The sequence below is a fragment of the Glandiceps talaboti genome, chromosome 3 (genome assembly GCF_964340395.1).
Source record: "Glandiceps talaboti chromosome 3, keGlaTala1.1, whole genome shotgun sequence".
In the NCBI taxonomy this organism is placed as follows: Eukaryota; Metazoa; Hemichordata; class Enteropneusta; family Spengelidae; genus Glandiceps; species Glandiceps talaboti.
The window spans coordinates 7410463-7482551 of NC_135551.1; the positions used below are offsets into that span (position 1 = coordinate 7410463).

General features: G+C 35.5%; 3 protein-coding genes across 3 annotated transcripts; 2 read left to right on the plus strand and 1 right to left on the minus strand.

Annotated features, from left to right (window-relative positions):
• Positions 1-26267: 26267 nt before the first annotated feature.
• On the minus strand, positions 26268-27206 carry LOC144432976 (galactosylceramide sulfotransferase-like). The gene has a single exon (XM_078121290.1). The coding sequence runs from the start codon at positions 27204-27206 to the stop codon at positions 26268-26270; it is 939 nt and encodes a 312-aa protein (XP_077977416.1).
• Positions 27207-31425: 4219 nt separating this feature from the next.
• LOC144432977 (NACHT, LRR and PYD domains-containing protein 12-like) lies at positions 31426-35889 on the plus strand. Its single transcript, XM_078121291.1, has 2 exons — positions 31426-31441; positions 35540-35889. Exons 1-2 carry the CDS (start codon positions 31426-31428, stop codon positions 35887-35889), a joined length of 366 nt encoding a protein of 121 aa, XP_077977417.1.
• A 21442-nt stretch (positions 35890-57331) lies between these two features.
• LOC144432978 (uncharacterized) lies at positions 57332-58234 on the plus strand. The gene has a single exon (XM_078121292.1). The coding sequence runs from the start codon at positions 57332-57334 to the stop codon at positions 58232-58234; it is 903 nt and encodes a 300-aa protein (XP_077977418.1).
• The last annotated feature ends 13855 nt before the right edge of the window (positions 58235-72089 follow it).

A 72089-nucleotide genomic window follows, 5' to 3' on the forward strand; every position in this document is an offset into this window, starting at 1 on the left:
TCCAGTCTTGTGGACAGATCAAACCTGTTTTTGAGAGATCATTTCCAATGAAAATTATAAATAAAATTATGACGAGACATAAAAGGACGATTTATCTCTCTCGATTAAAATGTCAACCTAACTTACAATGTTCAAAACAAGTCATGCGAGCACATTTGAAACGTGTTTAAAGAAAGATTATAGCTTACTTGTAGATGAACTACGCGATTTCACACTTTGCTTCACACGATGAAATGTATAGATTGCAACAAATCCATGGCTGTTATCACTAATATCATCGGATGTAAAGGTGACAAACATTTCATTAAAATCTGATAATATTGTCTTGTCAGGGTGGTTGTGATTACAGTACCGCATTCTTCTTTCATCGTTAATAGTATATCCACTGTAAACCTCTACCCTATCAGAAAGGCAATTCATTGACCTTCTACCAGTGTCGATTTCATGAAATTTAATGCTTATATAGGAATTACTGTCTGCTCGTAGCTGCCATGAACATCTCATCATTTCAGGATAAGGCGTTGGAAAGTCCCTTGTTGTGAGGATACCAGATGTATAATTTGTACATAACATGTTACTTATACATACTCTTGATATACTTTGACAATTAGTAACATCTGTAAGAGGGACAATGTGATACCATCATAATCGCTACCACCACAATCACGATGATATTTATTTTAACAAACAAAATTAAGAACAAGAACATGCCAACTTATTCAACAAAACAGCCTGCAACGCCACATTAGTTTATCACAAACGCTAATATTAGTAACTATGATCACTGTTACAAAAATAAAGAGAATTCATTAATATTGACTTTGTAACCTCTCTTTTTTGCCTCTATGAAGTATTGTACTGCCCAGTACATAAAATAAGTCTGTGCCATCACTACTATCACAACCATTATAATCACAACTCCTTAGCTTAGAACACTTTAATCTGACCTGTTGACTTTTAACACGTTGTGCAATAATTATATTGTGGGTTCACAAGCTCAGCTGTTACATGCTGCACTAAAATCGAAAGAGTAACCAATTCCATTTGCATCAAATCGCATGGTTTGAAATTTATCATGGCAAGAAGTTAGAAATAACATGACGTTTACGCCTTCTTCACCTCTATATACAAACATTACATTGGATTGCACATACCTTTGGTATGACGTACATAGTACTGCCAGGAAAAGGAATCAGTAATGGGTCTGGGAATATCATAGTGCCAATGACATTTTGACATCAGTCTGCAATCACTCAAGACAGCACTAAACATTGCACAGTTACAGCGGTCTTTGTACCAGCGAAGACATATTCGTATACAGTCTTCCGAAGTCGATATTTGTTGTATATAAGAAGGATTCTCCCCGTGACTATCCATCTCTGCTCGACGATAAGTCATTGAGAAATCCTTCAGTGGAACATCTACTTAAACAATAAAATGTTAATGATTCTTTCCATTGAAATGTCAGATCAATTGTATATTTTTTTATTTTCCGGAAGGGCAAGGTATAGCTTTGCTGTCGTATGTATGCACGCAAACGTCTATCCTTCGATGTATGTGCATATTGCTTTGCGATTATTAGTGGTGAGGGTGTTAATGACTTCATTATTGCAGGTTCTCTATGACGTGTGAATGTATAACACGGAATGAGGTCCTTTGCAAAAAATGAAATCATTAATATTAAATACACCCCCTGACCATTTATGATAATCTGTGCTCTTTGAACAGTGTATATGCTATTGTTTGCACATGTCCTCTTCTCTTTGTAGAGGTAATCCGATGTTGGCAATTAATGCTCACGGTCTAAACTTACAACAGATCTTTCGAAACAGCGCTCCTTTTTAAAAACGATAAACGTTTGATTTGTGACGGAAATTGTTTTATACCTATTTGTATATTTTATGTGTGTATTATGTGTATTGCATATGTTGTGCTTAAGGACAGTGGTAGTATAATTGTACAAAATTCTATATCGATCATAGTACAGGATTTTTGAGAATCGACGTGTATTAGATTTCCTTAAGGGGAATTGTTTGTTCAGTGAAATTATTTTTTTGAATTAAAATAAAGCTTAGGGGAATAACAACTAGCACTTTTTAACTATACTAATGTATTTATTAATACATGAAATATGTTAAAACATAAGATGTGATTTTGAAGGATGTACATTGTTCTTATTTTAAGAAAAATGAATTATAATTTGTATATATCTTGATGGACATTTTTCTTCCGATTACTTTGTTATCTATTTCAATCAACTGAATGCCAATATCGGTGGCAGTCGTCCGGAGAGCAGATGTCATACGGGGCAATTGTCCTGGGGAGGGGGCAGTTGTCCGGGACAGGCAATTGTCCGGGGGCAGTTGAATAGAACCAGCTTATAAGTCCAGTGCTTAATATGCATAATAAGTTACTTTTGTTAGTAAAATAATAATACAAGTATGCAAGTTTCTAATTTTACATAACTTGGAGCATTCATTATTAACAGCAAAGCACACGTCTTACAGATCTGTAAAAACGGTTACTGAGCCATGTACATAATTAAAACTGTTTGGTAATTAAGAATATGTTAATGATGTTAAAATAATTTGGTACATATAATTATTACAAAAATAGCATGTGTCCTTTAAATCATGTTGATTCACTGTAATACCTATAGTCGTGAAATTTAATATTTAAATAATAATTTATGCATTAAGCGGGTGTAAATATATCATGGATACGTTCAATTTCGGTTTTTCCTGTCCCACACTACTTTATCGATACACAACAGTGAGTAGTAGTCAAGTGAATGAACAATCTCCCAATGAAAACACATTAGTAATACAACCAAACCTAGTTGTTGTTGTTGTTGTTGTTGTTGTTGTTGTTGTTGTTGTTGTTGTATTTTATTTATTAACGTGTCCTATGTGGACTTAAAGTATACATTTGTTTATATGATCTGGTATCCTAGTATAATATATGAATAGCATTGTTTGTATTAAACCTTGTTTACTGTAACAACACATATTGCGTTTCTTTATGTCTTACTGTAAGTGCCAAATAAACATTTTTTAATCAATAAACCACCCCTGGGGATTGTATACCAACAGGTTTTGACCAGTGAACGAAATATCTGCACGAGCGATAGCAAGTACATATATTGAGTTTACTTATCAAAACCGAGTGATATACCATCCCCAGGGGGTGGTTTATTGCTATTATATTAAACCAGTATATTGAGAAAATCGGAAACAAGATAAAGCAAAAAAAAAGAATTGTTGCTGGTCAGCACGCGCATCACTTAAATACCCTCGCTTCCTTCTTGTGTGTGTGTGTGTGTGTGTGTTTGTCCAGCCCATGCAGCCTGCAGATCCGGGGGGGGGGGGGGGCACAGACATAACCCCCCTCTTCACTTCAGTGAAGACAACTGTAGAGCCAATCAATTAACTGCCATAAATAATACACAGAGTTACATATTTCTGGAGAATAAAAAAAAGAAAAAAATCGCATTGTCGCACCTTTTTACATCAACTGTCCTGACTAGAAACAATTCTTTCTTTTTTGCCCCAAGAACTAACGTTTTCTGATTTCATTTCCGCCCCTCTGCTACTTGTTTCTAGAGATAATCTGTACATTGATTGGCCCATTAAAAGTATACAGTTATGAATAAACCGCCTGTTTGACTCAAGGTATAAACGTGGCTACAGCATGCTTCGTGCCCGGCAGGCTTCAAGACTCATTGGTGTGAAAAGATAGACATGGCGGTATGTTGATTGCAAAGTATTCACTGGAAACTTCGTCAGTGGACTTTTGGATTTGGGGATTTCACACTCGGATTGATGACTGGTACTCAGGATCCCAGACAAATTTCTAATTAGATTAATGATAAGTCAGCCAGTGTAAGCTCTCAAACTTGCTTCATTTTTATGACAGGACACGTACACATGTTTCCATGGATCCACTCCAGCCGAGGCTAGAACGGATCGCGTGCATGCCTTGACTAGTATTAGTAGGTAATGACTTTTTCTTCCGTAAGGAAGAGATATATTTATGGGTGGAAGTCTGTGTGTCTGTGTGTCTGTCCGTCTGTGTCATCGTTTTCTCCATAACGGCTTGCTCAATTCAAAGGAAATTTTGAAGACGTATTCCGTAGGGTAATGGCAAGACTTGATTAGGTTTGGTAAAAATCCCGTGAATATTAATGAGCAATTTACGTAATTAATGATTTTCGGTAATAAGGCTATATCTCAAGTATGCACGCTTCAAATTCATTATAACTTGGTACACACATTTGCGATACCAAAGCGCACCTGTCCTGAAAATATCACTAATGTGGCTTTTAGTTTTAATAAGATATTGGCATATTTTCGGTACATTGTACATACGATCATCATGGACATTAAAGGATCTGTCATCATTTTCTCCATAAAGGCTTGCTCAATTCAAACGAAATTTTGAAGACGTATTTTGTAGGGTAATGGCAAGACTTGATTAGGGTTTGGTAACAATCCCGTGAATATTAATGAGCAATTTACGTAATTAATGATTTTCGGTAATTAGGCTATATCTCAAGAATGCACGCTTCAAATTCATTATAACTTGGTACACATATTTGCGATTCCAAAGCGCACCTGTCTTGAAAATATCACTAATGTGGCTTTTAGTTTTAATAAGTTATTGGCATATTTTCGTTGGCCACAAAAAGAAAAAAAATAGTTTCTCATCAGGAAATGTTGTCTAAAGTGGTACGACGATGCGCTTATTTTTTTTTACATTCTCAACAAATGTAACAGTACATGTTGTGGTTGGCCAGGAGATCACTAACAGCAAAGAGCAAATAGCAATCAATGAGAAAAGATAAATTATTACATATGTTCTGTTATATTCCAACAATTGTCTGTACGAACGACAATCTCAAAACTTTGCCCTTACGGAAGACATTCAGTTTACATCTGGTTACAAATACGCGATAACTTGGCTGCTCTCGAAATTTCCTTCATAATTTCCCATAAACTATTGTCTCATTGAGAAAATCGTCCTCTGACAAGTCGCCGACAGCGTTCACTACCGCTGCAGACTACAACATTCTTAGCAGACGACAAAGTGAACATCAAAATTTGAACGCCTGCCAACTGTTCATTATCGCTCATTTTAGACGTACTAGTTTGATGTCTAGACCAATCGGATCTCTCGATTTTCGCCATCAACATACTGATATAATATAATTCTTGTTTTGGAGGGGGTTTTCTCAATAAAAATGTAAGCCTGTCAAAGCATGTAGTCTTGCACTTGTTTAAGTTGTAAATAAATGTCTATGCGTTCTGTGTATTTCACTAGATGTTTCAATATATTACATCCATAATTCGCATAATTAATAACAATTACCGATTGCATAATACCTGAAAATATTTTCCTAGATATTTTGTACAAAAAATATCGACTGGTTATATCATGATGCATAATGTCAAATATTTTGTTACCTTTGATATTCTCCTCCAAATCATAAACGTTAATAGCAGGTCCTTCTGACTCTTCAAGTTTCCCATGGCCTTCAATATGAATGTACATTGCAGCAATGGGAGGATCAGGTATATATCTATAGATACTCTCACTTAAACCCTGAAAAGAGGTGAACAATATATATATATATCATTCTTCTTTCGCCCAATAGAGTGCTCAATCAGCTTGGACAGCAATACATACATATATACAATTTTTATCGGGTACGTATATATATATATATATATATATATATATATATATATATATATATATATATATATATATATATATATATATATATATATATATATGTTGAGGGTAGAATAAAATCAAGTCGGGTTTTTCGTCTCTACAAGCCTGTTTCGTGAGTAAATCACTCGTCAGGAGATGTTGATGTACTGAATATACCTCGTATAAATCGTGTGGTGTAAGGCGTGTTTTACCTAGGGTGTTGAGTGGTGCTTTTGTTTGTACAAAAGGTGTCAATTATGTGTGCGATGGGTCAGGTGTTACACAACAATGTTTTATTTCGATGGCGACAAGAGGATACAAGTTCATTTCGTTTATTTAATGTGGATAGTTCGGGTCGGCAGATAATAAATAACTTTTCTTTGAGGCATAAATTGCACTTCTTGCTTGCGCTATTGTAGGTTGGGTGGGATGAAAGTGGTCGCCAGGAAATGGAGTGGTCGATGTTTTTATCCTTGAGGGTCCAGATATGTTTGCTGAGTTCCGTAGAGTTCCTATGTTTAGTGTGTCGGAATGATGCTGTGTGGTTTCTGTACCTTGCCTTAAACTCGTTTTCTGTGAGCCCGATGTATGTTTCTGTAATGTCGTTGTCCTTGCGTGTGACGGCTGCTTGGTAGATTACGGATTGCTGTAGGCAGTTTTCGTTGAGCGGGCATGTTTTCTTTTGCCGACAGTTGCATGTTTTACTGGCATTGGCTGTTTACGGTGGTGTTGGTGCGTTCGTGTGAAATAAGGATGCGTTTGTTGTGGTTGTTGATGACATGCTTGATGTTATTCATGCAGCTGTAACTGATTTTAACGGTGTTGCGGTTGAAGATTTTTCTGAGTTTATGATCTTTGTGGAAGTGTTTGTCTACAAGGCTGATCCTTGAGGAATCTGTGTCCGATGTTGGTGCTAACATTTTTGCTGGGGGTTGTACCATAATATGTCTTTCCGTTGTCTGTTTCTTCGTCTAGAGGTCGTGGTCGGCTCGTAGTGTAGTGTGTATTTGTATCCGCTCTCATTGAGTGCTTTTTGGTATGGAGGTGCGGCTTGGTCGAACGATGCTTTGTTCGAAGAGTGTAATGATAGGCGTTTGTTAATACCAGTGGGTATGCTCTTAGTCGTGGTTTGTGGGTGGTTGCTATCTCGGTGTACATATTGCAGGATGGTGTCGGGCTTTGTGTAGGGCCGGTACGTATCGTTGCTCAAGTTGAGGGTGACATCTAAAAAGTTGGTTATCTGTTTGTTGGCTTCTATTGTTATGCGTAGTCCGTTGAGGTGGAAAATGCGGCATATGTTTTTCTTGATGTTTTCTGTGTCTCTTGGTGATGTGTTCGAAACGGCTAATCCGTCATCTCTGTATAGCCCTATGTTGATATCAGGGCCTTGTAGTTGGGAGATGAGGAAGCTTCCTACCAGCTCGCATGTTTCGGCACCATCATAACTGCCCATTGTAACGTCGAATGTTGTGTTGCCTTTCTTTTCCCAGGGTTGTTGTTTATGTATAAGGACAGAGTTCTTGGCATGGAGGATATATATATATATATATATATATATATATATATAATCAAAGTGAGTTGGTTGGAACTAGGGGTGCTTAGTTGTAACTCCGAGTTTCACGCTCAATGCGTTCATCAGTCTGAGCATTGAGCGTGAAACTCGGAGTTACAACTAAGCATCTCAAGTTCCAACCAACTCACTTTGATTATTCCCGCCCTGCTTACCCAAGCATCGAGCACTCTATTCTAAGAGTTTGATACTATTTACTATATATATATATATATATATATATATATATATATATATATATATATATATATATATATATATATATATATATATATATATATATATATATATATATATATATATATCAAAATGTGACGAACTTTTGTCCTTTTTGTCCGTCCGTATCCTGTTGATTATCAACTTGGTTATTTGTATATTTGTACAATATCTGTTATGGTCAATGCAAACTTTACATAATTATCTATCTAATCTAGTGCAATATATTATAAGCACTTCCACTGGTGGGTTTTTATTTTAAACATGTGACGTAATGTACACGAAGCTCATTTCCCACACGAAGCAAACATCGCTGTTGAAAGTGTATCTGGAAAATATTCATTATCAAATTTGATTCTGAAAGATTATTTTTGGGTGTGTAAATGATTTGTAGCTACGATATAGAAAATCACTAGCCTGTGTATTTGACTGGATTTGTGATTCCAGTCTAAGTATTCAATCCAGTTTGTCATGTTAACCATTCAAACGCGATACTTTAGCCGCACACCCCAAAAGCCTTTTTGCAAAAGGTAAAAATTTACATAACATGAACCACATTAACATGAAAATGAACTATCACACTTGGCGGAGTTAAGGCTCTTTTGAGTTTACTTATTTATTGTGTAAACAAAGTCATCTTTAATAATTTGCTACAGATTGGAAACAAAAATAATCATATTGACTAATTGCCTGCGAGCAACCAGCAAGGTTGACCACAAGCTTTGAAACAACTTTATCAGAGGCTTAAAAGATAGCATAGCCATTTTTATCTTTATCATTTGGGCCGACTCCACATTTCAAAAAGTAATAATGTCCTCTCATTAGACTGCCCTTAACTTTTTGTTATCATTGAAAAATGTATCACATATACTGGTATAGGTAGGTCAGTCGGTCTTGCACTGACGAAAAGACAGCCAGCCCAATACCCTAACCTTCCCTTTACATTGTAGGTATATTAAATAATGCACATTTTAAAGTATGTCATGTTGCTTTTACAAATTTGTATTATTTACTGAATGAAGGGTGTGGCATCACAATGTACTGTAGCCAATAGTTGACATACATTGTGAAAACAATGTTTTATCACGTGCAAAAGTACTAACTAGTACACCGACTTTACAGAATTGAAATCAACACTACAAAAACAAGAGAATATAAGGAAAATAAGGGATTGTCCTATTTTGCTCATTCAATTAATTTATGGGTTTTCACACCTTGTCGCCATGAAACCAATGGAATCCATCGATGCTGAGCAAAATCCTGTACCATAGAAATATTTGACGCTCTCTGACAATATCAATTTCTGCAACATTCAGGATCTCTGGCAATATCAGTAAGAGGATGTCTGTCCCTATGGCTTTCATCGTAAGCCATCGAGTGGTAAACCATTCTTGTTCTTTCGTGAGATCTAGTAACTGAATAAAGTAGCCTGTGTCCTCCAAGTAACTTTGGCTCACTTCGTCCGAAAAGGTGTGGTCGTAATATACTATTACTGGTACTTTCTGAATCAGTCGCCTGTTTTTTGACCCTAGTGTTGATGTGTAAACATAAATTAGTCGGCATATATATATAAGATATATTTTTTGGTAGTAGTACTAGTAGTAAAGTTACCAAATTAGAATCTACTTTACGAAATGGAGTCAAGTACCAATTTCTACTCTACTCTATATTTTGCTGTCTTATGTTTTGTATTTCCGTTCATCAACGACATGTACGTTGACCTAGGAATATAAGTCGATATATGTTGTCACCCAACACAGAAACATGGTTTTGTTTTATCAGAAAATTAGATTAATCGCTAAACTTAAAATTTATGTCTCAAATAATGTTTTCTTTACCCTTTCGTCCTTCCCATGTTTTCCCTCATCACTACACATACCTAACTCCTATATTTTGACACAACACAGACGTTATGTCTGTGTCGTTCTAAGTCATCATAATATTTCGATAAAAATACACACCTTTATTAATTACATATAGTGGCAGGTTGCTGCAAGAAGAAGCTATGACTGAACTGACATCGTCAGTTTTCCATAGTTTACACTCAATTCAAATAATTCACTGATGGACAGACTGTAAGTAGTGTCACTGATGGACAGACTGTAAGTAGTGTCACTGATGGACAGACTGTAAGTAGTGTCACTGATGGACAGACTGTAAGTAGTGTCACTGATGGACAGACTGTAAGTAGTGTCACTGATGGACAGACTGTAAGTAGTGTCAATCCGGCCATGCCGAAACATATCTCAGACAAGCAAGTCGATTGCATTGCAATAAGTCATGAAGTTGATCCATGATTGTAGTCCGGCAGATAGGTCCACAGTTTATGCTTAACCTAAATTATTAGTCTGAAGTTTTTGGGAGTTTTTTTTTGGTTGATTTTTGTAGATCATAGTATACCCATAGTATACAGCTTAACCAAATGACGACCATTGAAGACACATTGTCACCCTTGAGCATTTTGACACTTTGAGATTTGACCTCTGACATTAAAAATATCACATAATCATATTATAGCATCATATTGACCACTATTGCTACTGCTGCCGGCAGTGGGGTGACCTTGAAGTTCTGACTGATTTGGACCAAATATAGGCTTTTTATCAGAGAGAAAGACACTGTGCTGGTTGCTTAAAGGTGCTCGATTGCCAATATAGCTGGATTAATGATAAATAGCAGCTAACGGCTATTTAAGGTAAAGGTAGCTAATAGCCATAATCGGGAGGCTATTAGCCGCTAGTAACTTATACATCGCCTGCTTCGGTAGATAATAGCCAAAGCCACAATTAGCCCCTAGAAGCATTACTCTCCCATTAATAGCCACTATTAGCCCCTATATATTTGCTTGCTAATAGCTAGCTGGGAGTTAGCAGCCCATGACTCATTCAGGGCCCTGGCTAGTCAGTTGGTCAAGCTAACATGACTAACCGCTATTAGCTCCTACTAGCAAGTAATAGCCAGCTAGCAGCCCATGTCTCTCTGGGGCCATGGAGCTTTTCAAGCTTTAATATATCCATCAATAACCACTATTATCCCCTACTAGCTATTCAAGCTAATAGCCACTAATAGCTAGCTAAAACAGCACATGAATCTCACAGGGCCCTTGCATTTTAACTATTCAAGCTAATGTCCATTAATAGCAGTTATTAGCTATTAATAACTAGCTAATAGCTAGCCCCCGACTCTCCTAGGGCCGTGGCAAGGCAACTATTCAAATGCTTCATATTCATAACAGTTTTAGTACACCTTATCCAAATCTCACACACATTCACACATTCCATGAAAATGTTTCGCACACGACGTTTTCTCCGAGAAATACCTTTTATCACTAAACAATTCTCTCTGTGAAATTATCAACTATTTACGATCCTTGCGTCCATATTGACACTAAGTCATATTGACACCTTCCTGTTGTGAGAATATATTTCAAGGGAACTTTAACTATTATGAAGTCACTAATTTCTCCAATGTTACATTGAGTACCTGTTGCCTCATAGGCAAACTTCGAGTGTGGGAAATGTTACAGATTTTGTCTTTTGTTTTACAATTAAGGATTTCACGTTTATTTTATTCAAGTAAGAGACCGGCTTTCAATGTCACTGTTATCTTGTTAAATACAACCTGCACGAAAAACTCCCCTGGGAAGGGATATTTATATATTACATTTCTAGTTGTACATTTTAGGCTCCTTAAATATTATTACATTTCTCATGCTACAAATAATACCCGGGTTTGTAATAATTTATTTAATCTCATATCAACAATAATCACAAATGCAAAACTATGTGACAAGTAGATGTTATACCCCAATATTATCTTCGTTCAGCCACAGGAAAATATGAATGACCTAAGGGGTCTTTCTTAGTACGAGTCGCCAGATGAGTATTTTCCGGCTGAATGAAAACAAATATTGGAAAATAACATAATTATACCAGCGCCAGTAATATCAAAGAAAATCGGGGAAAGCAATGGCAATTTTGAACGTTTTACTCATATTTCGAACACAGCAAAACCAGTGACGTAGACAAGCATTGCTGTGACGTAGAACGACCAGAGTATATTCTCCACATTTTTTTTGTTCAACTTAGCTCGTGCATGGTATACTATATATATATATATATAAATATATATATAATATTCCAGGTGCACGTGACCCTACCCGTATATCAATTTCTATGCCCCCCCCCCCCAAGAACCGATTTGTAAAAAGTGGCACCCCCCCCCCATTCCATCGGCCATCCCCCTTCTCAGTTACTGAGGGCTTCCTAGTATGCCATAAACGGGGGGAAGGAGTGGGGGGGGGGGATTTTCAACAGTTAAGGTCACCAAAGTTAATAATAAATTGTGTTTAAACTTTATGATTTAAAAACTTTTAAACTTTTTGACTTCGTACTCAACTGCCTGCACCATTAGACTTTGAGAAACACAACGCTTGCTATGAATACTCCATGACGTTGTAGAAAATCAGAAAATCAGAAAAACAACATTTTTCTTGCCTGTGATCAAGGTCAAGGTCAACTCAAGCACATTGTAAAAGACATAAATATCAGACAAAAATATTGTTTTGGGAATGACTATCACAAACTGACTAAACAGTAATAAGTAGTTTCATCTTACATGACATTTATATATATATATTTTCAGAAGGCTGATATCACAAAATGTTCAAGGGTGACAAAATTTCATCAGGCAGTTTCTGTTTTTGTATAACCTGAATAACATTTATCTGCTGCAAAACAACTTAAAACCACAAATTTAGGTCCGGCCTAACTTCTGCCGGACTATTGAATCATGATGTGCACATAATATTTCTTGTTTATGTCACCAATTTTGGCCTAATGGCAACCATGTATACACATCAATATCAAATATCGCTGTTTACTATATAACGTAAAAAAGTATAATATACAAAGACTCCATTCACATATCTAACCGTATACGACTTTTACGATTGCTTATTGAAATGAAGCCATTTGTGATTACCATTTACCTGGCGTAACACACACACACACACACATACATACATACATACATACATACATCCATCCATCCATCCATCCATACATCCATACATACATACACATACACTATCACGCCAATATCCAGCTATGAAGTAATGATATACTTACTATCTAACCTATTTGACAGCCTGGAGGAGTGTTCAGGAAAGGCAGTGAAACTGTTGTCACTCAAAACAAAACAGCAAGTCAAGTATGATAAATTCAAAATTGCAATTATTTCACTATACAGAAGTTTGCATCAACCAAACTTTAGTACATACCGTGTATGTCTTTACAAAATACACCAACAGGTCGTTTTGTATAAATTGTAAAATCTGGACTAATTTGACGATAAGTCCAAGCAAGGAGCCAAGATCTTGGTGTTAACCGAGTTTCCATTCCATACATAATATATGTGTCTCTTGCCCAAAACCATTTCCTGCCGACAACATAGTAGTATGATCGCATTTCTACTTCATCTCCATCAGCTGAGGATGCAATCATCCCATCCTTTTCCATACATTTGGAATTTGCTTCTTCAACTGATTCAAAGTTGCCTTGTATGATGAACAGAATGGCTAGTTGGGGCAGAATTGAAAACGTAACCTTCATCAATGTGCTTCAGATAATTTGCTTTAAAGAAATTCCTGGTATATAGAGCTAGCGTTTCATGACTTACTAACATATATGTTTAGTACGTAGGCAACTAAGGCACCTCAATATTAATAATAAATTGAATGCATCTAAATTAGCCTACTGACGATGGAGGACTATTAAAATGTTTTGTCTTTTCACCTGTCCATCCATCCATCCATCCATCCGTCCGTAATTCATTTCTCATCTCACATTCAATATATCAATTTTATTTTAGCGTATCGTATGAAACGTATGTTCGTCGCTTCGTTTTGCAAGATTAACCGAATGGCGGTTATATTTGCAGTTAACAATCAACATTTACTGCATAACTCAAACATTGTAATACACAGACTCTATTCAAGTGTTATCATGCGCAAGCTTTCTTTTAAGAGTTTAACCGATGGCTTGACCTTCAGAATAAATTATCAAAATCAAGCTATTTCTTGCATATCACAGACACTTTTAATATTTTGATTAACTTTTTGAAATCGTGATTACAAAAGTGTTACGTTGGTGCTAATATATATATATTGTACATTCCAGACGCTTTGTGTTATTTAAATGTAACCATTTCTATTTTAAAATCTAGGTCAAAGATGATATACAAGGGGTCTACATATTTGCATCAGTGTTGGAGCTCATATCACTATAATTTGTAACTGAATGGTAAACACATGTGGTGTGACAATCACTGATACGTGCAATAGCTCTAGAACTGATAGAAGAAAATAAATATGGCCTTAATGCAAGTGTCTACCCTTATTACTCCCAAATATGGAAGAAAAGGATTATATTATCTGAGAATTTCAAGTGTTATGAAACACTTATTGCCTGGTGTTATTCAGGCACTGGTAGATGTTAAATTTCCCGTTTTATTGTTATGGTCGCATGATGATGAAGCATCATTATCTCTATGTGTTTTTGAACTTTCAGAGCTATCAAGTGCATGTGAACCTCCTTGTTGATTGAAGAGTGGAAACAATAATAGTTATATGTTATAAGTACATTCGGTGATAAAAGGAGAAAAATATTACAACTATCATTTGTTTGTACTATTATTAGCTTGTTTAGAGACAGCTAACGAGCAAAACTTTGGTCGTTTTGAATGAGGCCCTGATAAATGGCCCTGGTCAATTCATGACGCAACTGGGTTTGTAACCATCTAGGTAAACTATATATTTATGTAACATTTGCAGAGACTTCTCTTCATATTTTAATACACGATAGCCAAAGTGTAATATAGCTTACGTATTTCACACCTGGGTCCACTATATCGAAATGGACATTTGCACACAGTTATATCAGATACAGCTACACATGTTCCATCATTGTAACATGTATAGCCTCTACAAACATCCTGTTTCGGATAATCTGAAATAAAATAAATCAGTTGTAATGACAGAGAAAGAGTGAGACAAACAGATGGGCTATGGACTCAGCTCACCCCCCCCTTCCCCCTCCGTACAATTACAATTGTAAATACCTGATGTGTAGACTTCTATCTCCTTAACAGCCATATTGTCAAACATATGTCGAGGAGAAAACAATAATGCATCAAATGCATCGTGTGGCTCACAATACCATTGGATCCAGGTGGAATCGACAGTGTCATGAAACACATCAATTATGTTCTTGTGATCTTTCATCTCATCATACACAAGGACTCCACATGGTGCATATTCCCAGCGAGCGTAGAATAAAAAAAACATATCGTACAGAACCACTTCCAGGTATATGTAACATAGAAAACATTGAAGATGACATGAGGGAACCTTCAGTAATCACAACGGGTGGTTGGGAGAAATCAAGCCCATTCTGTGGAATAAAATGTGACCCTTCCCCGACTCTTTTGTGCTAAATAGTGATCCTTTCTTACCTTTCTCAAAAATATGACCTTCCCCGGTTCAATATTTCAATGACAAACACATCTACGTCGCCTCTTGGTGGCGTAGTTGTTAGAGCTCGAGATTAGTAATCAGGAGGTCCTGGGTTCGAATACCACTAGAAACAGGCCTTTTTCTGTAGTAAGTGCCAACCACATTTATAATTTTTAAAGGCATTTGTTGCTTCCCACTATAACCACCACTGTGAGTTTGTGCATGTATTAAATCAATGCCTGATGGCCACAACTCCCAGAGATTAGACACGTGCATAAGTGGCCACATTACCCCTAATAGCTTGCCACATTGTTCCCCTGTACTACTGTGAGACCCACTCCACTATTCACACAACAAGTAACAGTTAATTCACTGCATTTCACCAATATGTTATAATATTAATCAATAGTGGTGGCACTGATGGAATGTGGTAGCAGTAGGGTTTGGAACCGGTGGCAAAGATGGGATCATGCCAAAATCATAAAATAATGCACAGTTTGATAAAAACAAATAATAGTGAATGTAAAATATGACCCTCCCTAATTTCAATTTTCTAAAGTAAACCCTCCCTCGACGACTAATTTGTAAAAAGTAGCCCAACCCCCTAATTCCCAATTTGCTCAAGCAAATTGAACAATATACATTTGTTCTACCTTCAAAGTCGATTAGATCAGAAGATTGGTATACTTTAAACCAAAACGACTGTAATGTCGAGTATTATTGTGCCTGGTGTTGTTGCAGTGTAAAACTAAGGACACAGCTTCAAACTCTGAACTATCAGCACGGTATGCAAAGTAAAGCACTTGAGTCTTTTGGCGTTCAGTCTTTCCAAGGACATCAACCACAAAACAGAATGTTCCTTTCACTGTTAATTGATATATTTCATATATTGTATCAAGCAAGCTAACATGAGCAAGATGGTTTATTATATGCCTCAAAAATTCGAACCCAGCAAGTTACATTATTTTCTATGGAGAAAATGATGATGACAAGACGGGTCTGTATATTACAGCAGTGACTAAAATCAACTCGGAACTGTTTGCTATATTGAATGCACTTTTGGGATGGATAACATGATTACGATTATGAAGGGTCAATTATTAATTAGCGAGCTAATTGTAGAAGTATGAGCACGGCACAGATAATAAAGTGTGGGGGTGGCTACGTCCGTTAATTTGGTGTATCAAGTTACACTGAACGTCAGCCATATTTGATGTGAAAATCAAGTTTTGTACAATATATAGCACAGAAATATAGTTTATTTTTCTTGTCTGTGGACACATGCACTTAGTATTGGCAAGTGAGAAAGTTGTAATAAGCCCAACCTGTTGCATAAAATGCGATCCTCCCCGATTCCTCTTTCTGAAGTGGTGACCCTTCCATAATTCACATTTGCTTTAAAACATCGACCCTCTCCTCTGTTCAAATATTTCAAAAGCATCAGAGGTCTGGTCATAGGTTGATAATGAAATGTCCAAATGGTGTACAAATTCCAGAATCAAACAAGGGGACTATATCGCACTGTTGCTACCCCATTCTGAGGTTTAAAAGCATTATCTGTTACCAACTGCCACCACCACAGTGCACTGTTTTCACTCGATTTATCAATTCCCGTGTTTGGATCTCATTGACAGGGCTGAAGGCATGAACTCTAAGAGACTAGATGGGCACCCTACCGGGGCACCCTATCGACATTGTCTGGACTGAGGTCAATATCCCAGCTCCACCACATTATCCCCAATGTTGTACCACTTGGACACTGCTCCCCATCACTCCTCTGAGACCAACTCCTTTCTTCACATCACACCGAACAATTGGTTCACTGCATGGATATATGATGTCTTCTTCTAATAAGGTACAATGGTGGCAGTGGTGGGATATGACTCTCCCCCCCCCCTAATGCTCCTGACCCTTCCTCTTTAGTAATCATTGAAGGCGCCCTTCATTCACTTAGGCATATGTTATCACACATGCCTAATCTGCTGCTAATACAAATGTTGGTACTTTTATATTTGACCATGATCGCCACATTTTTGGTCAATATTGTATGGGGAGGGGGGGGGGTGTTTTCTACGATCAATTTATCCAACCTCTTCTTATTTTGTTGTGTAATATTTCCACCCCAGCAAACAATACAGTAACTTATAACACTATATATGACAGCTCCATAAAACAATGAAAGTATATCCTGTGTGTGTGTGTGTGTGTGTGTGTGTGTGTGTGTGTGTCATAAATTATTTTGATACCTATAGTACCGAACTGATACAATGTATACTTACAGTAATCTGCATGTGTAAGTACCCTGATACTGTGGACTGTGATGGTTTCCAAAAATCTTATCAATAACACAGTAGTGCGTCTGTTTGGAGGGCAAACCTGAATATCAAGAAGCACGTTCATTGTCTTATGGTGTGGAACGATATCCCGACTTTTAAAGTCTACCTCTTTATACAGGATACCACCAATTATAACAGCTTCCATCCCAATGTAGTCTTTATCCAATTGTACTATGCCGTCATTTAGTTGAGACTGGCCTTGAAAGTAGGATAGTGTAAACACAGATACCAAACCTATGTTGTAAAGACCTATAGAGATGTTTACGTACAAATATATACACAAATGTTTATTGACAAAAAAAATAAATATGAGTTATATATTATGAGGACATGATTACTAACCGCTGTGCAATATTTGTTTTACTGTTAGTTACATAGATGACTGATACGAAAGAGGCATTACAGATCAAAAAAATATTATATTGATTCATAACAAATTTATCATATTCCTACATATTCCAGTATGATCAAAACGTTATGGACATATATAACAAATAAATTGTCCAGAACGTCTCTTGCACCACAGTCAAATGACAAATACATGGTGTCTACTTTCTGTGTTAGGCTGCATTCATTCAGTTACGATAGGCTGTAACGAATTTACCCTTAGTTTCAAGGAACAATCATATCATCATTGTCATGTCGACTGACTAGTTATATCAGCTAGTCCACAAGGACTGTAACTTTATAAGTTACATTTTACATCCGACTGTGTTTAATGACTATAAGCGAAGATACGATTAACGTTTACATTATATTCCAAATTGCCGTATCTTTATCAATCACAAAGCTGCTTCCCTATTTATGGTGAATATCGCGGTGCTCACCATTCATTATCACTTTACGTGACGTTTTACCGTAAACCACAGGAACTGTTTATATAAGGATGCTTACGTCATACATAATATAACTATACTGGCGAAGGTTACTCATGTTTTAGCCAAATAGAAGAAGACAATCGTATTCAATAGTTTTACATTAATACGAATTTTGAATTGTCACTAGCTTTCTCTTGCATGCAGGAGGCATGCACATCTGTGTGCATTCCATCCACCCATCTGCACACACACAACATACATACATACATACATGCATACATACATACATACATACATACATACATTCATACATACATACGCACACACGCATACATACATACATACATACATACATACATACATATATACATACATACATAACAGGGCCGTAGCCTGACCAAATTGCCAAGGGGGCAGAACTTTGTCTTGGTGCAATCTTGCATTTAAAATTTAGAAAAGTGATAATTTACATACATTTGCATGTAATTAACATAATATATATTTTAGCATACGCAATTAAATATAATATGTAAGGTCAGAAAAAATAAATTGGGTAAATATGTCGATAAAAAATCATATGTTACAATGATGCATTGAAAGGGGACAACTCCAAAGGTGAAACAAATTGAAAATAAGACAGTGTAGGAGGCCATTTAGAAGCATAAAATATCAAACCATAGACATAATAAAATACCAGAATTGAAACCATTATGCTATGCATTACATATTATTTGGAAGTGTATTTTGTTGTGGCAAATCTGAAAGATATTATGCGGATGTGCACATGGTAAATGACTGCTCCTGAAGTTTAATTTGGTGCCAAAAAATCCCAAATAAAGAGCAAAACATTTAAAGACTTTCAGACTTTTGATGGCCCAATGGTCGTAAACTTTTGTTCAATTCTTTTTAGTGCACATTGGATATTTAATCTCAATTCATGCTTGTATGCAACATTAGAGCCAAGTAAACCGCTGTGTAAGATATTATATTATGTGGAATAGACTGAAATGTATATTGTTACATGTACTATTCAGAAAATATAAAGAAGTATCCTTAATTTTGAAAAAAAAAATGCGAGGCCCGCATGAGGATATATTGCCCATCACCAGAAAAAAAAAAATATGGGTAGGTTGAACAGCTTTTTCATTTATTTCTGGCCGAATGTCGTATCTTTCAAAGTAGTTGCCGAAAAGATGTCACATTCAAAGTAAAAAAATGGATGGTGCTTTCTCAAATAAGTAACACAACAAACTAATCATTTTATTTACCCAACTCCAAAAACTGTTATGGCCTCGTTTATGTCGGCACAAGGTGAACTCATTGAATTCTCCTTGTCATTATCATTATCATTATAATGGAAATTGAAGTTTGGATTTTGATGTCGAAGGTACAGCTCTGTTTACAAATTCAAGGCCATTCTTTCCATAGCAAATTGTCGCTTCAAAATGAATTGCGGAATAACGCTAGTGTCAGTGTGCAATGAGATAATTATATCAAACAACATTTTAACCAAATACAACGTTTTTCAATTATTGAAAGAAATATCTTCAAATAGTGGATCTTAAACTGCGTACCTAGTTTAATAGTTTTTCAGGCCCACCAAATATTCCAAAAAGAGATCTGCCGTTTTATCAGTATGAAATGTTTTAATATAAGGAACAAGATGTAAATGAGATCGAGCGCATCTTCGGAGTCACTGCATGCAGCATAGCAGGTGACCTCACGTTGAACGACTTTTTCCGTCTTTTTTTTGAGTTTCACTCGCTGACATTATAATTGCGACTTGCTATCTTCAAATGAAGGAGACTTTCAAGACTACTGTTACTCGCGGAAAATGCACAGTGCATGTGCGCTTTTCTTTTGTACTTTCCCGCACAAAGAATTTTTAATTTGCTGCAAAAAGTTACAATTTTTAACTGGACACATTTTTATTCAAAGTTAAGCCAGGGTACAATAGCGATATAAGATACATATTAGCCAGGAGTCGGCAGTGTATAGTCACTTTAGTGAACTATCCATTTAAATCGCGCATGCTAGGAATCGTCACGTAAATAACGATTTTAATAGCATCGCTATGTATTCAAAAACTTAAGCTTTTTTTCTTTCTTTTTTCCAAAATCTCGGGGGGGGGGGGGCGGCAGCTGCCCCCCTTGCCCCCCCCCCTCCGCAGGCTATGGTACTGCTTACATACATACACATATACAGATAACGACTATGCGTTAAGATTTGATAGATAAACATACGTATTGATGATTTCTGATAACAATAATTTCGACTGGGATCCCAGCAACAGTTCCTAGATGTACATGATTGTTGACCGGGTGTAAGTAATCTGTGAAAACCATCACATTGCTGCCTCTGCCAAGGCGCAATCATACAAAGAGTTTCTATTAAAACAAGACACAACATAGTGACATATAATGATGATAAATAAAATTTCATGTATGATGGTCTAAAATGCATTTTACATCGTAACAAAATATGGCCACACATGTGAGAAAATGTACCCACCATCATCGTCATCAGCTGTACTTGTTTCTTGACAGGCATAATATCCAAACACCAAAAGAAATTCAAAATAAATCAACCACTGGTGCTTCTTCATCACGTTTTCCACCACTGTCAGTATCATTCTCGAAATGTTTGTCCACACTGTTCATATATGAAGAGAACAAGATGCAAACGTTGCGAAAGAAAACGCACAGAAAACCGCGACAGATGTTACACAGTGAATATGGCAAAGGAAGAACATGTTTCTAGTTGCCTGTGGAGATTTAAAGCTGAAATCTGATTGTAATGATTTATAGTGTATGGTAATCGACCATAAGCCTACAGATGGTCATAGGTGTCCCGGGGTGGGGGTGGGAAGGTTTAATTAAACTAGACTTCTATATCCATACACTGAAGAAGAGTGATCATAAATTGACCTCATTTTCCTTTGTTATGAATCAAAATGTGGATTTTCTTTCTTTAACATTTATGAAAAATACACTATTTACTAAAATATCAAATGACTCTAGTTTTATGCTATTGATTATTAAAAGGGGCAATGTATAAGAAGTCTTTGTTTTATCTTCAGAGTGTCAAAACAATAGTCTATGTGATACATCGTTGTGTACCAAATCATTTCTATTATAAAGACAACACAATTGAATATATTCCCTTTCCAATAGACTTAACGATTTACACAATAGGGTAGATTCATTTTACATATATTTTTTAACATCCATTACATTTTGACATAATAATCATATCTAACTAAATGCCAATATCTCCGTACACTAAAAAAGTTCATGTTAACATGTGAGCTGCTTCAGGCAGAGCGGGCCCTTATGTCGTGGTCTTACATTTTGAGTTTAATACGTTCAAACACAATATGGCGCTTTAAACCGGAATGGCGGCTATAGAAGGCCACCTAACTTCATATGTACGAAATTCATACATGATATATTACCTCGGAAATCAATAAAGCTTTGTCCATTGTGAATTTGGGTGTCATTTTTCTCAAAAAAATAACTAGTATATGTTGCTAAAACATTAAAAGGATCTTTATTAAGGACGGTTTGCTACTAATGTAATAAAGTCACATATATATGCCACACATTTCCGCCAATTCCGACAAGTGTCAAAAAAACCACGAAATAATTTTGATTTTTTTTTCATGTATTTTATTGAATAAGAAGATAATTTATTAACACCCATCGCCAAAAAATACATAATACATTTTGAAACATTAAAGTGTACATGCAAAGGTTGGTAATTTTTTTCGTAATTATGTTTATTTTGCCATAAAAACACAACATAAGACATGTCTATCCATCAAAAACTCAAACAAAAATGGTGGGAGACAATACGTGATACACCACAGTACGGCCGGTTTCAGTGAACACAGGCAGTGCTTTGAAAGAAGCTTTCATGTCACTGTGTGGATGGTAATGAACGCAATAAAAATGAAATAAAGTGCGTGTACATATACAATGTAGCTTTCAAGAGGGATGGGTATCCAACAAAACGTTCTGCTCTAACGAATTTGTGGGTCTACTTTCGCGAAGATTTTGAATGGTCATAGATCGAATGTACTAGTTGTTACGATACATGCTACATCTGAACAACTTGAGAGAATATTATGGGGAACACAGGGGCGTGTAATATTGCATAGATTGTTGTTTTCTAGGTCTACAGACTAAATATAACAACCTTTTGAATATATATTCCTACCTGTGCTCATATTTATAGTATACGTAGTACTATAGAGATCGATACATTTGTATACAGCAAGATTCGTATGATATTTTCCTAAGAAAACGGAAATCTAAGCAATAATACACGCCCCTGTGATGGGAACTCTTGAAGTCATTCTCATCCGATCTCTGTATGTTCGATGGGTACGGAAATATTAGATAATTTTCGTTTCGATTAGATTGTCTGTGGGAGCTGTTTTCCACCCATTGAATAGTTATGTCAACAAAGGACGCTGATAACAGCCTTCACTTTATGTAAACAACACGGCTTCACTAGGACATAAACAATACGCTGGATGGTCCATGTTGCAGTACAAGACAGCAAGGCATAGTCAGAAAACAAGCACTAAACTTGCATGGTGGATATTTAAACACAGGTATACTATTACATATAATGTGTACTAACCATGACTACATTTGTCTGTGAAATTTACATTGGAAAAAACCTTATAAAGCAGTGTTATTCAGTCTCTGTGGTTGACCAGACCTTCCTCACTCATTCACTACCAGAGGAGCTATCGTTACTGCTAGCAGTCGGTTCGAATGAATTTGGCTAAATCACACCATCAGATGTTAATGCTGGAGTGTATTGCTCTACGCTTGAGGAATCTGACCAATATTCAACGTCAGGTTCTGGCGAAAATGGGTTGTGAAGTTGACCTTCTGGTTCCACCATAATGGCTTTGCATGTAAAGATACACTGACAAAGGCGTTTGTGTTCCTGCAGTGACGTCATAAAGTTCCAAACGCTGTCCTATCCATATGCAAATGAAGGTACTTACCTGAAGGTGCTCTGTGGCTGAGCCGAGAGTGCCTCATTTTTTGCGCAATTTCTCGTGTCAGAATTATATTGTACTATTACAAACCCGATTTCCTTTACTTTTATGGCGAAATAAACATAATTACGAAAAAAAAATTATCAACCTTTGCATGTACACTTTAAATTAAAGTTTTAAAATATGATTGACTTCAATAATTTACCAAGCCAAAATTAGTATATCAACCTGAATATTGAGATAATGCCACCATCATTTAAATGATCCTAATACTGAGAAATATAAGCCATATAATCAAATGAAAGATCGTATATCAAATACCATAACCAAATTATCAAACGTGACCCTTAACTTGCCTGTACAAAGCTACAGACATTTTAAATTTCAATCTTTAATTAAATTAAGTAGACAGTTTATTCCCATCATGATAACTGTAAAAAGCATTCAACTTTTTCTTTGTCTTACATAATTCATATTGTTATTCCTTGACATAGTATGCGCCTTGGAAATAAGTTCAATGTTTTCTGTTATTTCTTAAATAAATACTAAAATGAATTTTTAGTTCAAATCAATGAAAAGAAGCAGGCGTCATCTGACAAACTTTTTAAATAGTGATCAATATGATTTTGAAATCAGTGGATGATTCATTTGAGAATCCAATATGGCCACCAACGATTGTGTTAGCTTTATGAATAATTAAAGAATGGCGATTTCCTTGAAAATAAGATGCTAAACCCCTAAATTTCTTTTATTATTTCACAAGTACCTGGAACAAAACTTAGTCCTTGAGGCGCATTCTACCTGAAGGGATACAATGAAATGTTTACATATTGTAACTTAACATGACAATCTTCGAATTTGGAAATTTTCTATTAGAAAACAAGTACATGTAGTTCCCCACTATTGAGACATTGCATACACAATGTTTCAGCATTTTATTGTTGTATGTTATGCCATACCTGCTGGGTATGCACTCACCTAAGGATAAATGTATCAATATTGTAAGTATTATCTTCTTTCAAATATAAAATGTTTTGACACATGGATAATCACGTAGTATATCAATAATTCTGGGTTTATATAATGATAATACATACAGTAAAGATTACATGGGATGACATAGTTATGAGTAATTTCATGTTTTACTGAGAGAAATTTCTCAGTATAACCCCTTGCTTTGTCACATTAAAGAAGTATTGATCCACCCCCTAATTCCTCCAGCACTGAGTGTTTTTAGAGCAAATATCAATCTGAAGAAACCTTTTGCCTGATTATTTGGAAATAACATAACTTCATGGGGTTCACAATCTGTTGGTTTTCAAGGAAATTGGCAATCATCTATTTGTAAAGTATTCAGCCACCATTTCTGAGATGGGTTGATTTTCTATCACTTTGGCCATAATTTTGAATAAATATCATGGAAACACCAGGTTATTTCTTATTTTTAATTCACTTTTGATTGTCGTTTTCTTGAACAAAGCAATAGTATCAGTTCAAAACTTTTATTTTCAAGGCACCTACTATGTTACAATTTTGTCTATTGTGTTTTCCATGTATGGAATATTTTGTTGCATTTTTGGTTCTAAAAACATTTTATAACAACTTGAGTAGATATAGATATATATCTTGATTCCATCTGCGTAGTTTGTTTTTCAAATGGACATATAAAGACACAATTATTGGCAAAACTTGGCTGTTTCCATGGTCGGTAGAGGGAATACCACTAGGTGGTGCTATAGGCCGCCAGAGAGTGCTATTCAAATTACACTATATCAAAATATATTCGAAATCATAAGTAATGCATACACCCCACATTTGAAAATGTTACCCCAAAGTGAACAATCTTCCTGCTTATCCACCTAACTAATAACCATTTAAAAGATAAGCACAGTGATGGAGTTGTTGGTAACAGTCTGGGGAAGTTTGTTACCTTGTTTTTGCTATTATATTTATTACTGTAATTGATGTTCATTTGTCATATCTTTTTGTTTGTTTGTTTGTTTGTTTGTGTGTTTGTTTGTTTGTTTGTTTGTATTTATTTATTTATTTATTTATTTATTTGTTTATTTGTTTATGTATTTATGTATTTACTTATTTATTTATTTATTTATTTATTTATTTATTTAATCTTACATTACATGATTTGTAGACATTACTGTTTTGTCAAATACAATATATAGCATCGTATCGCATAGCATAGCATGGCATGGTGTAGCATGGCATAGTGTAGTTTACTCTCAATCCATCCCAGACTGAATAAAGCGTACACATAACAGTGGTTAAAACATAATTGAGATTACCAGTGATTTCATGCAGTGCACAGTCTCAATGCAATGAACGAATACATCATGATTCCATTCAGTCACCAGGTATTCCGTGAGATATGTAGTGAACAGGAATTCCATGCAGTGACCAGGTATTCTATGCGATAGTGATATAATCTAGTGAACAGGGATCCCATTCGATGGATGGGGATTGCATGCAGTGAACTGTGATGCTATCCATTGGGATGACTGAACAATAAGTCCATGCGGTGAAAAATAAATCCATGTAATTAACAGTGATTCCATTACAATGAGCAGTAGCTCCATGCAGTGAACAGTGACTCTATGAAGTAACTCAATACAATGCTCAGTGACGTGATTCCTTATAGTGAATCATGATTCTATGAAGGGAACTGTCATTCCATGCAGTGATTAGTGATTCCATTCAATGGACAGCAACTCCATGCAGTGAACAGTGTTTCCATGCAGTGATCAGTGATGCCTTGTAAACAGTAAATTGTGATTATTTGAAGTGAACAGTAACTCAATGCGTTGAATGGTGATTCCATACAGTGAAAAGTGATGCCACGCAATGTACAGTAACTCCATACAGTGAACAGTGACTGAATGAAGTAAGTCAATGCAAAGATCAGTGATACTTTTAGCATGAATAGTGATTATATGAAGGGAACAGTGATTTCATGCATGGGATAGTGATTCCAAGCAGTAAAAATGAACACTATTTAGTTAACAATGAATCTATCTAATAGTAAAGATAATATCCATCGAGTCACATATTATAAGGTGAACTAAATACTTCAACAATCCCACTTCCGTTGTTTATTAATAACAACATGAGCACTGTTGATCGTGCCCTTTCCAAGCATTCCACAATAGTCAGACTTAGATTCCTGTTGCTCTTGGCATTGGACATCAACTTCATTCTGAACAGATCTAAGTTTTGCAAGGTCCTCTTCAAAATCTCCGTCATAACGTTTGACTTTTTCCCAGAACGTTTTGTTAAAATATTCATACAATGCTACGTCCAATGGTGATTGTTCTTTAACTATAGTTTCCATATCCGGTGTGATGGGAAGCCGTACTTCTTTACGAACCCTCTGACGTCTGATAACCATATCTTCATATTCCCAACACATCATCTTTCGCAATAAGACCAGTGATTCGTCGTAGTACTCTGTCAACATTACTAAGTCAAGTTCCCTATCGAGATTCCTGATTGAATTATGGATGAACGTATCATTGATTATTTTTGGATTACCTATTAACCTGACAAAATACTCACTAAAATGAGGTGGTTTCAGTTTAATAGTGTAGTTTTTTGAGACGATTGTTTGCAAATACGCTGAGAAAGGATTTGAGAATTGATGAAACTTCATATTCTCGTTGCGAAAGTAGAATAAGGATTCGGTCCTTGTTACTGGTGATCTCAGAATTGTAAAATATTTGCCATTCTTTATGATTTTATCCAGTGCTACTCGACGATAATTGATATGGTTTGCAATAAAGTTGTAACCTGGGAAATTTGTACAATTGTAAGGATGAATCATCACAGTATTATCAGTTGCGTTAATACGTATCGATGATGTGAAATCTTTACTTAGAGCGGCAACAACATCATGTTTTAAACCATACCGGAATAAAAGTGCTGCCATGGTACTGCCACCAGTTTTTACAGTTTTTATGAATACAAAGTCGCGTTGAGGTTTGCATGGGAGTTTCAAGGGTGATGTTTCCATATTTGTTGCTTGATGGGCAACGTTACTTTGCGTGTTAGCTAGGTTTGTCTTTCTGAAAACAAAACAAGTATAAACCCCATTGTTAACAACCTGCATAAATTGTGTTCTTATATTACACGACCAAACCGCATCCGTTTGCTGGCTTTAGGCCTCCTGGCATGGTATGCAGCGTGATTGCGGACATAGTCTGTAAGGTACGCCGTGACGGGGCGCCCTCAACCATCTGCCAACCCCTGTGAGAGGAGGCCGGTGAGGGCGAAACGTCACGACGTATCTTACAGTCTAATGCGGACATAACTGCCATATAAGTTGACGGAGTACTAAATTTAAAACAAAGCACAAATGCACTGAAAATTAATATGCACACTAGTTGTGAATTTTGTAGAATACTACATTTAATAATAAACGACTATGGATTTATATGTATACTATGGGTAGTCCAATCGTAGTCTAAATTATGATACAACACTATTTCAGCTATCCTAAATATCATTTGTACCTCCCGTAAGGGCACGGGAGGTATTAAAAGGGGAATGTCTGTCTGTGTGTCCGTCTGTCTGTCAGTTTGTACGTCTGTCTGTGTGTCTGTGTCATTATTTTCTAAAAATCGGCTGGCTCAATTGTAATGAAATTTGAAATATATAATCTTTAATGTAATGGCTAGACCTGATTAGGTTTTGAGCCAGATCTGTTAATGTTTAATTAGAGAAATTTGCATATTAATGAAATCAACTAATTAAGCAATATCTTAAGACTACGTACTTCAATTTCAATATAATTTAGTATATTCATTAAACATAACATACATTTATCCTATACAATTTGTTGATGTACCTTACAGTGTTAATGAATAATTTGCATAATTAATTATTTTTGGTAATTAGGCTATATCTTAAGAATGTATACTTCAAATTCAATATAATTCAGTACACACATTAACCATAACAATAGCATATGTCCTGTAAAGCTTGTTGATTTACCTTTCAGTGTTAATGAATAATTTGCATAATTGATGATTATTGGTAATTAGGCTATATCTTAAGACTGAATACTTCAATTTCAATACAATTCAGTACATACATTAACCATAACACATTGTGTATGTCCTATAAAGATAGTTGATGTACCTTACAGTGTTGGTAAATAATTAGCATAATTAATGATTTTCGGTAATTAAGCTTTATATTAAGACTGCATACTTCAATTTCAATACAATTTACTACATACGTTAAACATAACAGAGTACACATTTCCTATAAAAGTTGTTGATTTCGGTTAAAGATTTAGTGAATAATTTGCATAATTAATTATTTTCGGTAATTAGGCTATATCTTAAGACTGCATGCTTCAATTTCAATATAATACCTGGTTGATGTACCTATATATAAAGTTGTTGATGTACCTAGTTAATAACTAATTTGCATAAAGTTGTTGATGTACAGTGTTAATAACTAATTTGCATGATTAATGATTTTCGGTAATTAAGATATATCATAAGAATGCATACTTGAATTTCAATATCATTTAGTACATACGTTAACCATAACAAAGCGGATATGTCCTATAAAATTTGTTCATATAGCTTACAGTTTTCATGAAATATTTGCATAATTAATGATTTTAGGTAACTAGGCTGTATCTTAAAAATGCAAGCTTCAAATTTTGTATAATATGGTACATATATCAACCATAATAATACGCACTGTCCTATGAAGTTTGTCGCTACAACATTTACAATACGCACCTGTCCTATGTAGTTTGTTGCTACTACATTTACCTTTAATGAGTATTTTAAATAATGAACGATATTCAGTAATTAAGGAGTATCATGCACTCTTCAACTTCCGTATAATTTGGCACATACATTAACCTAAGAAAGCAGGCTTGTTCAAAAAAAGCGTGTTACCATAGTTTTTTTAGTATAATAAGTTATTTGCATAATATTCCCTTACGGGAGGCAGTCAGTTTATATCTGGTCATGTTTGTAATATTCGCTGCCAAGACTTCAAACACTCTTTATATCTGCTATAAAATGTCATCCCTATGCAGAACCTGATTGGTCGAATACATTATCTATTTAAAGTGGGCAATGAGGTCACATGATGAATCGACAACTAGGTGTCATCATGAGATGATTTATGCTAAACAGGTTCTATTGTAATCTAATTTATGTTAATTGTGCATGTCATTGTGGCAAGGTGTGGCATAAATACTCCCAACTTCAAATAACTCACAATGGCAGTGAGAATAGCTGGAATAGTGTAGTATTTGCGTTAGTTTTGCTAGACTACAGGTAGGCTAAGTTACGTTTAGCCCTACTCATATATGACTGTAGTAAGTCACTTTTGGGCTAATAATCTATGTAAGGATGGTCCTAATAAGCAAGAAATAAGCAATAGTGTCTCACCATAAGAACTTTGTCATCTCGAGTGTGCATTATAAAACATGTCATAGACGCAGAACGGTCGAAATAACTTCAGCGGCCAATAGTGCCGGGCAGTACTCTCTGCACGCATGGGCAGTAGTCTATTTAAAGAAGGTCATGTGATTCGATCTTGACCAGTGATATCTTGTATTAGAACGTTCAGGTGTAATAATTATATAATAGTCCAATATGTTATTAACACATGCCAGCGGGGGCAATATCACAATTTAGAGATTGCACAAGGGTTGGCACTCTTTACCAGAACTTTGATGATACCCTTTGGCTCTGGCATCATCAAAATTTTGGTAAAGACTGCCAGCCCGGGGGCGGGCACTAATTGTGTTATTGCCCGAGCGCATGTGTTATGAATTTTATTGCACCGTACACTCATTGGATCAGTCATTCAATTAGCTACCATTCATCATCATTCGTCATCGATAGAAGAAAAGTCTCTCTTCGATGATGCATTTCGAAATTGTACTTGCATAAGGATCTAATATGAACATGTTTGTAGGAGATCGACAACATTGCAAGTACTCGTGCAAATACCAGGACTACACCACACTCGCGCATCAAAGGGTTCAGTCATAATATTTACAAGGGTCAGGGAATGGGTCACTTTTTACAATCGGCTCTTGGGAGGGGCATATTTTAGAAAATGGGATTAGGGGAGGGTCATATTTTACTTTGACCCATTGTGTTCTTTAACTTTGCATTATATTTGAGGGTTTTGCCAACTGAACACTACGACCTGTTACAAATCCCATTGCTGCCTGCCCCCTTCGTTAGGGTTAGGGTTAGAGTTAGGGATAAGTACCATAGTATTAGCCCATATCATCAATCAACTTGCTGCTGATAACCATGAAGTCAATTGATTATCAGTTGTGATGTGAGAAGTGGGTTTCACAGGTGAAATAGGAAAAGTTGTGTAATCTACTAAGGATAATGTTGTGGTAATACTTATATTAGTCCTGATAGTGTGGGGAGAGTAGCAATTATAATCGTGGGGAGTTCTGGCCTTCTGCTAAGCCAATGAGATCCACACACAGGTATTTATCAATACAGTGCTTTCACATACATTCACATGATGGTAGTAGTGGGAAAGAACCAAAGCCTTTAAAACTTCCAACATGGCGACAGCGGTGGGATTAAGCCATTACCATTGATTCTGCGACTGTTGTCCTTTTCGACTTTTGACTTTTAACACAATGGCATGTTTTGTTGTTTTGTTTTGTTGTTTTTTGTTGTTGTTGTTGTTGCTGTTGGTTGTTGTTGTTGTTGTTTTTTGGGGGGGCTGTAGTTTAGAGTAAAGAAAGTTGAGGGAGGGCCACTTTTAAGCATGACGAAATAGGGAGAGCGACACATTTTATGCATTTATGGTTTGGTTCCATGATTTTTGCAAGACACTTTTATGGCAAGCTTCAAAGAGCCCTGGTGACTTCTCCCCAGAAATTAGTCGAGCAGCACTGTTACGTAACCAAATCGTACCAGTACATGTACTTACTCTTTGTTATGTTAATGTCCATACGCCGACTTTCGTCGAAGGCGTTAAATATTGTCAATAGATTAATGACGTTTATGTTGATTTACAGTTGTCGTCATGCTTACATTCGTATTTGCATATCAATAGTTTTTCGTTTTCATATATCGTTTGTATACGCTTAGGTGAAAACCCACTAATAAAACAATATCGTTGACGGGGATATTTTGTAATATTCGCAAATACTTAATGAGTCGGAGTTTCGGAGTTTTTTTTATGCTAGGACCATCCTTGGATAAAATATTAGTTTACACATGACTGTACTACAGGGTAAGTTGATACTGCCGCACACAAATCAAGTGACAACATCCATCAGAATATAGCCATAAAGCCACTACAAGCCTTTCAAGCAGGACTAAATTACGTTGTATTTCATAGGGTATTACATTTAAAATAAACTACCATAAAGTAACGTGTACACTTACGATAAGACTGGGTAAATTTGCTGTGGTAACGATGACAACCAAAACATTGCAATTCCGACAAGTGCTAACACCATTACTATATATGTCTTCCTCATACTGCTTTAAACGTCACTGTATGAAAAGTACGGAAAGAAAAGAGAGAAAAAAACTGTTGAAATTTTGTGTACTGTTCAAAATGTTGTAGATTATGCAATATTTGTACCGTTTGGTGAAATAAACGCACTTGAATTTAATTGAACATGTCTGCTATTTTGACATTAATGCCCACTATAATTGATCTGTACATGTGGTAATTACTGCTGCCGACGTCAGTAGTTTCCCACGGAGCCAAGTTGACAACATTCTAAGAGCAGGAATAAAAGATAATCAAAACTAACTAATTAAGTGAACAAAAGAACATTAAAAAATAGAACTCTATTCTAACACAGTGCGCTTACACTTTTACTATTTCAACTCAAACAAAAAGCTAAGGAGTCAGTTTGAAAACATTCTAATTGACGTGATATTAAGTTATTTGTAATCAGTTTTATTAACTGATATCTCTGTGGTAAATCATCTGATTTCTAATGAGGGAGGGGGGGGGGCTGGATCGGAGGATTTGGACCCAAGGACACATTTTTTCAACCACCATGACAGCAAAAAATTATTTCGAGAGCAACTAGACAGTAAATTCTTTTTGCCTTGTAAGGGGTACTTATACAGCATATATTTTTGTTTGAAATGTGTGCTTTAAATCTGACTATTGTCGTGTAGGATATTACCGATATCCATAGTCCAGTGTCTGACAATCAACATGTTTTATTTCTTTGACGGTTGCACACACACACACACACACACACACACACACACACACATACGTACGTACGTACGTACGTACGTACGTACATACATACATACATACATACATACATACATACATACATACACACACACACATACATACATACATACATACATACATACATACATACATACATACATACATACATACATACATACATACATACACACATACATACATACACACATACAAATTACCAGGCTTGAAAACATCGATCGAATTCACTCACGGTGGTTGGATATATGACAGTACGTATCCAGGCAATATGTTGAGATAATTAACAACTACAATTATGTCCGTTACTACCAAAAATATGACAGACAAACTTACCAGTGCTGTTGTCAAAAACACGGAAATACCAAGGATAGTAGTTTCGTATCGGCAGCAATATCTAATGTAAATAGTCCACATATGATTGACTACCTGTCGTTTCGTGATAGGTTTTTATAATAACACATACACACACAAAGACCAGTGCATTAATGGTATATATCCTTAAATCTATCCCACAGCTTGGCTATAAGCATATAGGATTAGCAGAGTCCTAACACCCAAATGATGAAACACGATAGTATGTTGGAAACAGAAGCAACACGCAATGTCAGTAGTCCAGATATGAATTGTTTTTATTAATTTATTTATTTATTTATTTATTTATTTATTTATTTAGTCTTAGATTACATGTTTTGTAGACGTAATGTTTTGTCAAATAAAATATAGTATCATATCGTATAGTATCTTAAAGTATAGCATAGCCTAACATGGCATGCCATGGTGTAGCATAATCTAGTATACTATATACAGCACGTTCTCAAACCAGCCCAGAATGAACAATCAGTCATCGGAGATAACTCAGCCCCCCCCCCCCCTTCCACCTACCACAGTGGATGTTTAAAGAGAATTGCCACCAGTCATAGTAGTGTGCTGTATTAGTATGAAATATTGTTATCTTTGCAATATAAGTGATGAATTGGCTGTTGCTATGGGTGTGGTCTTTTTGCTAGGCACATTTACACACATTTCTTGAATGTTTATTCAATTGTCTATTAATCACTTATCTTGGTGAAATACACCAGGGTTTAGCTGTTGCTATGGGCGTGGTCATGGTTGTTAAGGATATTTGCATACATTTTTTTAATGTTTACTCACTTGCCTACATGATGACGTTGTTATTTGACCACACTGTCATTTCGTTGTTGCAATGGGCGTGGCCCATTGTTGCTAGGGCCAAAATGTTTTACAGAAAATCTGCAGAATAACACTTCTAGTAACATCTCACCAAGTTTTAGTCTCATTGACAAAGTACTTTCTGAGATTTAAGTTTTTGACCAAAATTACTTTTTTACACCTAATTTGCATATCACTCATTAGATCATTATATGCTTGATATTGCTTCATCTATACACCCAAAGATGCATCGATATCCCCACCAAATTTTAGCCTAATCTCCTCCATAGTTTTGGGATTAAAGACTTATGACCAAAAAGACACATTTTAACCCTAATTTGCATATCACTATTAAATGGAATCATCATGTAATGAAGAAATCTAAATTAACATGACTTCAGTTTTTATTAAAGGTGATTAAAAATGCTCCATACCACAACCTTGAAAAATGATCTTTATACGTCATAACCAGTAAATGCAAAGCTGACTATTCAATATTGCATGATAAGTGAGAAAAAAAGTTTTAAAATTGGCAATCAGCAGTGGCCCAAGCAGCCATGAACTTGCAGTTACACTGCCTATTGTTCTCCCTTTGGGAGATTATGACGTCATAGGGAGAACCATTTCGTCTCATCAGTTAGTATAGTAAGCAATGGCAGACAATAGTAATTCTGACTTTGATACTCGTCAGAATTAATCTCAGAGTGATGAATCTTCTTTCAATGACGATTTTACCATGTTCGATAGATATATTTCGCTTTTTATGTAGGTGTCATGTCCTAGGATATTAGCAACAATAGTGAAAATGCTAGTGATGTTGGAGAGTATACAGGGTTCAAGTTGATTGCCTATTCAGCCCTTGATAAAACTAGGAGTTGTTACAAGTCGATATCAAAATGCCTCTAATGATATAAACCAGAACATACTGAAGAGTAATAATTCGTATCAAGTATGATGTTTTGATGGTTGATTCTTTCCAGTCCCAGAAGTTGATTGCTACTAAAGTTCAGTGGTTTTGTAGTAGAGGCCTTTGACTTCCTTGGCTAAACAAAAAAATGAGACCAATGTCCTAATTGTGTTGTCTATATATAAAATGGGAGTGACCTGTAAATGTTTCACAGTTTTCGTTGTGGTCTTGTATTGTCACATGTTTGGCTTATGAACGTAAGTTTACATATACTATTTTCGGGCAGGGCTGTCTAGGCGGGTGTCTAGGGCACGATACTCTAGTCCGAGTCTGAGACCCATGTAAAACCTCAAAAACTCGCATTCGGACTGAACAGAAGTAGGTCTCATTGACATGTTGGGACTCGAATTATTGCGTGTTTTTATCATGGTGTACAGGTGATTATTATATATTTAATTATCTGTAGGTGGATAGTGCTGTCAAGTTTTGTTTCGCGGGTAGTCAATCCCGACATTACAGGTGTTTATGTATATCTAGTCTAGCCGTTTTGATTTATTTTGCCATATATGGGGAGATAGTATTTTTGCATTTATACCCACAGACACTGACAATAATCAGATAGTGTGGGTAAATATCGATAAATGTTGGTTAATAAGACCGGTAGATTGTAGTTTTTGTTTACTGATATCTATTACAACCATCAGCAATGTATTTTTTCACAACGCTGTTGAATTTTATTCACCTGTTGTCTACGTTCGTCATAGCCTTAGTGCTAACGACTTCTCCTTATGACGTCACAAATGGTCTAGGTGGGACCGCAAATACCCGAAAACTCTTGAAGTAAATCCGAAGGGAACTGACTGAAGGAAGGTCATTTTAAGGTGTTTGCAGACGCTTTTTTAAAGTTTTAAAACCAGAATACGTTTCACAAACATGTCGTCTAGCAAAATAGCAATAGTGAATGTGAGCATTTTGAATCACCTTCAAAGATAATTATCCAGTAATTAAATTATTTCATATCATTTCAGATGATCCTGCTAAAGATGAGATGAAACTAATAAAGATGTTAAAACGAAATTATGTAAAACACTTCAAGAATCACATACCAATTCCATGGAATGAAAGGTGTAAGCTGAACCTTGAAGAAGTTTACACACAGCTTGAAGTGAAAGAGGTGAAAAGAGGAAATTTTCAAGTCGGCCAGTGTTTGGAAGATGTCCAATCTATTTTTAAGTCAGTTCATGATGGACCAGGTAGTACAAATCGTATTTGTATGGAAGGTGCACCAGCTATAGGTAAATCCACTTTATGTGGAAAGATAGCGTATGATTGGGCACAGGGTAAACTGAAGAAATACAATATTGTTTTCTTTTTGTAAATGAGATATTGCACAACTTGTAACATTTCAGAAGAAATAATAAATCAGCTATTACCTGGGGAGTCAAACATTTCTCAAGAAAGAATTACAGAATTGATTTCAAGCAATAACAATTCAGTATTGTTTCTTCTTGATGGCCTAGACGAAATTTGTAAAACCAAATTAAACAAGACTGAAATTGCTGAACTAATTTCAGAGCAAAGACTGAGCACTAGTACTGTTGTTGTTACCAGTAGACCTCATGAATGTGATAAGTATGTGAGTGAATGTGATTTACATTTGCGTGTGAATGGATTTACAGATGAACGAATGAAAGAATATATTATGAAATATTTCAATGGCTCTGAAGAAATTACTTGTGAGGAGCTATTAAAGGAAATAAAAAGGCAAAAGAGAATTAATAAGAAGGTTTTTAAGAAGGATCTTTTACATAACCCATTGCATGTTTCATTTTTGTGTATTCTTTGGGAACACAAACTGGTGGGAGGTAAATTTTAGTTTCCCACAATACTACCAGGGCTTTACTTTGAGATATTAGATTGTATTCTTACAAGGTACTGTGTTAAGTATAAGATAGCATTACAAGATGGTAAATTGCCCGAAGATATTATAGATGCAAGAAATAAACTCGCTTCAGATGCTGTTAAGTTGTACATGAAAAATGAATCTATATTCAGCAAAGCAGACATCTCATCAGATATCACATTTGATTTAGGTTTGCTAGTCAGAGATGAAGGCCCTAAAGGAGAGGCACAAGAAATGCACTTCTTTTATCATCAGTCGTGGCTGGAATATTTCACAGCTATACATCTTGCTTCTGAATCAAAAGTTTATAATTTTGAATTTCTGGACAATTTTCTTATTGAATCACAGAATCATCTATCAGTTATAAAATTTCTTGCAGGAATTATGGAAAAGAAAGAAACCTGTTACCTCTTTGGAGAATTTTTTGATAGAATAAAAAGTTTAAGTCACTTCAATTCTACTTTTAGTTATCACAACGCTAAATCATTGTCTAATCTATGGAGTGTCATTTTACTATTTTTGTATGAATCTAAATGGGGCTCAACCTGCATATTATACATTTCCCCATTTGTACAAACAACATTGATTTGTAAGGGAAAAGACAAATTTAAATATTATCGTATGTTTACTGAGGTGATGTACCCTTTAGTCAAAGTATATTCTAGAATATGTAATATTGATTGTGTTGTACATCTGATTAATCTTCTACAAGAAATTTCAACTACTTCTAATAATGTAGAGTCACTCTTAGTAGTTGGTCTTAGTCCACATCAAGTATCTTCATTATCAAAGAAATTAAAACAAAGTAGAATAGCCTTGTTTGTAGTGATGTAAGTCAGTGAAGATTATAACACTATACATTATATTGGACAAATACCTAAAATGATACAACAGTCTGAATTGTATGACTTTTCAGTTTACATGGATTGTAATCAGGAAAATACTGTTATAATTCAACCTTAGATTGAGTAAGATTTCTCACTAAGACCCACCTTATGGTATTCGTTTGTAGGTTTTTTGGTACAATACTGCTGCATATACTGTAGAATGACAAGGAAAGCCTGATATACAATATTATTGAGTTGGTTTTTCCTATGTTTAATTATCAGTGTATTTGTCTAGTGTTTGGAATCGGCCCAAGCCTACAAAAAACAAGGATGACCATTCATATTAGTTTGGCCGTTCGGGGGCGCTATTGATATCATAGGCAGGAGTACATATTCCCATCCATACAATACAATTGCATCTGATCTGGATGTCGTGAGATAATGAAATACACTGGATTAATGAGGTGTAGTCTAATATCATGTGTGTAGATAATTAGACTTTGAAAATCCTCAAATATGTGACATTTTAAACAATCGTTTGCCTCATATCATAATTGCAATAATAACAATATGGAAGATGAATATCATTTCTGTTTAATTTGTCCATTTTATCATGACCTCATAATTGAATATTGACCTCTTATTAGAAATTTAGCAAAATATAACAAAAGGACCAGCAAAGTTAATCCAACAAAAAACAAACAAAAAATGACTAAGTGCATCTAACAAGTACACATGTATGGCTTTTGACCTTGAACATATAGGTTGAAGTCGAAGGCCAAGGTCTCATGGGAATGTTCACCATACAGAAAATCATGTCTCCATTCAGTCACGTTTTTGTCAGTTATGAAATACTTAAAGGCCGTTGACCTAAGGTATTGAAATACAGATTATCATTATTTTAATTATATACAGGGATTATGATCAGGTCAGTAAGCTGGCAGTTTATGTGACTTTGCTAGAGACTGACAGTTTGAAATGTCTTTATATGCAAATAAATGAAACAGGAATTACAGACCAATGTATTATATGTGTCTGTGTGTGGTAAGATGACTATAACTCCTCTACAGTATTTTAATAATCAATAATTGCACTGTGACTAATTTATATGTATTTTGATTTCATCTCAGTGAAATGTGAATTCATCCATAAATATGTACACTCATGTGATTGGATTCAATTCATCCCACTTTCAACTGATCCCATTTTCATCTCATCCCATCTTTCAAAATCACATAGTAAAGTAATTTGCAGATCTTTGCAATATGGTTTATGTATACATGTACCTTAGTTAACAGTTTCATTTAATATCCCTCCCTTGTTTTGGTAGGAAAACCAGACCTTTTACAAATATTGAAAAATATAACAAACAATCAGTCCAGAAATCTGATGCACAGAAATTGGGGTGAGTTGACACCGGGGTGAGTTGAATTGGAACGAAATGATGTGTCACCTATATCCGATTATAGATTATATAACCCATTCATATATCATCCCATCACAATAACAGACTACAAACTCAAGTCAATTCTGTCTACAATTGTTGTATTCTTTATGTATCATAGCAACTAGAATTCTGATGGTAGAAGTACATATACACCATATAAACACAAAAACTATGTTAACAAAATAAGCTATAAGATTTGAAATAGGTACAAAAATTCACAAATAGTTCTTTCCAAAATAAGTTATTATTTAAAAATTTGTCCATAATAAAAATAGAATCTCCAGAGGCTTATATGCCAATATAAAAATATATGATTTATACAAAAATACAGAAAATAGTGACAATAAACTATGAATATTATCAATTCTTGGTTGATAATAATAAAAACCATTTCGGTAAAATATATATATAATTGTGTGAGTAAATGAGCAGTACAATTAAACATAACATAATTGTACAGAGTGCTGTGTAATACTTGAAGGTACTTTAAATTGCACAATAAAAGTATAAAGTTTACAATATAAAACATGACATAACATTACAGTGCATTGCATTACAGTGCATTTACTGGTTATGACGTATACAGATCATTTTTCAAGGTTGTAGTATGGAGCATTTTCAATCACCTTTAATAAACACTGACGTCATACCTTCTCTAGAAATATGTTGATTATAAAGATTATGTTTAATTTCAGTTAACGATGATGCTGCATATGAAATATTGATACGTAAAAACATAATATAAACAAGCTTAAGGTGATACATTCAGTAACCCCCTCTGGCCAATGGAATAGATGATGCAATTTAGCCGACTTAGAGCCATTTTTGGGTGGAAAAATGAGTTTTGGTCAAAAAACTTAAACTCCAAAACTATTGGGTAGATTGGCCTGAAATTTGGTGGGAATGTTTGCTTGGGCATGTTAATTTACAGTTCTTCATTACATGATGATTCCATCAGTGATATGCAAATTAGGGTTAAAAATGTGTCTTTTTGGTCATAAGTCTTTAATCCCAAAACTATGGAGGAGATTGGGCTAAAATTTGATGGGGATGCATCTGGGAGTGTATAGATGAAGCAATATCAAGCATGAGTGATATGCAAATTAGGTGTAAAAATTGTTATTTTGGTCAAAAACTTAAATCTCAGAAAGTACTTTGTCAATGAGACTAAAACTTGGTGAGATGTTACTAGAAGTGTTATTCTGCAGATTTTCTGTAAAACATTTTGGCCCTAGCAACAATGGCCACGCCCATTGCAACAACCAAATGACAGTGTGGTCAAATAACAACGTCATCATGTAGGAAAGTGAGTAAACATTCAATAAATGTATGCAAATATCATTAACAACCATGACCACACCCATAGCAACAGCCAATTCATCACTTATATTGCAAAGATAACAATATTTCATTCTAATACAGCACGCTACTATGACTGGTGGCAATTCTCTTTAAACATCCACTGTGGTAGGTGGAAGGGGGGGGGGGGGCTGAGTTATCTCCGATGACTGATTGTTCATTCTGGGCTGGTTTGAGAACGTGCCGTATATATAGTATACTATTATGCTACACCATGGCATGCCATGTTAAGCTATGTTATACTATAAGATACTATACGATATGATACTATATTTTATTTGACAAAACATTACGTCTACAAAACATGTAATCTAAGACTAAATAAATAAATAAATAAATAAATAAATAAATAAATAAATAAATAAATAAATAAAAACAATTAATATCTGGACTACTCACATTGCGTGTTGCTTCTGTTACCAGCATACTATCGTGTTTCATCATTTGGGTGTTAGGACTCTGCTAATCCTATACGCTTATAGCCAAGCTGTGGGATAGATTTAAGGATATATACCATTAATGCACTGGTCTTTGTGTGTGTTTGTGTTGTTATAAAAAGCTATCACGAAACGACAGGTAGTCAATCATATGTAACTATTTACATTGCCACTACGAGACTACTATCCTTGGTATTTCCGTGTTTTTGACGACAGCACTGGTAAGTTTGTCTGTCATATTTTTGGTAGTAACGGACATAATTGTAGTTGTTAATACACGAATAAATAGCTATGGTTGGCAATTTTTGACTGGGAAAGTTGTATAGGTAAATAACATCACTCGTAATTTGGAGATACGAGCACGTGATGTCACTCGTACTTCGGAAATACGAGTTTGTACTTCTGATCGTACTTTGCCGTTTGTAGGACAAAAATATTTATTGGAGACTGAATTGCATGGCGAAGACTTCTATCCTAGCAAAGATTCGATCAACTTCCCTGTGATCCGAGTGTGAATGAAAAGTATCACAATAACAAACCATCACGCAACTCGACTGAATTCTCACAACTTTTGAGACTGAAAATGACTGGCGTAATTTTTTTGGCATCGACCAACGACGCTCGGATAGATTGTACATAAAATCATGGACTCTGTAGTCTATGGTCAAAGGAAGTAAGTATTCGTCCAGGGCAGTCTGGCAATGCCCCCAGCGATTGGTTTAAAACACTCAGCATTTGCTATATTCAGTTTGTCCGATTTAATATGACACGTCATTGCATGAATGGAGGCTTCTCTCGTTATGGCGACTTGGGGCGAAATATGAAGGGGGAAGCTTCTCGAAAGACCTCCCACCACACACACACACACAAACAAACAAACACACACACAAACAAACACATACAAACAATCAAACAAACAAACACACAAACAAACAAACAAACATAAAAGTTAGGACGTGTGTAAAGGTATGTGCTGCTGGCATGGACACTCGCCAATATTGTCAATGTCCTGCAACTAGCTGTGAACCGATTGTAAGGTGTCAATGGGGCCATATTGACTTATTCTGCATGTAAACACGCTTATCAGAGATCCTGGACAAACTGCATCTGTTGGGGGCGTTCTATTTGTAGGTGCTGAAAGCAGTACGCTTTAACGTAGGCCATTTCGTAATGTGAAAAGACTCACTCACGTTAATTTCTTTATCAAAGGACATGAATTTCACAGTGTGTACAACTTGTGAAGTCTACATCGCCAGAGATGATGGTCCCGTAAATAATGGATGTTCTTGTGTGGAGTCAATTGAGTTCAAAATTAAAAGTGTCTTTTTGAAATAACTTTACCATCTTCAAACAACATATTATTTTAAGTTACTGGTATAGTAAGTACACACTGTCACTATGACTTATCTGAGCTGGGGAAATACTTACTTAGCCTCACACAGATCAACAGAAATGTGTACAGACATCACTTAATAAAGAAAACAGGCGTATATAAGGGTCAAAAAGACAAAAAAGATAAATGGTTATCATTAAAAATAATTAATTATATTACTTCGTGCTATGTGTGAGAAGTATATAATAGACATTTGTAGAAAGACAAGGCGGAGCCACGTTGTTTATCTTTCCACCGGTGTCTATTGTACTTATGCCCGACAAGATCACTGGATGGCAGGATTAGTCTATCCATGGATGTATTAGTGAGATCCAACCCTTGCTAGACTAGTCTAGATTAGGATAAAGTACACACTGTGCCACCTCTTGCCAGGCTAGGTGATGACAGAAGCGTGCACATTCGAATGGGGATACACACGGCATGCAACAAATAACCCAAACATTATATTTCCATATTCGGAGGTGAAACAATAGACACTGGTGGAAAGATGAACAACAAGGCGGAGCCACGGTGTTTATCTTTCAACCGGTGTCTATTGTACTTATGCCCGACAAGTTCACAGGATGGCAGGATTCACCCCTTACTGTGCAGTCATTACTCATTTCATGGTACAGTAGTATGACTTATTTTTAATACTACTTGCCACAATTCACAACTGTTTTTCTCCGTAATTAAGTTCTCGTAATTTTGGCAAACTATTTTGGTCCGGGTCGTACTGTTGCATTTCGTTCTTGAGACAAATGGTTTCTGATTTTGCTGGACTGGTTTTACTTGAATTGCAAAGGTCAACCCGATTCACACCTTCTAAATCCCCCATTGTCTTACACTATCCAATACTGATAAGACTTCAGCAGCAACACAGGCAAGGAGTTGGTTATCACCCACTACACAAACTTTAGAGAGGTTTAGGTACACGTTAGAACGCGTACCTGTACGGAAGCAAATCGTGCAGACGTACAGGTAGTGACGCGTACAAAGTTGTGTTTAGTTACGTGTTCAGAAGACAAACTTTAAAGACAGGGGAATTTGCACGGCAAGTTAGAAATGACGGAAAACAGTAAATAAATTGTATTCGATCAGATTGGTAATTTGTTATCATTGTAATCATTTTGACGATGTAAAATCATTAAATTTATCGGAAATGTGCGAAACTTTAAAAAAATGTTTACATGTAAGTAATCATGATCGTGATTGAGCGTTTTGTTTACAACCTCGTTTCGAGAAATGACGTCAGATTAATCACAATCATTTTTAGGCAAATCGAATGCGCCCCAGGTGGTATCAGCTTCGAGAGAAAATTCATGGGTCACATGTTCAATTTGAAGCGTCCTGATTGGTTTATTCTATGCCGCGTCCTACCCCTCTGTATTATAGGTTTAAGCAAGGAATACCTTTGAGCTCGAGCACGCCACGCAGCGGAGCTCGTCAGCTGTTGCGAGCACACTAAGCGTCGATTTTGCACCATGTCTATCCGTATACTTTCTTTTTTCTTTATTCTTTTTTGGAGTCTTCCATATTTATATAAACTTTTTTTCTGCGATTATTATAAAAAATGTTTCATTTTTTTAAAAGACCAAATATATGATTTATACAAAAATACAGAAAATAGTGACAATAAACTATGAATATTATCAATTCTTGGTTGATAATAATAAAAACCATTTCGGTAAAATATATATATAATTGTGTGAGTAAATGAGCAGTACAATTAAACATAACATAATTGTACAGAGTGCTGTGTAATACTTGAAGGTACTTTAAATTGCACAATAAAAGTATAAAGTTTACAATATAAAACATGACATAACATTACAGTGCATTGCATTACAGTGCATTTACTGGTTATGACGTATACAGATCATTTTTCAAGGTTGTAGTATGGAGCATTTTCAATCACCTTTAATAAACACTGACGTCATACCTTCTCTAGAAATATGTTGATTATAAAGATTATGTTTAATTTCAGTTAACGATGATGCTGCATATGAAATATTGATACGTAAAAACATAATATAAACAAGCTTAAGGTGATACATTCAGTAACCCCCTCTGGCCAATGGAATAGATGATGCAATTTAGCCGACTTAGAGCCATTTTTGGGTGGAAAAATGAGTTTTGGTCAAAAAACTTAAACTCCAAAACTATTGGGTAGATTGGCCTGAAATTTGGTGGGAATGTTTGCTTGGGCATGTTAATTTACAGTTCTTCATTACATGATGATTCCATCAGTGATATGCAAATTAGGGTTAAAAATGTGTCTTTTTGGTCATAAGTCTTTAATCCCAAAACTATGGAGGAGATTGGGCTAAAATTTGATGGGGATGCATCTGGGAGTGTATAGATGAAGCAATATCAAGCATGAGTGATATGCAAATTAGGTGTAAAAATTGTTATTTTGGTCAAAAACTTAAATCTCAGAAAGTACTTTGTCAATGAGACTAAAACTTGGTGAGATGTTACTAGAAGTGTTATTCTGCAGATTTTCTGTAAAACATTTTGGCCCTAGCAACAATGGCCACGCCCATTGCAACAACCAAATGACAGTGTGGTCAAATAACAACGTCATCATGTAGGAAAGTGAGTAAACATTCAATAAATGTATGCAAATATCATTAACAACCATGACCACACCCATAGCAACAGCCAATTCATCACTTATATTGCAAAGATAACAATATTTCATTCTAATACAGCACGCTACTATGACTGGTGGCAATTCTCTTTAAACATCCACTGTGGTAGGTGGAAGGGGGGGGGGGGCTGAGTTATCTCCGATGACTGATTGTTCATTCTGGGCTGGTTTGAGAACGTGCCGTATATATAGTATACTATTATGCTACACCATGGCATGCCATGTTAAGCTATGTTATACTATAAGATACTATACGATATGATACTATATTTTATTTGACAAAACATTACGTCTACAAAACATGTAATCTAAGACTAAATAAATAAATAAATAAATAAATAAATAAATAAATAAATAAATAAATAAATAAATAAAAACAATTAATATCTGGACTACTCACATTGCGTGTTGCTTCTGTTACCAGCATACTATCGTGTTTCATCATTTGGGTGTTAGGACTCTGCTAATCCTATACGCTTATAGCCAAGCTGTGGGATAGATTTAAGGATATATACCATTAATGCACTGGTCTTTGTGTGTGTTTGTGTTGTTATAAAAAGCTATCACGAAACGACAGGTAGTCAATCATATGTAACTATTTACATTGCCACTACGAGACTACTATCCTTGGTATTTCCGTGTTTTTGACGACAGCACTGGTAAGTTTGTCTGTCATATTTTTGGTAGTAACGGACATAATTGTAGTTGTTAATACACGAATAAATAGCTATGGTTGGCAATTTTTGACTGGGAAAGTTGTATAGGTAAATAACATCACTCGTAATTTGGAGATACGAGCACGTGATGTCACTCGTACTTCGGAAATACGAGTTTGTACTTCTGATCGTACTTTGCCGTTTGTAGGACAAAAATATTTATTGGAGACTGAATTGCATGGCGAAGACTTCTATCCTAGCAAAGATTCGATCAACTTCCCTGTGATCCGAGTGTGAATGAAAAGTATCACAATAACAAACCATCACGCAACTCGACTGAATTCTCACAACTTTTGAGACTGAAAATGACTGGCGTAATTTTTTTGGCATCGACCAACGACGCTCGGATAGATTGTACATAAAATCATGGACTCTGTAGTCTATGGTCAAAGGAAGTAAGTATTCGTCCAGGGCAGTCTGGCAATGCCCCCAGCGATTGGTTTAAAACACTCAGCATTTGCTATATTCAGTTTGTCCGATTTAATATGACACGTCATTGCATGAATGGAGGCTTCTCTCGTTATGGCGACTTGGGGCGAAATATGAAGGGGGAAGCTTCTCGAAAGACCTCCCACCACACACACACACACAAACAAACAAACACACACACAAACAAACACATACAAACAATCAAACAAACAAACACACAAACAAACAAACAAACATAAAAGTTAGGACGTGTGTAAAGGTATGTGCTGCTGGCATGGACACTCGCCAATATTGTCAATGTCCTGCAACTAGCTGTGAACCGATTGTAAGGTGTCAATGGGGCCATATTGACTTATTCTGCATGTAAACACGCTTATCAGAGATCCTGGACAAACTGCATCTGTTGGGGGCGTTCTATTTGTAGGTGCTGAAAGCAGTACGCTTTAACGTAGGCCATTTCGTAATGTGAAAAGACTCACTCACGTTAATTTCTTTATCAAAGGACATGAATTTCACAGTGTGTACAACTTGTGAAGTCTACATCGCCAGAGATGATGGTCCCGTAAATAATGGATGTTCTTGTGTGGAGTCAATTGAGTTCAAAATTAAAAGTGTCTTTTTGAAATAACTTTACCATCTTCAAACAACATATTATTTTAAGTTACTGGTATAGTAAGTACACACTGTCACTATGACTTATCTGAGCTGGGGAAATACTTACTTAGCCTCACACAGATCAACAGAAATGTGTACAGACATCACTTAATAAAGAAAACAGGCGTATATAAGGGTCAAAAAGACAAAAAAGATAAATGGTTATCATTAAAAATAATTAATTATATTACTTCGTGCTATGTGTGAGAAGTATATAATAGACATTTGTAGAAAGACAAGGCGGAGCCACGTTGTTTATCTTTCCACCGGTGTCTATTGTACTTATGCCCGACAAGATCACTGGATGGCAGGATTAGTCTATCCATGGATGTATTAGTGAGATCCAACCCTTGCTAGACTAGTCTAGATTAGGATAAAGTACACACTGTGCCACCTCTTGCCAGGCTAGGTGATGACAGAAGCGTGCACATTCGAATGGGGATACACACGGCATGCAACAAATAACCCAAACATTATATTTCCATATTCGGAGGTGAAACAATAGACACTGGTGGAAAGATGAACAACAAGGCGGAGCCACGGTGTTTATCTTTCAACCGGTGTCTATTGTACTTATGCCCGACAAGTTCACAGGATGGCAGGATTCACCCCTTACTGTGCAGTCATTACTCATTTCATGGTACAGTAGTATGACTTATTTTTAATACTACTTGCCACAATTCACAACTGTTTTTCTCCGTAATTAAGTTCTCGTAATTTTGGCAAACTATTTTGGTCCGGGTCGTACTGTTGCATTTCGTTCTTGAGACAAATGGTTTCTGATTTTGCTGGACTGGTTTTACTTGAATTGCAAAGGTCAACCCGATTCACACCTTCTAAATCCCCCATTGTCTTACACTATCCAATACTGATAAGACTTCAGCAGCAACACAGGCAAGGAGTTGGTTATCACCCACTACACAAACTTTAGAGAGGTTTAGGTACACGTTAGAACGCGTACCTGTACGGAAGCAAATCGTGCAGACGTACAGGTAGTGACGCGTACAAAGTTGTGTTTAGTTACGTGTTCAGAAGACAAACTTTAAAGACAGGGGAATTTGCACGGCAAGTTAGAAATGACGGAAAACAGTAAATAAATTGTATTCGATCAGATTGGTAATTTGTTATCATTGTAATCATTTTGACGATGTAAAATCATTAAATTTATCGGAAATGTGCGAAACTTTAAAAAAATGTTTACATGTAAGTAATCATGATCGTGATTGAGCGTTTTGTTTACAACCTCGTTTCGAGAAATGACGTCAGATTAATCACAATCATTTTTAGGCAAATCGAATGCGCCCCAGGTGGTATCAGCTTCGAGAGAAAATTCATGGGTCACATGTTCAATTTGAAGCGTCCTGATTGGTTTATTCTATGCCGCGTCCTACCCCTCTGTATTATAGGTTTAAGCAAGGAATACCTTTGAGCTCGAGCACGCCACGCAGCGGAGCTCGTCAGCTGTTGCGAGCACACTAAGCGTCGATTTTGCACCATGTCTATCCGTATACTTTCTTTTTTCTTTATTCTTTTTTGGAGTCCATATTATATAAACTTTTTTTCTGCGATTATTATAAAAAATGTTTCATTTTTTTAAAAGACCAAATATATGATTTATACAAAAATACAGAAAATAGTGACAATAAACTATGAATATTATCAATTCTTGGTTGATAATAATAAAAACCATTTCGGTAAAATATATATATAATTGTGTGAGTAAATGAGCAGTACAATTAAACATAACATAATTGTACAGAGTGCTGTGTAATACTTGAAGGTACTTTAAATTGCACAATAAAAGTATAAAGTTTACAATATAAAACATGACATAACATTACAGTGCATTGCATTACAGTGCATTTACTGGTTATGACGTATACAGATCATTTTTCAAGGTTGTAGTATGGAGCATTTTCAATCACCTTTAATAAACACTGACGTCATACCTTCTCTAGAAATATGTTGATTATAAAGATTATGTTTAATTTCAGTTAACGATGATGCTGCATATGAAATATTGATACGTAAAAACATAATATAAACAAGCTTAAGGTGATACATTCAGTAACCCCCTCTGGCCAATGGAATAGATGATGCAATTTAGCCGACTTAGAGCCATTTTTGGGTGGAAAAATGAGTTTTGGTCAAAAAACTTAAACTCCAAAACTATTGGGTAGATTGGCCTGAAATTTGGTGGGAATGTTTGCTTGGGCATGTTAATTTACAGTTCTTCATTACATGATGATTCCATCAGTGATATGCAAATTAGGGTTAAAAATGTGTCTTTTTGGTCATAAGTCTTTAATCCCAAAACTATGGAGGAGATTGGGCTAAAATTTGATGGGGATGCATCTGGGAGTGTATAGATGAAGCAATATCAAGCATGAGTGATATGCAAATTAGGTGTAAAAATTGTTATTTTGGTCAAAAACTTAAATCTCAGAAAGTACTTTGTCAATGAGACTAAAACTTGGTGAGATGTTACTAGAAGTGTTATTCTGCAGATTTTCTGTAAAACATTTTGGCCCTAGCAACAATGGCCACGCCCATTGCAACAACCAAATGACAGTGTGGTCAAATAACAACGTCATCATGTAGGAAAGTGAGTAAACATTCAATAAATGTATGCAAATATCATTAACAACCATGACCACACCCATAGCAACAGCCAATTCATCACTTATATTGCAAAGATAACAATATTTCATTCTAATACAGCACGCTACTATGACTGGTGGCAATTCTCTTTAAACATCCACTGTGGTAGGTGGAAGGGGGGGGGGGGGCTGAGTTATCTCCGATGACTGATTGTTCATTCTGGGCTGGTTTGAGAACGTGCCGTATATATAGTATACTATTATGCTACACCATGGCATGCCATGTTAAGCTATGTTATACTATAAGATACTATACGATATGATACTATATTTTATTTGACAAAACATTACGTCTACAAAACATGTAATCTAAGACTAAATAAATAAATAAATAAATAAATAAATAAATAAAAACAATTAATATCTGGACTACTCACATTGCGTGTTGCTTCTGTTACCAGCATACTATCGTGTTTCATCATTTGGGTGTTAGGACTCTGCTAATCCTATACGCTTATAGCCAAGCTGTGGGATAGATTTAAGGATATATACCATTAATGCACTGGTCTTTGTGTGTGTTTGTGTTGTTATAAAAAGCTATCACGAAACGACAGGTAGTCAATCATATGTAACTATTTACATTGCCACTACGAGACTACTATCCTTGGTATTTCCGTGTTTTTGACGACAGCACTGGTAAGTTTGTCTGTCATATTTTTGGTAGTAACGGACATAATTGTAGTTGTTAATACACGAATAAATAGCTATGGTTGGCAATTTTTGACTGGGAAAGTTGTATAGGTAAATAACATCACTCGTAATTTGGAGATACGAGCACGTGATGTCACTCGTACTTCGGAAATACGAGTTTGTACTTCTGATCGTACTTTGCCGTTTGTAGGACAAAAATATTTATTGGAGACTGAATTGCATGGCGAAGACTTCTATCCTAGCAAAGATTCGATCAACTTCCCTGTGATCCGAGTGTGAATGAAAAGTATCACAATAACAAACCATCACGCAACTCGACTGAATTCTCACAACTTTTGAGACTGAAAATGACTGGCGTAATTTTTTTGGCATCGACCAACGACGCTCGGATAGATTGTACATAAAATCATGGACTCTGTAGTCTATGGTCAAAGGAAGTAAGTATTCGTCCAGGGCAGTCTGGCAATGCCCCCAGCGATTGGTTTAAAACACTCAGCATTTGCTATATTCAGTTTGTCCGATTTAATATGACACGTCATTGCATGAATGGAGGCTTCTCTCGTTATGGCGACTTGGGGCGAAATATGAAGGGGGAAGCTTCTCGAAAGACCTCCCACCACACACACACACACAAACAAACAAACACACACACAAACAAACAAACACATACAAACAATCAAACAAACAAACACACAAACAAACAAACAAACATAAAAGTTAGGACGTGTGTAAAGGTATGTGCTGCTGGCATGGACACTCGCCAATATTGTCAATGTCCTGCAACTAGCTGTGAACCGATTGTAAGGTGTCAATGGGGCCATATTGACTTATTCTGCATGTAAACACGCTTATCAGAGATCCTAGACAAACTGCATCTGTTGGGGGCGTTCTATTTGTAGGTGCTGAAAGCAGTACGCTTTAACGTAGGCCATTTCGTAATGTGAAAAGACTCACTCACGTTAATTTCTTTATCAAAGGACATGAATTTCACAGTGTGTACAACTTGTGAAGTCTACATCGCCAGAGATGATGGTCCCGTAAATAATGGATGTTCTTGTGTGGAGTCAATTGAGTTCAAAATTAAAAGTGTCTTTTTGAAATAACTTTACCATCTTCAAACAACATATTATTTTAAGTTACTGGTATAGTAAGTACACACTGTCACTATGACTTATCTGAGCTGGGGAAATACTTACTTAGCCTCACACAGATCAACAGAAATGTGTACAGACATCACTTAATAAAGAAAACAGGCGTATATAAGGGTCAAAAAGACAAAAAAGATAAATGGTTATCATTAAAAATAATTAATTATATTACTTCGTGCTATGTGTGAGAAGTATATAATAGACATTTGTAGAAAGACAAGGCGGAGCCACGTTGTTTATCTTTCCACCGGTGTCTATTGTACTTATGCCCGACAAGATCACTGGATGGCAGGATTAGTCTATCCAACCCTTGCTAGACTAGTCTAGATTAGGATAAAGTACACACTGTGCCACCTCTTGCCAGGCTAGGTGATGACAGAAGCGTGCACATTCGAATGGGGATACACACGGCATGCAACAAATAACCCAAACATTATATTTCCATATTCGGAGGTGAAACAATAGACACTGGTGGAAAGATGAACAACAAGGCGGAGCCACGGTGTTTATCTTTCAACCGGTGTCTATTGTACTTATGCCCGACAAGTTCACAGGATGGCAGGATTCACCCCTTACTGTGCAGTCATTACTCATTTCATGGTACAGTAGTATGACTTATTTTTAATACTACTTGCCACAATTCACAACTGTTTTTCTCCGTAATTAAGTTCTCGTAATTTTGGCAAACTATTTTGGTCCGGGTCGTACTGTTGCATTTCGTTCTTGAGACAAATGGTTTCTGATTTTGCTGGACTGGTTTTACTTGAATTGCAAAGGTCAACCCGATTCACACCTTCTAAATCCCCCATTGTCTTACACTATCCAATACTGATAAGACTTCAGCAGCAACACAGGCAAGGAGTTGGTTATCACCCACTACACAAACATTAGAGAGGTTTAGGTACACGTTAGAACGCGTACCTGTACGGAAGCAAATCGTGCAGACGTACAGGTAGTGACGCGTACAAAGTTGTGTTTAGTTACGTGTTCAGAAGGCAAACTTTAAAGACAGGGGAATTTGCACGGCAAGTTAGAAATGACGGAAAACAGTAAATAAATTGTATTCGATCAGATTGGTAATTTGTTATCATTGTAATCATTTTGACGATGTAAAATCATTAAATTTATCGGAAATGTGCGAAACTTTAAAAAAATGTTTACATGTAAGTAATCATGATCGTGATTGAGCGTTTTGTTTACAACCTCGTTTCGAGAAATGACGTCAGATTAATCACAATCATTTTTAGGCAAATCGAATGCGCCCCAGGTGGTATCAGCTTCGAGAGAAAATTCATGGGTCACATGTTCAATTTGAAGCGTCCTGATTGGTTTATTCTATGCCGCGTCCTACCCCTCTGTATTATAGGTTTAAGCAAGGAATACCTTTGAGCTCGAGCACGCCACGCAGCGGAGCTCGTCAGCTGTTGCGAGCACACTAAGCGTCGATTTTGCACCATGTCTATCCGTATACTTTCTTTTTTCTTTATTCTTTTTTGGAGTCTTCCATATTTATATAAACTTTTTTTCTGCGATTATTATAAAAAATGTTTCATTTTTTTAAAAGACCAGAAAGTGTACAAGTACATACATATAATATTTTTAAGCATTCCATTTCTGGCCTTATACCCAAAATAACAAATATGTGTAGGCGTGTATAATGAGTTTATTAAAATATACTATAAATAAAGAAGTAAGTATGTAAATGTGACTCATAGCTAACTTGGGCCTTTATTACCTGTATGACATCATTGTCATTTTCGAGTTTCACCAGAATTGTTGCCTCATGCCCCTGGTCTAACCGCTGGACAGACTAGTCTCAAGTGTAGTCTATCTGCTAGATCTCGGATGTTCTTCCGATACAACACACGACCAAACATCGCTATCGAGGATGGAACATCCAAGGTCTAGCAAATGTCATCTTGCAGTTCAGAGATATAAATAACTGCCAATCAGAGAACCGCATTAGTGACAAGCACAAACTGAGGACAATAGCTGATTTGTTCATGCATATTCAGCTTAAGGAGGGGCTTGTAAAAATAACCACCAATGCCTTAACTGAAATGTGTGAATGACAACGTCAACATACTCATCAAACTCACAATTACCATAAACTGATAACACATAATAGTTAGTAATTTGTTATCATCATGTGATAGTGGACATTAGTATTAAAGAGCATTAGCAGTATAGAGGTCATGGGTTATTAACATTTATATATGTATACATGGTCCAACCAACGGTCATATGTCATCTAAATGGAATGTGAAGTCTGAAAATGTCATTTGCTAGACGTTCGGGCAAGCCCTCACTGCGAACTTTGTTCGCTTATTGTATCGGAAGAAAGCCCGAACGTCTAGCAAGTGTTGCTTTGTTTGTCAAGTTGTAGACGTTCTCTTATTGTATATAACCTGACGTCATGCAATTGGCTGCCATTTTTAATCTGATATATAAATTCACTATGACAACTACAGGCCTGTAGGCAATAGGAAATACAAATAACAATATAAGTCGGGGTGAAAGAAAGACATTTCTTTTAGAAAAAAAATAATCTGTAGAGTGTTTACAAACGGAAGATATTTTAATCTGATGCTTCGTTAGTAGTTTCACTTTCTAAAAGAAAGGCGTCACTGTACCCTCACCCCCAAGCCTAGCCTGCAGGGACAACCATACTGAGAGTTGGACTGCAATAAACTGAAAATTTTACGCACTCAAAATAAGGGTTTTACGAACATATATTATGCATTTCACTTGAATGGCAATGCGCATGCGTACCCCATGGAAATAACGCTCTCTTGTATAGCAGAAATAGCATCGTAGCATGTTGATATAAGGTTTAACAAATACCAACGTAAGTAATTTTAAAGAATACCAACATATTTTTTGATGAACATAAAAATACATGGAAGCACATGACTATACATTGACGAAAAGAAATAATGCTAACTTAGTTTAAGCATGAACATTTGTTTTGTTGAATATTACAACACATGGCCTGCCATAAGTCCAAACATTTAAGTCAGAATATAATATATTGTATAGAATCATTATATTAGTTTCTGCAGATACTTCACACCTTGTAATTGTTGGTTTTGAAGTTTTGATATTTTTATGTCCCTCCCAGATAACATATTTAGTTTGATGTTTGTTGAAGTGCAAAAATGACATGCTAATGGGGAGGTTTGTGTACACAGGTCAGACTACTTGACGTGTGACAATGTCAAGTTATGTTAAACATTTACAATTTTCGACAGCATAGCGTGTACAAACTAGACTCTATGCAATCTCATTATCTTCGCGTGCTAAACCCAGAACGATAAAGAGCTAAGAACAAACTAAATAAACAAAATTAATAAAACAAACAAATATATATATATATATATATATATATATATATATATATATATATATATATATATATATATATATATATATATATATATATATATAAATAAATTACAGTTACAATTTCAAAGTTTCAAGGAAAAGACCACTGACATTTCATCGTTAGGTCAAAAATGATGCACTCTAAACTGATTCTAATAAGATTGCCTGTAGTACATACGTCACATGTGACAGCCAATGCGATGTCCTGGTGACAAATACATGGAGAGTTAAGGCCCAGTAGTTATGCGGGGTGACGCATGAAGCAATTCGTCGCATGCGACAAGGCTAGCAACTGCGATGGAGCGCATACATGAAGCAACCAGTTGCTTGGCGAGTCGCAAGGTCTGTCATGTCACATGGCAAACTGTTGCACATGCGTACACATGTTACAGGTCAATAAAGGTCAAGTCTTCTATTGGAAGAAATGTTATAAATTGCTACTATTACCAATAGAATTACTAGAAACTTGTAGAGGTATCGATAGCAAAACTATATTCAAATCGAAGTTCATGTACGGCGAGGTTGATTTTTCTGACGTCGTTACTAAGCTACTTGCATTCAAGTTAGGAATAAAATGATATTCAGCGGAGATCAAGCATTCGATAGACGCTGTATACCTGTGATAAGTGGTAATCATGGTGATAAATCGACATTACATCAAAAGGCTTTCTGAAATAGAATATTATACTAAAAATATGGTGGCCTTAAACATTGAACATCATTTGACACGTGTAGGTCAAAGGTTACTGCTTGCGATGCGACGAAATGGTTAACCACAGGGCAAGTATTTTTTTAAATATAATTTCGATTTATCACCACGATTACCACTTATCACTGGTATACAACGTCTATGAATGCTATGAACTTTGATCATCATCATCATCAACATCAACATCATCTCATTTACATACAATTGTTATTCTTTACCCCTTCCTGTCCTATACAATTGAGCAGATGGTTGCTATCGTCGTTTTTGAAAATTTACACAAACTTATTCTTATCATATCAGGTTTCAGGTTTCGGATGAATCTCGGTTACGGGGAGGCAGTATGATTAAAACAAACATGTGCAAGCCTCATTTTGGCAAACAACAGACATATTGGGCGATTATATCAATTATAATTATCACCGTGGCTCTATATTTCATTATCGACGAACCCCTGGAGATGACGAACATTGGAAATTCATCTCATATCAATCAAAGTGTTCTGGTGAGTTTTTCCTGTCGTTTTTTTTTGTAAAATTCGATCCAAGGTGATGTAGATCTTTGCCGGTTTTGAGTATACAAGTACACCGCTTCTTTCTTTCCAACGGAAATATTCAGCAAACTATTAGCTATAGAGTCAAGACCAAAGTTATATGAACTGTTCTTCATACAACAACAACAACAACAACAACAACAACAACAACAACAACAAAATAGCAGTGAATATATATTTTCACACTATAAAGTAGAAAAACAAAATATTTTCCCACTGATTTAATGTACATGTTTATGTATACACGGTTATGTGTCCATTTGTTTATATATATAATATATGTATGATACATGTATTCTGCAGTGACTAACTGCCGAACCCCATGTTGACTGACGCAACATCGACTGGCTATCACGTCTCATCACATCGACTGACGACTACGACGATAGACAGATGTTCCGATTTTCAGTAATTAAGCTACATCTTAAGAAAGCAATTTTCAAATTCCATATAATTTGATACATGTGACAAAGCTTAACAAAACACACATATCATATTGAGCCCGTTGACACAGTTTTTTAATCATAATGAGCAATTTGCATAATTAATGATTTTCGGTAATTAGGCTAATTCTTAAGAATGCAGGCTTCAAATTTCACATAGTTTTGGTATATACAAACCACAATAATGTGCACATTTTGGTTATTGATGACATAGCTTTTACTTTTAGTGAATAATTTGTATAAATTAATGATTTCCGGCAATTAGGTTATATCTTTCATAAGAACGAAAGCTTCATAAATCATATAATTTGATATATTCATTGACGATAACTCCATGCACAATTGTTATAGTTTTTGATAGTAATGTCGTTTGTATAATTAATGACTTTTGATAATTAGACCATATTTCATATATTGTGGTACATCATATATCAACATAACAAAGCTCACATTTACTATAAAGCTTTTTGATTAGCCTTTAGTCTAATGATAAATCTGCATAATTAATCATTTTTGGTAATTAAGAATGTAAACTTCAAATTGCATGTAACTTACTTCAACCATAACAAAGCACACATGTTTGATGTAGTTTTTTTGTACTTTTTAAGTGTAATGTGTAATTTGCATAAATAATCATTTTTTGGACATTAGGCAATATTTTTAGAATACAAGCCATACATTTCACATAATTTAATATATGCATTAGTGGTAAAGCAGTGCACGTGTCCTTTAAAACTTGTTTTATTCGTAATGGTTCATTTGCATAATTCATGATTTTGCCATAATTAGGGAATATCTTAAATATGTAAGCTTCTAATTTCATATATTTTCATATAATTAATGTTCCAATTAAAAGCTACATTCATCATGTACGATGACTAAGCTCAGAATTTTGCATTCAAACAATATTGTGTAAGAACACACATTAAAGGTTTGCCCTTACGGGAATTACATCTGATAGAAGTAGCAATGGTCCTGGAACAGATGGAACCTCCTTGTCCAGGCCTAGCTTTCCCTATCAGTTTGCTCTCTTCTGAAGTGAATCCATACTTTATTTAAACTTTAAATTCTTATCAACATAAATAATACAATACTCAAGTGATTGGACGATAAAACCATCAACACAATAAATAAATTATAAGTGATGAAGCGTGTCATTGGCTTAATTCAGTGCAAATAATATTGACAAATATGAAAAATAGATAAACAATGTGATCGCGCCATTGCTCTTCCAGCTGCCTGTAATTCGGCATTATTTGACACTGATAATCTTTTAATGAAACTTAATGTTATGAATACTATTCGCGTATTAATACAGGATAGCTAAAAAATTCTCAGTAACCTCGCGTGACACATCAAAACTTTGCTGAAATCTAAATCATCTGAAATAAAATTGTGGAAAAATTATATTCTGTTACGTATCCATGATAGTAGCTAAGAATTTCTCGATATGATAATGGGTGAAGGAACTAATCGAAATGCCTTGTGACTATATCGTAATCAGTAATGCCAATTTTATTAATCTACAGTTCCAGAAGCAGCTAAGTCGTTATAAGGTTACAGGGTCTGCAGACAGAAAAGGAAAAGAGTTCGGTTTTTTGGAACCACGAGATCACTTCGTTGTACCTAACATCGCACACTACATTTGGTTCACTTGTCACCAGTACAACTTCATAAATCTCGTTAGTATGTTGAGTGCACACAGAACTATGAAGGCAGAGAAAATTTTTTTTCACACGGACTGTGAACCAACAGGTGAATTGTGGGAAGAGGCCAAGACACTAATACCGACATTGGAAATCCATAACATGTCACGACCACAAATGGTGTTTGGCAAAAAGCTCAATCCGAAATGGCCGGAACATTCAGCTGATGTTGCTAGGTTACAAGTGTTAAGTCAATGGGGAGGTGTTTACCTCGATACTGACGTATTTGTTTTGGCACCACTAGAGCCCTTGCGTTACTATGACTACGCCGTAGGGAGGGCGTCTGATATTGCTGTATCGAACGGTATCATTCTCGCTAATAAAAATGCAACATTCCTGCAGATATTCTATGAAAGTTATAAAAACTACAACGCGAAGTGTTGGGGATGCAGCTCAGTTAAAAAACAAAACTTATTAGCAAAGCAGTACAAGCACCTCTTACACATTGAGCCAGACAGCCTCATTCAACCAAACCCGCACAACTGGGATATCATTTTCCGTGGACAATATAACTGGAATCACGGTCATTTCGCCATGCATATCTATATACGTTTTTACAATTCAAGATTCAAACAAAAAACAGTTTTTAACAAGGAGACAATCAAAACACTACAGAATGCCTTTGGGGAAATGTGTAGATATATATATTATGGATCAGCCAAGCTACTTGAGTAGTGTATTATTTGCTGTGTGTAAGTTCAGCAATTAGTGTTGTTACTATTTTTTACGTTCACTTAGTTACTGTCAATGTATGTACAAAATGATATGAAATTTGATTATTAAGATATTGTCTAGCTGCCGAACTTTGTATCCTACTCTACATAATTTTAAAAAGTAAGTGTTTTCTGTAACTGCAAAATATTTAGATTTAGTATTTTCTTACATTATAAATAAAGGTGAATGGTTTACAAGTGTAATTATGCCAATCTGAGACTAAATTACGCTGTCAAGTAGATCTTTGATTTTGAGGTAATCAGTCGTTAACGTTTTGGTTTCTAACTTTTAGTTTTTGGTTTTCTTACATGGTAAATTTAAACCTGGTTTACAAGTGTATTTATGCCAGGCTGAGTTAAGCTGACAAGTAGAGCGTTGATTTTGAAGCAAGAATTAAAGTTTTGGTTTCTAAATTTCGTCTTGCCATGACGTTTTGATGAGATAAACAAAAATGTGTTGGTTCATTAAAAACTTATCATCATGGTTTCCATATTTGTTGATTTTGAGGTAAGCATTTAAATTTTGTTTCGTTATAAACTTGCAGTTTCTATAGTTATTTATGCAATAGTCTGAGAAATGTTTCATAAGGAAGTTAAACTATGTTTTGCAGTATGCAGCTTTTCGCATTTCTTTGTTATATATGAGGGCTTCCGGTTTGTCTTGTTGACACATACAACGTTTTTTCCAGTCAGTTTTCCGGTTTGTTGTATAAGGTGGACCAGTGGTCACGTGGTCACCAGGTGACCAACGCCCCCAACGACTACCAAGGAATGAGTGGAAAGTTCCATCCCACGCAGAACTAACCGGATACCGAACAAGCTGAACCAAGTGAGTGAACGTCCTTGTCACGTCGTCGCTCAAGCTATCTCAGAATATTAGAATATCGATGCACTACATGCTCGTATATAAAGTCTAGAAATCAAACCTTATATCTGGATATCGTATAAGAAGTCACTGTCAATAAGGTAAGCTAGACTGGTGTAAACGGAAAACACTTTTCTGGCGTTGCGAGCAAATTTCGAACCTACGTGACGTTTTCGCGGGAGCCACGAAAACGTAAAATTCTGTGAACTTCTCGTGGTGAAGTCTTTCCTCGAGGAACCACGGGTTTTCGCGTTCGTTTTACTTTTAACGGTTGTACTTATTTATTTATTTATTTATTTATTTATTTATTTATTTAGGAAGTTAGTCGTTAGTGCAAGTTGTTTTGACGGTCACTATTTTGACTTGTGTTAGAGTTATTCTTATACGGGTTACGAAGTCCGTACGTCCGCACCTTGCATAACAATAACTTTTCTAGCCACTTTTGGAAATGGTAGCGTAACCAGTATACACAACATTATGGTGTAAAATTGTTTAGTACAAACTTTACGCCATCAAAATTCTATCCCATTTCTTTTCTTGCATAACTACTGTAACCCCCCCCCCCCAAAAAAAAAAAAAAAAAAAAAAAAAATCCCACATGTGTGTAGTTTTTCAGCGCAAACTAGCAAGGTTAAAAATAAGAATTTAGTGCGCGGGCTTCACATGTGCTTGTCCAAGTTGTCGCCATTTTATAAGATTTCCGCACCTGGACTAAACAAAGTGCCGCGTGCAGTGTTCAGTACAATAAAGTTGTCGACCCTTGCTACCACCGTACTTGAATTGGCATCTATTAAAATATGAATACTATAGAATAATATACACCTGTTGTGTCATTGTCTATCTTTGGATGCAACAGAAAAGCATACATCTTGAGTATATATCCTATTGTATTAATGCTAATCTTTTAATTTATTTGTCCTTTCAGCTAAAAGGATATGGATGCACCAATGACTGAAAATCAAGAAATTTCAAATTTCAAATTGACAGCAACCTGAGACAACCAAGATAAGTTCTGCTAATTGTTACATTTGGAATTTTTAACCATTACAATGTAAAGCTTTGCTCTAGTCAGATTGCACATACAAAAAATTGATTTAAGCTCATTAGATGTTAGAATTATCTGATTGATATATACATACAAGCTTACTGTTTATCAACTAGAGTTATGTCTCAACTATGACCTTCTGTTCAGGACAGGTTAGATACTAGTAACTTTCAAGTTTAAATATGGAAGTTGATAGCTTTCTTTAAGTTGTAGAATAGTTTTTAAACTAATTTGCTAAAATCACAGTGGAACACAAGCAAATATCTATGAAAACTAACAATAGGTAATGTTTAACTTTCATATTTTGGAAATTGTTTTATGTGCATATACAAATCATTGTATAATTATTATTCAGTTTGGTTTGCATCTTGCAACACCTGGATGGCTGCATGTCAATAAAAGAATCAACGAAATTTCCACAAATGTGGTAGATTTACGCATCCTCTGTCCTTTGCATTTTGACGGACACCTTTTACCTCTCTTTGCAAAATTGATTCCATTGAAAACAAATGAACATGGAATTGGCTAGAAAGATGCAATGATATGAATGTGAATTTCACCAGTCATGTAGCATATTATTTTGAGTGTGTCAGATGAAAGTTAATGGTATGAACATAGACAGATGTACATTGGATGTAGGGCATTATCGGGTCAATACTTTGGTAGTTGCCTTTGAAGACATATCGGAATAAGAAGACATATATGATCAACTCTTTCACACTGAATCATGCACAGCACTTCAAACACCTTCCACAACTTCACCAGTATGGTCAAACCCTCGGTCTTTATGGCACAGCCTGAATGACAACATATATTATTGAATACATCAGATATTGATCACATTGGGTAAACCTTTTTTGAGTGTACAGAAGACCCAAACATCATGAAGTCCAGTATGAAAATGTAATGCACTCTGTTTTATTAATAAGTTCCCATCGTTTATATGAACACATCACCCTCTGGTTTGTATTGTTGATGGGTTGGTTATTTTGTTTATTAGTTGGATTTGTCATCATTCGGTTGGTTGGTCGGTTGGTTGGTTGGTTGTTGGTTGGTCGGTTGGTTGGTTGTCTGTATTAGTTGGTTGTCTGTTGGTTGTCATTTATTATCTTGTTTATAGTTGTTTGGTAAGTTGGTTGGTCCTTTGAGTTTGTTGGTTAGTTTGTTGTTTAATTGGTTAGTTGGTTGGTTTGTCAAGTTCATTTATTTGTTGGTTTGTTTTATGGGTCACAAATATTGTTGTACATCAATGATGCATTGAATTGGATTAGAGGGTTCTGTGACTATGTACACCATGGGTTGGTCAAAACTCACCGATAACACACATTGTACAGTTGCATTTTCTTTTTTGGCCTCTGTGATGTCTGGTTCTTCTTTTCACTTCTACCATTGAACGTCAATGAAAAAAAAAGTTTATTCAAACCGATCAAAATCTGATGCCTTTGATATCCAGATATGTTGTCGGTCAGGCCAGGTCATATACATTGAGGGGGTAACCATACTGGTGAAGTATGGAAGAGTTAAATGAACTGATGTGCCCGATTCAGTGTGAGAGAGTTTGTCACATTGCCATCTCTTTCCAACATGTCATCAATGCCAACTGTCAATGTATTGAAACAATAATGTTATATTTCCTATATATATCTGTCTCAATGTTCATGGCATGAACTTTCATCAGACACACCCAAGATAACATGCTCCACGATTGGTGAAATTCATATTTATTTCAACACTTCTTTTTTGTCAATTTCTTGTTTATTTTTTGTCAATGCAAATAGATTTTACATTGAAACGTGAAAGGTACTTGTTGCAATGCAAAGGATGGAGTATGGATATATTTGCAACATTTGTAGCCATTTCTTTGCTTTGTTTATCAATGCAGCCCTCCATGTATTGCTCCATGTGAACAGAAGCAAGTACGTCAACTTCCAACCACATTAAATGATCAATCTCAAAGTATTGATCATAATTTGTATACTGCTCTGCAGACTTTTGTTTTTTATTTACAAATCACTGTTCATGAGTTGCAAAATGCTGTCTGCAAATTAAGTTATTTTCACTCTAGGCCCAGTTTTGCCAAGTGTTCATCCCGTGTAAATTGTCAACTGGGCAGCATCATATTTTTGAAGATATTGGATAATTAATCAGTGATCATTCACAAGATATCACTTTTAAACTAATGTCCACGATATAATGGTAATCTGCAGATAATCAATGCATTGATTAGAATCAACATGACCATGACATGTATTACCTACATGTTTCTCTTTCCACTCAGACAACAAAATCAAAATGTGCAATAGATGCCTGCCAGGATTCAAATATGTTACAAACTATATGAAAAGGTATTTCGAGCTGATTGTTGTTTTATTTATTTTCTGAGATATGTCTTTCTTACTTGAAAAACCTTTGCTAGTCTTTGTCTAGTTTTATGTGATCAATGCACATTGTTTCTATGAGAAACACCTGTAATGCTCTCTACTGCAATTGGTTTTGATTTCATTGTCAGTAATCTTTACAGATTAAAAACGAAAACAAATTAAAATGAGCTGTCAAATGACCAACCAGCCTTCAAAATAAAAATGCATACAAAACAGGAGGCTGCCATTACTTTGTTGTCATACAATGTCAATGGTCCACAGCTGCCAAAATTGGTGTCCACTGCTCTACTGGTTTTGACATGGTCTTCCTTAATGTACACATGACTTTAAAATGTTCATGTACATGGCTTGTTATGTCTCAATATTTGCAGTTATTGATATATAGGTGTTAATCATTTTTTATTTTTGAATTGTAGGCATCAACATCCCCTGACCAGAGCACCTCAATTGTGAACAACATGTATGCCCAATATTAGCTATAGTTGCTGCAGAATTACAATCCATAGACTTGGATACATCACCAAGAACATGTCTACAGCAGAATAAATATTGTACAGAAGGAGGAAGAAGTCAAGACTACAATGTATAATTGTATCACCAAGAACACTTGCCACAATCCACAACAAGGTGTAAATATTGTGCAGGAAGTCGAAGGAGTCGACTACCAGTTACATCACCAAGAACACTCTTCGCAATCCACCGCAGTATTAATGTTGTACAGGAAGAGGAAGAAGTCAAGACTGCAATGTACCATTGTATCACCAAGAACACTTTTCGCAATCCACCACAAGGTGTAAATATTGTGCAAGAAGAGGAAGAAGTCGAGACTACCAGTTACATCACCAAGAACACTATTTGCAATCCACCATCGTGTTAATTTATACAGGAAGAGGAAGAAGTCTACCAGTATTGGTCAGCGTGTCTTGGTAAGAATCAAGTCTTTAATGTATCCAAGTCATTTGGAAGACTATGTAGCATTTGAATCAACAATGACACAAGTTAAATGAGTGACCTAGAACATAGAGGTAGACTTTGTAAGAGCCAGAAGCTGTAAAATGAACACCTTTTATTTCGTAATTATTGCTCATATTGTCAACTTTCATGTGAAGCATGTATTTATAATTTATCCCCAAATCCACACCCAGCTCAGGATTGTTTATCAAATATCAAATACAGTATCATCACTATAATTAGTAAGCAATTAAAAGAATTGTATAAACTGTTCCCAGTGAGGTTCCCTCAAGTATAGCTGCCACACCCTCCCACCTCTTAAATAACATGTTTTTGACATGCAAAAAAAAAAGAAAAGAATGAAAAATGACTACAGCTACTGGGGTTTCAATATTTGAGATTTCTTTTTAAAAGCCATGCTGGCTTGAATATTTTGTGGGCTACCTGGTATATGATGCTATAATGTAGGAGGGAACATACATTTGTAGGTGTTAAGGGAACCATTGATTGTGAATTCTGAGAAATTTTATAATTTGGGAAAATCCTTGTTACTGTATCCTTAAACAAACGCAATCATTCTCTAAAAAAAAATTTTGTATTTAGGAAAACCCTCATCCCCTGCCATGGCCACTGTCTTTTTTGCATGGACTGAAGATGAGGACCTACGTGAACTAGGGTGTCTACTTGTGAAAATTGTTAGACAAACCATTACTTTGCTATAGGTGTTAAGGTAAAAAAGACTTAAAGTTAACCCCGGACATGGGTTAGTTGATCTGTCTGGTACTAGACTGCAATAATCCATTTGGTATAGTAAGAATGATAACCTGTTAAGTGAATGATGTGCAAATTTAGTGAGTGCACATTAGTGGCTGTATTATGAAATAGGGACAAGAGAAACATAGCCACCACAACCACCACACTCGTAGCAACATGTTAACCAATTGATGTTGGGGTCAAAAGAAGTGAGATTAATTGGCTTTTAATGTATGTAATCCCCAGCAATCATAGTAATGGCATGTGCATCTTTTAAACTCCGCAATTATATCAACTGCCATAATTAATTTCATTCAGTACAGCAACTGCGATACAATGTTACTTAGTTAAAGTGCCACCTTGCGGAGTCATGATGGGTGATTAGTTAAGAGTGTCTGGCTTTGAATCTGCAGGTTGCAGGTTCTAGCTTCATCGAATGGCTAAGTCCCTGGGCAAAATTTGAACCATGACTGTGCCTCAGTCAACCAGCTGTATAATTGGGGACCTGGTAGGATAGAGGCTGCAATGTGAATACTTTAATCCTATGTGCTTATAGCGGCTGCAATGGATCGTAGGCTCCCCAGGGAGTTGAAGTAAGGGGCTATTGTGCTGTTATAGATCTGTGTGAGGGATAATAATTGTAAAATACTTGGAGCACAGAGTGGGAAAGTGCTATAAAAAAAAAACATTGTTATTGTTATATTCTAAAACTACTTCTAAAACAAATGCCTTCTCACTCATTTGATTATGGAGAATATTTCCTGAACATTTGCATGTAAAATACGGATTGCTAGTCATAACTTTTGAGAATATGAATATAATTATTGTAATTTCATTACAATTGAAGAATACAAATCTTCATTGTATGTATTTGGTAGACTCTGTTGCCCAGTTCCTTTGTGTATGCTTTGATCACCTCTAGTCTATGCACCTAACACCAACCCTTACCCTAACAATTAACCATTAACCATACTAATACATTTAACTATATTCCTAACCATATCTGTAAAGACTAACACAAACCAACTTTAGGTGGTTGTTAAGCTTACACAAAGTAAAAAGCAACTTGGTCTACCATTTTTAATATAATGATGATTTTTTGGATATAATTATTCTTAATATTCTTAATATACATTTTGTATCATCATGATATTTTTAATTGTACTCAAGGCTTTGATTAGAATCCCTTTAGGTACCAGAATAAATATACCAACTTTCTGGGAGGGGAAGATAGCTTTACATCATTTCTGTTCTTTCTTTCTTTTTTTAAGGCGGAAGGGGCAGTTATACTTTACTTTTCTGAAGGAACACCTGTACTACTTTCATTGGGGAGGGGGGGTGTTAGATATTAACTGTACAGCTATATTTTCATTAAATCCATTGAGGAACAACTATACTAATTTTATGGGAGGATCAGTCATACTTCACTTTGTGGAGTACTTTACTTTTAGACAGTTGTCAGGGAACAGCTGTACTTTAATGTAATAAGGGAAGAGCTATAATTTACTATTATGATTTCTATTTATGATACTACATTTATAGGGGATGGGTCAGTTATACTTTACCTTGATTGTAGAACAGATATTGTTATTGGGGAAACCGCTTTACTTTAATTCTATGCGGGAACAGATTTACTACTGTTATGCCATGGGGACAGTTATAATTAGTCCCCGCCGGATGAAGTCTGGGACGGAGACTTATGGATTGGGTTCTGTCCGTCCATCCAGAGCCGTTTCTTGGAGATGCCTAGACTGATTCTTTTCAAACTTTGTACAGAGGCAACATACAATGGCATACATATGCACGTCAATTTGTTTCATGATACGATCCAATATGGCTGCCTAGCAGCCATTTTGTTTGCAAATTTTCCCTGTCCAAAGCCATAACTCAGACATGCTTGAACAGACCTCATTCAAAGTTGGTATTAGGACAGTGTTCTATAACATATATGTGCATATTCATTGTTGTCATGATACAATCCAATATGGCCACCTAGCAGCCATTTTGTTTGCGAATTTTCCATATCCAAAGCCATAACTTAGACATGCTTGAACAGATCTCATTCAAAGTTGGTATTAGGACAGTGTTCTATGGCATACATGTGCATATCCATTTTTGTTGTGATGCGATCCAATATGGCAGCCTGGCAGCCATTTTGTTTGCGAATTTTCCATGTCCAAAGCCATAACTCAGAGTGGACCAGATCTCATTCAAAGTTGGTATTAGGACAGTGTTCTATGACATACATGTGCATATTTACTGTTGTCGTGTTACGATCCAATATGGCCACCTAGCAGCCATTTTGTTTGCGAATTTTTCATGTCTAAAGCCATAACTTAGACATGCTTGAACAGATCTCATTCAAAGTTGGTATTAGGACAGCGTTCTATGGCATACATGAGCATATCCGTTTTTGTTGTGATACGATCCAATATAGCTGCCTGGCAGCCATTTTATTGGCGCAGTTTTTATGTCCAAAGCCCATAACTCAGACATGGTTGAACAGGTCCCCCCTCCATACCTGACCCATCCTTTATTGTTGAATGGTTTATTCCATCACGTCATCTTGAAGAGTATGATATAGTAGTAGGCATGTCCAATGTCCATCGAGGAGACACAACATGAGTAGGCATGTTCCATGTTCAACGAGCAGACACAACATATCTAAGTCTGTTTGATTTAGGTTCACAAGTGTTGTTGCATGATCAGAGTAGTGATATCAAGAAAATGACAACATAAACTGCCAGTTCCTTAAAAGCCATTCATAGCGGGGACTACATGTATGTCATTCTCAATGACTTGCTCACTTTTATGATGGGACATCTACACTTTCTTTTATAGAGGAACAACTGTTATGGCAGATGTAGTTATACTTTATTTTTATAAGTGGATCAGCTATACTTAGATTGATGATACTGTAGTCTTTTAGGGGAACAGATACACTTTACTTTGATTGGGAACAGTTACACTTTTTAACTTTACTTTGTTTGGGAATACTTCACATTGCTTGAGAAACATTTATATTTTACTTTGATTAGGAACAGTAAAACTTTACTTTGAGAAACTGCTATACTTCATTTTGATTGGAATCAGTTACACTTTACTTTGATTGGGGAATATTTACCCTTTACTTTGCTTGGGGAACAGTTACACTTTACTTTCCTTGGGGAAGTGTTAAACATTGCTTTAATTAAGGAACAGTAATCCTTGATTTTAATTAGGAAAGAGATACACTATACTTTGTTTTGGGGAAGAGTTACACTTTACTTTGATGTGGGAATAGTTACACTGTACTTTGATTGAGGAACAGTTACACTTAACGTTGATTGGAGAATAGAGGCATGTTCGGTAGGCAAAAGCGCTCATGGACATTTCAAAATGGTTTGTTCATGAACAACTAATTGTGAAAGTTTTCGCAGGCGACACAGGACAAAGGAAGGTGTAAGAGTGAGGTGACTCGCCAAAAGCCAAGATGGCGGCCACAAATTCTCACTTCATTGGCGAACTTGTGGTTTTGTATAGGATTACTTAGTGCTCATTAGTTTTGATTCACCTCTGCAAAAATATTCATGAAATTGTCATTTACATTTGATTGGGTACAGTTATACTTTACTATGATTAGGGAACAGTTATACTTTACTTTGATTGGGGAACAGTTATACTTTACTTTGATTGGGGAACAGTTATACTTTACTTTGATTGGGGAACAGTTACACTTTTATTTGATTGGGAAACAGTTACACATGACTTTGATTGGGGAACAGTTACACTTTACTTTGATTAGGAACAGTTATACTTAACTTTGATTGGGGAACAGTTACACTCTACTTTGATTGGGGAACAGTTACATATTACTTTGATTGAGAAACATTTATACTTCACTTTGATTGGGGAATAGTTATACTTTACTTTGATTGGGGAACAGTTACACTCTACTTAGATTGATTGGGGAACAGTTATACGTTACTTTGATCGGTGAACAGTTACACTTTACTTTGATTGATTGATTGATTGATTTGGGAACAGTTATACTTTACTTTGATTGGGGAACAGTTACACTTTACTTTGTTTGATTGGGGAACAGTTACACTCTACTTTGATTGATTGAGGAACAGTTACATTTTACTGTGATTTAGGAACAGTTACACTTTACTTTGATTGATTGATTGATTGATTAGGGAACAGTTACACTCTACTTTGATTGGGGAACAGTTACACTTTACTTTGATTGGGGAATGGTTGTACGTTATTTTGATTGAGAAACAGTTATACTCTACGTTGATTCGGGAAAAGTTACACGTTGCTTTGATTGGGGAACAGTTACACTTTACTTTGATTGGGGAACAGTTACACTCTACTTTGATTGATTGAGGAACAGTTACAATTTACTTTGATTTAGGAACAGTTACACTTTACTTTGATTGATTGATTGATTGATTGATTAGGGAACAGTTACACTCTACTTTGATTGGGGAACAGTTACACTTTACTTTGATTGGAGAACAGTTACACTTTACTTTGCTTGGGGAACAGTTACACTTTTTTTTCCTTTTTTTTAAATTGCTTTTATTAATTAAAGAAAAATATGTTACAGAGCAGAAACTACTGAGAACAGAAAGAGAAGAAATAGAAAAAAGTACAAAACAAACCTACATTTCTTCAAAATATTCCACAAAAACACCCCACTTTCGTAAATGTAAACCTATTTTGCCTTTTGATGTTGCAATTTTTTCCTCATTCTTGTATTTAGCGAACAGTTACACTTTACCTTGATTGATTGGGGAACAATTGCACTTTACTGTGATTAGGAAACAGTTACACTGTACTATGATTTGTGAACAGTTACACTTACTTTGATTGGGGAACAGTTACACTCTATTTTGATTGGGGAACAGTTACACTTTACTTTGATTGGGGAACAGTTACACTCTATTTTGATTGATTGGGGAACAGTTACACTCTACTTTGATTGATTGAGGAACAGTTACACTTTACTTTGATTTGGGAACAGTTACACTTTACCTTGATTGATTGATTGATTGATTGATAAGGGAACAGTTACACTCTACTTTTATTGGGGAACAGTTACACTTTACTTTGATTGGAGAACAGTTATACTTTACTTTGATTAGGGAATGGTTGTACGTTATTTTGATTGAGAAACAGTTATACTTTACTTTCCTTGGTGAACAGTTACACTTTACTTTGATTGAGGAACAGTTACACTTTACTTTGTTTGATTGGGGAACAGTTACACTTTACTTTGATTGGAAAACAGCTACACTTTACTTTGATTGGGGAACAGTTACACTTTACTTTGATTGGGGAACAGTTGCACTTTACTTTGATTGATTGGGGAACAGTTACACTTTACTTTGATTAGGGAACAGTTACACTTTACTTTGATTGATTGATTGATTGAATGATTGATTGATTGATTGATTGATTGATTGATTGATTGATTGATTGATTGATTGATTGATTGATTGATTGATTGATTGATTTGGAAACAGTTACACTCTTCTTTGATTGGGGAACAGGTACACGTTACTTTGAGAAACATTTATACTTCATTTTGATTGGGGAACAGTTGCACTTTACTTTGATTGAGAAACATTTATACTTCACTTTGATTGGGGAACAGTCACACTTTACTTTGATTGATTGGGGAACAGTTATACTTTACTTTGATTGGGTACAGTTATACTTTACTTTGATTGGGGAACAGATATACTTTACTTTGTTTGGGGAACAGTTACACTCTACTTTGATTGGGGAACAGTTACACTTTACTTTGATTGGGGAACAGTTACACTTTTTTTTTCCTTTTTTTAAATTTCTTTTATTAATTAAAGAAAAAAAGTTACAGAGCAGAAACTACTAAGAAAAGAAAAAAGAAATAGAAAAAAGTACAAAACAAACCTACATTTCTTCAAAATATTCCACAAAAACACCCCACTTTCGTAAATGTAAACCTATTTTGCCTTTTGATGTTGCAATTTTTTCCTCAATCTTGTATGTAGGGAACAGTTACATTTTACTTTGATTGATTGATTGATTGCGGAACATTTACACTTTACTTTGATTGGGAAACAGTTACACTCTACTATGATTTGGGAACATTAACACTTTACTTTGATTGGGGAAAAGTTACACTTTACTGTGATTAGGGAACAGTTACACTTTGATTGAAAAACATTTATACTTTACTTTGCTTGGTGAACAGTTACACTCTACTTTGATTGGGAAACAGTTACACTTTACTTTGATTGAGGAACAGTTATACTTTACTTTGATAGGGGAACAGTTACACTTTACTTTGATTGATTGGGGAACAGTTACACTTTACTTTAATTGGGGAACAGTTACACTTTACTTTACTTTGATTGATTGATTGATTGATTGATTGATTGATTGATTGATTGATTGGGTAACAGTTACACTCTTCTTTGATTGGGGAACAGTTTCACTTTACTTTGAGAAACAGTTATACTTCACTTTGATTGGGGAACACTTACACTCTACTTTGAGAAACATTTATACTTCATTTTGATTGGGGAACAGTTACACGTTACTTTGATTGGGGAACAGTTACACTTTACTTTGATTGATTGGGGAACAGTTACTTTACTTTGATTGGGTACAGTTATACTTTACTTTGATTGGGGAACTGATATACTTTACTTTGTTTGGGGAACAGTTACACTCTACTTTGATTGAGAAAAATTTATACATCACTTTGCTTGGTAAACAGTTACACTTTACTTTGATTGGGGAACAGTTACACTCTACTTTGATTGGGGAACAGTTACACTTTACTTTGATCGGGGAATAGATACTTTTTTTTCCTTTTTTTAATTTCTTTTATTAAATAAAGACAAAAAAGTTACAGAGCAGAAAGTACTAAGAAAAGAAAGAAAAGAAAAAAAAGTACAAAACAAACCTACATTTCTTCACAATATTCCACAAAAACACCCAATCTTCGTAATTGTAAACCTATTTTGCCTTTTGATGTTGCAATTTTTTTCCTCAATCTTGTATGTAGGGAACAGTTGCACTTTACTTTGAGAAACATTTATACTTCACTTTGATTGGGGAACAGTTACACTCTACTTTGAGAAACATTTATACTTCATTTTGATTGGGGAACAGTTACACGTTACTTTGATTGGGGAACAGTTACACTTTACTTTGATTGGGGAACAGTTACACTTTACTTTGATTGGGGAACAGTTATACTTTACTTTGGGGAACAGTTACATGTTACTTTGATTGGGGAACAGTTACTCTTTACTTTGATTGGAAAACAGTCGTACTTTGATTAGGGAATGGTTGTACGTTATTTTGATTGAGAAACAGTTATACTTTACTTTCCTTGGTGAACAGTTACACTTTACTTTACTTTGATTGATTGGGGAACAGTTACACTTTACTTTGATTGGGGAATAGTTACTTTTTTCCCCTTTTTTTAAATTTGTTTTATTAATTAAAGACAAAAAAGTTACAGAGCAGAAAGTACTAAGAAAAGAAAGAAAAGAAAAAAAAGTACAAAACAAACCTACATGTCTTCACAATATTCCACAAAAACACCCAATCTTCGTAATTGTAAACCTATTTTGCCTTTTGATGTTGCAATTTTTTCCTCAATCTTGTATGTAGGGAACAGTTACACTTTATTTTGATTGATTGATTTGGGAACAGTTACAGTTTACTTTGATTGGGAAACAGTTACACTGTACTATGATGAGGGAACATTAACACTTTACTTTGATTGGGGAACAGTTACACTTTGATTGATTGAGAAACATTTATACTTTACTTT

Excerpts from the sequence above, each read along its gene's own strand:
- LOC144432976 (XM_078121290.1), bottom strand. The coding sequence starts at position 27,206 with ATGGAAACATCACCCTTGAAACTCCCATGCAAACCTCAACGCGACTTT.
- LOC144432978 (XM_078121292.1), top strand. The coding sequence starts at position 57,332 with ATGCCTTGTGACTATATCGTAATCAGTAATGCCAATTTTATTAATCTA.